The 72,089-nt window shown below is 37.8% G+C and overlaps 1 long non-coding RNA gene across 1 annotated transcript; it reads left to right on the top strand.

The window, feature by feature from the left end:
• Positions 1 to 39,226: 39,226 nt before the first annotated feature.
• On the top strand, positions 39,227 to 69,657 carry LOC119541298. The gene is made up of 3 exons (XR_005218225.1): positions 39,227 to 39,479; positions 55,291 to 55,417; positions 69,575 to 69,657. It is a non-coding gene; the product is annotated as an uncharacterized LOC119541298 (long non-coding RNA).
• The last annotated feature ends 2,432 nt before the right edge of the window (positions 69,658 to 72,089 follow it).

Raw genomic sequence — 72,089 nt, 5'->3', positions numbered from 1 at the left:
GATATCCTCAATAACAGTGTCTTGTCTTTCTCTGCATTTTATAGTTTATCCATGTTAGACTTTGATTCTTACACTAATATGTATGTTAATTAAGGGAGTATTTACCACCTCCAGTTTACTACTAAGACAATTGAGAGCATGGAAATGAAATGACCTGTTCATAATCACGGTGCTGCCAGTTGGTAGAGTTAGGCACAAAGTCCAGTCCTCTTCCTACTTTACCAAGTAGTAGTACTGTTTTCTGGCTGGATGTGAAGAAGTATGAGTTCACCCTTTAAAGATTATGGGTGGGGTGATGGGGCATGAGAAGTAGATGAAAGGAATCTGAACTCGGAATGAATATTGAATATTCTGCACCAAAATAAATACCTAAGTGTCCAAACTTTAAGCGTTGTTGTCTATGTATTATCAGCTTATTTGCATGGGTCATCCTATGTAGTTTTTGGCAAATACTTTGAACAGAAACCTGACTTGTCAGCCTATGGAAAATGGACTTATTTCTGGAGAAGACTCAAATTAATCAAGATGACAGAGATCAGGATACCAAATTCTTAATCCACTGCAAGAAATATAAGATTAGGAAAAACTGGAGGACTGATTTCTGTGCACCTGCTACATGGAATGTTGTGGCTCTTTGTATTATATATTCACTATTCTTCCTTTTCTTCTCACTCTTTCCGTGATTCACTGAAGGCAGGGTATACTTACCTGCTCCATGGCTTTTGAGCTTGGCCCTGTGACCTGATTTGGATGATGGAATATGAGGGGAATAACACAAAATATCTGATCAGAAGCATCAAATGTGCTTGCGTAGTTTGTTTTTCACTTGTGCTCCTGTCCTGCCTAATGAGAAGCATATGCCCCATGGAGCCACTTGTCTTTCATCCTGAATCCTAGAATGAGAGCCACGTGGGACAGATCTGAACTCAATCCGAAGCCTAAAGAAGAACCATCACAGCCACCCCACGGATCTGTGAGCAAGAAACAAATGTTGGTCGTTGCAAGCCACTGAGCATTTGTGGTTGTTATTGTTAGGGAGCATGACTGCAATGATGTTAACCAATACAGCTACCAAATCATAATCAGAAAGATACTCATTAGTATGGAGTGGGGTCAGGTGGTTCAAGGCTTCAGTTTCTGACAGCCTAACATATTTGTCTCCTCCGTGGGGATGTATCTGCCTCCTGGTCCAGATGGAGTGAGTCTTTGGGTTTGGTCACCTTCCACCCTGAATGGGCATTCCAATCACCAATTTCTTTTTCCTTTGTTGCTAGGCTTACTAGCCACTCTTCTGATAAACATAGTATTCCAGTTTGCTCATGATGCTGGAATGCAAAACACCAGAGATGGATTGGCTTTTATAAAAGGGGGTTTATTTGGTTACACAGTTACAGTCTTAAGGCCATAAAGTGTCCAAGATAACGCATCAACAAATGGGTACCTTCACTGGAGGATGGCCAAAGTTGTCCAGAAAAACCTCTGTTAGCTGGGAAGGCACATGGCTGGCATCTGCTCCAGAGTTCTGGTTTCAAAACGGCTTTCTCCTAGCATGTTCCTCTCTAGGATGAAGCACCTCTTCAAAACGTCACTCTCAGTTGCTCTTGGGGCGTTTGTCTCTTAGCTTCTCTGGAGCAAGAGTCTTCTTTCAAAGGCCATCTCCAAACTATCTTTCATCTGTAGCTCCTCTCTCAGCCCTTGTGCGTTCTTCAAAGTTTCCCTCTTGACTGTAGCAAGCTCATGCCTTATTTCTGAGCTTATATAGTGCTCTAGTAAACTAATCAAGGCTCACGCTGAATGGGCAGGGCCACACCTCCATGGAAAGTATCCTATCAGAGTTATCACCCACAGTTGGGTGGGTCACATCTTCATGGAAACACTCAATCAGAAAGTTCCAACCTAATCAACACTAATATGTCTGCCCACACAAGATTGCATCAAAGAACATGGCGTTTTCTGGGGGACATAATATATACAAACCGGTACACAGTCTTTCTTTAGATATGGTAATACTTTTAAGTGGTCTCACCTATCTCTTTTATGTTTAAAGTTTTACTTCCAGAAAGCAACCCTAATTCCCTGATTTCTAGTTGAATAGAGGCCTGCTTCACTGGAGCATCTTTGCAGCAACAATATCTACTCTAGATATAGATATCTGGAATAATTGGTGGGTGAGAAAGGAAGCTCCTTCTAAGCTATAAACATGGTTAAGGTAAATGATATTGAATTCTCAGTTGTCAGGAGGAGGCTCCTGGTGTGATTAACCCAACAAGGACTAGGGCCATGATTAGAAACCTGAAATGGGGGTGGGAAGGGGTGGTCGTAAGGAGAGGTGGGGAAGCTGAGCCTTGCTGTGGGTCTGATTAGGGACCAGGAGAGCCCAGGAAGACAGAGTTCTAGGTGTCCCACTTCTTCTTCAACCAAATCTACTTTGATAGCTGAAAATCAACCCTGTCAAGAACTGTGCTTGGAGCAGGGAAAGTTCTAGGTAAGGGGACATTTCAGAAAGCCATATAGTCTCAGGATTAAGGGCACAACTTCAGGAGCCAACCTACCTGGGTTTGTAGCCTGCCTCTGCCACTAAAAACTGTGTACAGGAGCAGTTCACCTTCACCTCAGCTGTACTATGGGGGTAGTAACAGTGTCCACATCTTAAGGTTGCTTGGGATTCAATTAATGAGTTAATATGCATAAAGTTCTTGGGATAGTGCCTGGAACATAGTAAATAGTCATTAAATATGACTTATTATTTTCAGATACACAGACATCAGATCTTATAAGATGCCAGAAGACATAAGATATAATTTTTGTCTTCAAGGAATGGAAAGGCTCTACTATTTATCAATTATCTATAAAACATAAATAGTAGACATTACTTATATCGGTGTGTATTTTACATTTTAGCATTGGATGAGATTTTTTGTGCTTGAAAAATAGGAACCATAATTATGTGAATGGTTGAATAAACTATAGTATAACTGCCAAGTTGGTGTTTGATGCAGCTGAAAAACAAGAATTATGAAGATCTCTAGATTCTTATTTGGAGTGGTCTCCAGGATATATTGTTAAGTGAAAAACAACAAAGTACAGATCGGAGTATATAGTATGCAACTTTTGGTCAAAAAGGAGGAGAAATAAAAATCTACTTGGGTATTTGCTTATGTGAAACAGGAAACACTGGAAGGATTAAGCAGTTTTAATAATAATACTTTTTTATGGGATAAGTGGATGAAAACAAAACTGTATATAAAAATTATATACAGTTATGATTTTTGGATCATGTGGATGTTTTACATATTCAAAAGACAAATTTAATTCAAAGGTTTTTTTAAAAAAAGGCAAACTCCCAAATGGAAATAAACTGAAAGAAATCAGGTTCAGGATCAGGATAATAATATAGCCATACAGAGGAAATTTATATTAAGTGACATTTGAGCACCATGCTGTAAGAGCTGCACCTATGAAGTATTCTTGCCCCAAAATATTTAACCTGAAGCTACTTCAGCATTGAGACTTAAGTTTCAGTTTTCACAGTATTAAAAAACAAACAAACAAACAAATGGTGGGGGTGGGGGGTGGGGGGAAGAGAAGGAGAAAAAAATTAAGCAATGCTATGAGGAAACAATAGGTTAAATCTAGAACATGAAATATGCTATCAAAGAAATAGATCTCTTAGGAAAAAAAAAGTTGTCATGAGAAAAACATAAAGATGGGCAAACTATTCTAGAATAAACTAAAGAGACAGAACAAATGCAATGTGAGAACCTTGATTATATGTTTGTTTAAAGAATAAAAAACAGCTTCAAAAGGCATTTGGGGCTTGATGGGGAAATTGAATATGCACTGGATGACATTCTGGAATTATTGTTAATTTTCTTAGGTGTGATTTTGGAATTATGGCTATGTAGAGATAAAATCCTTATCTTCAGGAGATGCATGCTGAAGTATTTGGGGTAAAGTATTATGCCATCTGCAACTTATTTTCATATGGTTCAGCAAAATACATATACATATACAGATACATATACACATATGTTGATAGATAAAGCAAACATGGAAGAAGAATAATTGTTGAATCTAAGTGGTGGGTAAAACAGTATTTATTAGAACTAATTCTTTCAATTATTCTGTTTGAAATTTTTCATAATATAAGGTGGGGGGAAAAGAGGTACTATTCTCAGCTGTTTTTGTGATTGTAGTAATGATGACATGTCTAGATTTTTGATGAGCTCTTTTATTAGATTTTAGCCAGGTGTAAACCATGTTAATGCCACCACTAGTGGGGATTACTGAATTGCATATCTATTATACAATTTACATCTATGCTTCTAGTAGTAATTTCCAGGCAAGATGAGCCGTGAAAGAATCCATCTTTCAGTAACACTGGTTTGTGTTTTGTTACTCCGTGACTGCTGTGTCAGAATTCAAAAGAGAAGTCCATACAGTCTTCACCTTACTAGTGATCAAGTGTGAGACAATGTCACATCTATCCTCTCAGAACTGCTTGAGTAACAGTCAGATTCCATGTAAAAGAAAGCTCATTTGCAAAACTAGCACGACATTCCAGCAACTGTACTCCATTTTGGGCTTTGGGGCAGTGTACGGATCTTTTTTCTTTTTCTTTTTCTTTTTTTTAATGGCTTTAGTACTAGAGTGATTGGCTTAGGGATCCAATGAGATAAGAAGAGAAATTTATGAAAGTTTATACCAGAAATAAGGCAGATGACGATTTATTTTCAGGCTGCCTCCGGGGCCTTGGTAGGAACCTGACACTAAGGTTCTGCCCTAGCTAATATTTGTGACCATCATGCATTAATTAGGGCATGAAAGATTGAATGGAAGATGTTGGGTTGCTCTCTGATCCTTTCGTGATTTCCTGTGTAGGGTGTGCATGTGTATATTTATATGAATCTTCTGCCAAATGCTTTTCCTCACGTCCACTGCAGAACTCCTCTCTATCTCTCTCTTTCTCCCTCCCTCTCTCTCTCCCTCTCTCCCTCTCTCTCCCCCTCCCTCTCCCTCTCTGCCACTTCCCTTCATACAGCTGGACTCCTGCTGTCACTCATTAAATGCTCAAGTATTCCAGAGAGTCTGGGCTCCTGTGTTGGCCTGGCTTTCCTGTCACTCAACCTAGGTGGGGGCTGGACTTCTTGGAGAAAATTGAATCTGCTGACAATCTGCAAGGGCATGTTTAGCCCTGTTATTGCTGCCCTGCTGTTCTGCTCCCTCGAGCAAGGGAAAAACTATTCAGTGAGTTGGAACTTCTGGGGCAGGTGAGCAGGAGTTTTCAAATGAGACCTAACAGTACCTACACAAAGAGGCAGTAAGATGAGGAAGAAACAAGAGGTAATGTTCATTAGAAAAACAAGGACCAGGCTTTTTATATTATTTTTTTTTAATTAGAAATGGTTATTCACTTATTTTTGTAAACACACACACACACACACACACAAACACACTAGAAGGATAGACCAGAAAACTCTATCCCTCATTTAATGATTTTAATTTGTTTCTGAAAACCCTGTTGCTAAGAGAAAGCCATTATATGAAAACAATGTTCAATTAATTTTAATTGGATAAAGTTATGATGGATTCTACCCACCCAGAATACCCAAGCAATTTACAAAGGTATAAAAATATGATCAATTAAACAATACAAACAAGTTTCTATAACTAATAACCAACAATTTGAAGGTAAATAAATATTATTTATGTGAAACATATAACATAATGAAGGCTCATTGTATTGAAGTTTACTCACCAAGGCAAAGAGATCAGTAGAAGGTGCCAGGGAATCCTTGTTTAGAAGGTGGTGAAGAGTCAGGTGATCAGCTTCCAGGCAGGTAATCTTCTGGGGTCTTAAGGTTATAAAACTGCAGTTAAAGATGAAGTTATAGCACCAGAAGACAACTTTAAATCAAAATCATGCCTTACCATCAGAAAGCTTTAAAACACGTTGAGAAAATGCACAAGGAAAAGTCATAGAAGATGCTACCTCTTTATTCCTCTTGCCTGATAAAGGAATGCAAAAAAACATGTTGGGTTTATCCAAATATGGAACACAATATAAATTCACTCCATATATTATTCTCTGATCAGAAACTGTGCGAAGTAAATTGGTGAATGTGTCTTTGTCTGGAATCATAGTGTCAAGATAGCCTTTCTTATAGTGCACTTATTTGGGTCTTTTGGATGAAAATATACCAGAAAAAAATGAATCGTTCAAAAAGTGGTATGGTTGTCCACTAGCTGCCATGATGAAAATCATTCACTCGGCAGTTGGTATAGGAGTGTATGTCACCCCCTGTAAGAGTATGTTTCTTTGGATTTGTTCAACTCATTTTAATTGACTCAGAGGATTGACTCAGGTAGCACTTACTAGTACTCTAATAAGCTTGAAACTACATCTTAGAAACATCAGCCATAAGTTCGAAGTTTCCTTTACTTTCATGCACGTTGACATGAGTGAAACCAATGTGAGCCAAGTTCCAGAGTCCCATGACTAGACTGTGGGGTTCCCAGAGTCTTAATCTTCTGGCATCTCCACTGGCTACCTGAGTGCCTGGAATACAATGAAGCCTTCTCTCACCATAACCCAACCCCCGCCCCCCAAAGTTTCTTAAGTAAATGAATAATGTAGACCATGGCACTTTAGATCTGATACTCATGTGCTTGGCCTTCTCACCAGCCTGTCACCATCTGGGCCTCCTATCCGGTGTTCCAAGTGGGTTTTGCTAATCTCTGCAACTCAGACCCAGTCACAGAGAGCCAGTGTGCTTCATTTGGAGTTTCACCTGCATGGAGAAGACTCAGAGAGAAAAAAAGCCAGCACTTCATGTTCCCTCTCCAAAGCAAGAACGTCTAACAGCCAACTGTTAGATCCAGCCAAATTTTCATCAGATACTTCAAGCCCAACGTGTCAAAAGCTGAGTCCTTCATCTCCTTTTTCTGATCTACCGTGTTGCCTATCTGGGCAAATATAATCACCGTCAGCCTTGTTGTCTTAGCCAGAAATCTGGGAGACATTCTTCTTGGATGCTTCCCAGCTTTTTAATCCTCAAATTAAGATTAATTCAAATTCTGTCAATTCTTTATTCCAAGTGTCTCTTGTACCCATTTCCATCTTTTCATCTCCACTCCTCATGCCTTTAGTGAGGGCTACTTCACAATTGCAGTAGCCTCCTAACTGGTCTCTCTATAGTCTCATTTACTCTATCTTTCATTTGTTCATTCATTCAGTCATTCATTAATTTATTCAATAAATATTTATTGAGGGTCTATGATGTACAAGAACTCTTCTGGGCACTAGGCTTACGGGAGTGAACAGACAGACAATAATCCCTCCCCTCATGGAGCTTACCTTCTAGTGGGAGGATATAAAAAATAAAACACCAAAGTAAGTTACATAGTTTAAAAAAAAAAAGAAAAAAAAATCAAATTATGTAGTATAGTAAAAAGTGATGTGTTAAAAAGCTAAGCAAAGCAAGGAAAGAGGATAGGAGTGTTGGATAGAGGGAGATGGAATTCTCGACAGGGTGGTTAGGGATAGTCTTACTGACAATGCAGTCTTCGAGCAGGGCCTTTAGAGAACTGGGTTCTGAATCTTACAGGTTTCTGGGGGATCAAGCACAAGGGCCTAACCTGATATTCCAGTGCTTGGAGTGGAGTCAATGGACAAGAGGGAAGAGCAGTGGCAGAAGAGGTAACAGAGCTACTGCAAGTCAGACCATGAAGGACCTGGTGGGTCACAGCCAGGACCTGGATCTTATTTCTCTGAGATGGGAAGCTGTTGGAGGTTTTGAGCAGATGTCATGATCTGAGTTATATTTTAATAGGATCAGTCTGCTGTGCTGAGACTGGACTCCAGGAGGATACGAGTAGAAGAAGGAAACTGTTAGAAGCCTATTACAATAACCAGGATGTGAGAATGATTGTACTAATGTACACATGTGAACATGTCATCCTCCTGCTCAAAATTATCCAGTGATTTCCCAACATCCATAGGATAAGATTGAAACTCCTTTGCATAGCTTCCAAAGTCAGTCATGAATTGGTACCCTCTATCATTTTGGCCTCATTTCTTGTTACTCCTGCCATCCCTCCCTGCCCACCCCTCTACTCCCATCATTCTCTTATTTGGTTGACCAGTCTCCTAAATGCCTATCAAGTCTTCAAGCCATAATTCAAATGCTTTCTCCTCTGTGAAGACCTCCAATTTCACTGATGTTCACAACCCACTTTTGATGTGAGCACTTATTTCCTTCTGTGCTAATTTTTTGTCTCTGTACCCACTAGAATGTGTATTTCCTGAAGTTAAGGGTTTTATTTTTTCATCCTGTTACATAGAAATGACTAAAAAAAGGTTAAATTATTATATTAAATATGGAGTATGTGTTCATTTTCTCTGTCTTTACACAGACCCTCAGAAGAAAAAGACACTGGACTTTGGGATCATGTGAGTTGTTAGATCATTTAAATCCCACTTTTTCTCGATCAAAGAAATTATGAGGCCATGAAAGTCCTTATCTTGAGGGGTCGGGGGTGTTTTGTGAATGCTCCCCCTACTTTTTACATCAAATCCCCTTCTGTTTTTCCTTTTATCAATCCTATACCAGAGTTCTCACACTGATGCTCCAAGAGAAAAAGAAAAAAGTGAAGGAGAAAATAATTGACTTTTATCTAGCTGCTACTCTATAATGCCCTTGGTTATTTATTTATATATTGTTTTGTTGGGCAAAAGATTGTCCTGGATACATAGGCTAGCCTTTCATTTCATGGTTGGGTTAAATGCTTGTTTTATTCAAATCATCCAGAATGCTCTTTTATAAGACTTGAAAAATGCATTTCCTCAAATCTTGCAAACCGTTTCCCCCAAAATAACTGCTTCAAAGACATTTCCTCCCAGTTGTGTCTGCATATTTATTTTCTCCTTGCAAACCAACCAGTTCAGAACAGAATTCACGGCATTGCCCCACAGTTTCTTCCATAACATTCATTACGACACTCTTTTGTCTCAGTGTGTAGATGATTAACGAAGCTGTTAACTAATATTAGAGCTTCCCTGCTTCCTGGGGCAGGGCTAACAGATACCTCTGTAATGTGACACTTCACCTTTATCCTTAGTTTCTATTTCACCAGCCCTCAGCTTCCAGCCAGGGTAGGCACTGGAGCCCAAAATCCAATCCGATTTGAATTCATTTTGCAAGTAAGACTTTATTAGATCCTGTATGAAGTACTTTACCAAAATTAGGTTATGTTACATCTTCATTTTCTCTCTCCCTTTTTATTAATCATACAATTCCCACTCCCTTAAAAAAAGAAAAAAAAAAGCAATTAGGTTTGCCCAGCTTGAGTCAATCTTAAAATCCAGGCTGCCTATTGCCTCTGGTTCCATTATAATCTAAATGCTTACAGATGCTAACTGTCAGGCTCCCCTTTTCTTGCTTCTCCGTGAAATCAGAGTCACATCGGCTTCTATCAAAACTTCACACCTCCTTAGGCCTCAGTTGTCTTAGACCAAGAGTCCCACCTGATTAATGATGCTTAGAGCTGGAAGTTTTAGAGGCATTGAATAATATAGTTTTCAAATTGCTTTTCATGAAGCCCTGTTTCCCCAAAGATGCCTTTGGGACCACAGGGAAATGAAAAGGGTGTAGCCCCAAGGACAGGGTTCCTTGTTCCTGCTTTAATCAGAGCACTGTAGTTTTCATCTGCCTTATGTATTAGAGTTCCATGCGGGGCCTCTCCTGTCTACAGAGCACCTTTGTGTAAGTTAAAAAAAGTCACCTTTCCTCTGGGTAGACACAGTCCCACAACAAGACGGCCGTGGCTCTGTATAGCATTTCATTCCCAATAAAGGGGCTCTGCTGCTAAACATTGAGTTGGAAGACTGATACCTGGGCCAACCTCTCATGTTACCTAAGACAAAACTAAAATCAGCAAGACTGACTCTTCACCATTCTACGGCAAGCAGCATATTCAGTTCCTTCCATCTAGAGTGTATCAATATTTTTGTTATTCTCCGTAGATAGGCACTTTTGCCTTGACTACACATTTATGCTCAGAAGAAAAGTGAATTCATTCAGTAAATATTTATTAAGCACTCACAAAGCCCATGCTTTCATGGAGCTTACATTCTAGAGGAAGAAGACAAGTGATAAGGAGATAAAATCATGCATAAATGAAATGCCAGTTTGTGAAAAGCATTACAAAATAAAATAAAGCAGGATAAGAGGACAGAGAGTAAAGGAAAGGGGGTCTATTTTAGATATTCCATGGAATAGTAATCTTTGAGAGTGGGAAATACTGTTGTATGTTACACAGTTAAACACATACACACACATACACACAAATGCATATCCTCCCTCTCTGCTTAGTATTCAGAATGTACTTAATAGTGTCAACAGTAAAATATATATCAAACACACCACAACTATTTATTACTGAATAGACGCTGAAGTAGGCATGCAAATGAATAAGATGTGTAACAAAACTGTATTTCCTGCTCTCAAGGAGCTTGAAGTCTAGCAAGAAAAAAGGTAAGATATTTAACCAACTCTAACATATTTCATAATGAAATAATGGTTCAAGGTCCTTTCAGAGCTCAGTGATTAATTACAACTGGTAAGAGACTGTGGAAAGCGAAAGGCTATATTCAATAAGGTTCAACAAATATATGTGTGTTTGTACTCAAAATGTGAGGATGAGTCATATGAACTAAGCATCAAAGATGAGAAGGACTTCAGTAGAAGGCCAAGGGAGAGAAGGAACAAGCAGAGACATGAAAACTAGTCTGAAAGGCAGAATAGTTTGACATGGTTGAAATGTACAGTGTGGAGGGCAAGGCCTTGGAGGCCTTGAATATTATGCTAAGGAGTTTTGGATTTATTTCATAGGCAATAGAAGTCTTGATTGATTGATTGATTGATTGATTGACATCTAGCTATCCATTTTGTCTATTTGGCACTCAATAGCCAGACACTCAGTAAACTTCTGTCACTGGCCTCATCAGTGGTGGGTTTGTAGATAGTCTAAGTTGCTGCCTGTAGCTAAGTAATTGGCGTGCCAAGAGGGCTCTGATTTTTTTAAGAGAATCCACAGTGCTGGAAGGCAAAGCTTCCCAAACTTTAACTGTATATAAAGCACCCGGAAATCTTGTTACAATGCAAATTCTAATTTGGTAGGTCGGGAGTGACGCTGCAGATTCTGCATTTCTAACAAGCACCCAGGGAATGTAGAGGCTGAGGGTCCATGGTCCACACTCTGAGTATCAAGGCAGTGGAATTTCTGAAGCTCCAATTTTGGCAAGATAGGTGGGAAGGTGTCTGGGGTTTTGTAAAGAAAGCGCTTGGAACCTCTGAGTTCTGATTTGAGGGGATGCAAAATTGCCTCTAGTGTCTATTTGAAGGCAGAAGTTTCAGATATTTTGTGCCTCACAGTTACATAGTTTACAAAACATAGAGGCCCCAGGTCCAGAGATTGTGAATTAGTGTGTCTGGTTTAAGGCCCAGGAATCCTGTTAACAATATAATCCCAGGTGATTTTGAAGCAGATTTGGGACCATCCTTTGAGAAACACTGGGTTAAAGTTGTAAAGACCCAGGAAACACTGCAAATATATTTTCTGGAAAAGGTCTTTGATTCATCTGCAACCACATTTGCTGGAGAAAAAAAGCACTGGAAGAGTACAAAAATAAATTTTGGCTAAAGAGAGTTTTGCTGAGGATGAGGTGATACATAGCCCTAGGGAATGGTGAGTGTACAGGTAACAAAATATCTATGGAAAAAAAACCTAGCTAGTCAGGTCATTTGATACCTCTCCTGCTCCATGGCTTATAACTAAGGCAGGGGCTAGGAATGACCCATAAGACCTGTGGACAGATACAGAAAGTCTCTGGCTGTACTGGTTGTCATTTTAGGTTTAGGTGTCCTGTTATATCAAAAATTCTTGAAATAACAGTGACTTGAGATCTGTTTTTTTCTCATATGCAAGAAGTCCAACAGCAAGTCTGTCGGGCAGGTGTGGTGACTCCAGAACATTGAAGGACACAGTCTCCTTCTATCCTTAGCATATTGCCTTATGGTCCAATACAGCTGCTAGAGAACCAGCTATCACATATACATCTTATGCAACAAGAGGGAGGAAAGACTGAAGAAGGGCATATATTTTTCCTTTTAAGAAAACTCCCCAGACATCCTATATAGCATTTTCTTTTACATTTTAGTGACCATAACTTGTCCAAATGGCCAATTCAGCTAGAGTATGGGGAAATGGGGACTGTCCTCCCAACCACCATGTCAGTATTTTCAGCAAAAACTCAAGTGTTCCTTTACAAAATAAAAAGGGAGAGAATGAACATTGGGAGGCAGTTAGAAGTCTCTGCCAGAGGAGTTTCTAGGGGCTAATCAGTCCACAGAGATGCCAAGCTGGTAGAACCTCCATTAAGGAGGCCCTTAAAGGAATGACCTAGGATGTAACAATACACAAAAGCAGGAGTTCTGGAGCTAATTTTGTAGTCATTCTGACCTTCACTGGTTTATTCAAAACATGCTGATGGATTTCTTTCAGATACTACACTGTTTGGGGATACAACCATGAATAAGCTATAGTCCCTATCATTAAGAAACTTAACTTCTAGTGAGAGTTACTGATAATTTTTATCGGTTATTATAATATAACAGTTGCTACATCAGTATGGGTGCTGAGGTGGCCCAAAGGAATAAAATCCAGCCTAGTTCTGGGAATCAAGGAAGATGCCCTGGATGAGGTGAGGGATACAGTGAGAGCTAAAGAGTGAAGGGGAATTAGTTGAAGTGTGTGTGTGTGTGCACGTGCATACACACACATATGTGCATGCTTGGGGAGGAGTGTTTCAGGTGTAGAAATGTCCTTTGTACTAACTAGGGAAAGCTGTTAAAGGGACCCAGTATGTCAAGAGGCAAAGATAGTCGGCCAGATCATAAATTGCCCTATACATGTTCATCTAAACCAAATGGTAAGCCAGTGAGTGTGTGTGTGTGTGTGTGTGTGCAAGTGTGCATACATACTTACCTAGGTGCTTTCATAGAAAGATGGGATTTAGTTGGGAATGTGGGCGAGAGAAGCCATTATTTGTCAGATCATGTAGCAAGCCAAATTTCCAACACTTCTCTATACAGAATAAAATATTTAGGTGGTAAAAGAGTTTTTCCCATACATAAGGGATCATGGCAGTATGATTGTGAGAGTATGATAAAGAATTGGGGATAGGGAGACAGGGCAAAATCAAACTCTTTAACCTGGTTCATTTTAAAGACATGTGTGGAGTAATTCTCCTTGTGTTAGTTTTTCAAAAACAGAACTTTATTTTCATAAGGAGACATTGAAATGAAAGATTTATTTTTTAAAAGACACCAAATTTGAAAAGTTAAAAATTTGGTGAAAATTGCTTTAATCATTAACGTCACTCTGACTCACTGCAGTGGAATTTTAACATACTAGGAAAACTTAGCCCAAACCCCAAAGATGCTGTCATAATTAAGAAGTTTTTGTTTCTCCTAATGGAGTTTGAAGGTCTGAGTTTATCAGCAACCTTTGAATTGAATTAACAACACGAAACTAATTAATCCTGGTATACCCTAGCAATCCACTTAGAAGTGGCGTGCAAAATTCAGTTAAGTCCCTCTGCCTTTTGTGAAGCAGGCACACTGAAGAAGCTCCAGTTTACAGCTGAGAATTAGTAACAAAAAGAAAGAGCTTGTCATGTTTTTCAAACCCAACTTTTGAAATAAGACAATGGGTTTTAGAATTCTGTCCTGATTCAGAAAGTCAGAATCTAAAGGGACAGAACAAAAACCCTCCCTGAGCTAATCAGCGCTTTCCTCTCTTGCCTTTCCTTAGATCAGAAGAGAAAGATGGTGGTTTGTGCTTCTGTTTCGCTGACCATGGTTTGTCACCAGAACCTTATAGCTCGGGCTGTTTCTTGAATGCTTTCTGCAAACTCTTCTTTTCCTGGCTTCTGGCAAACTCTGTGCTGTCATTCTTACTGATTAAAACCCTTGGTGGATTTCAGGAATTTCTCACCCTGTATTGTCACAGATCTACTTAAAATGTATTTTCTCTCTTTGCGAGACCTGCGTTTCTCAGTAGGTGGAGCAGATGCAAAGCAGGTGGTGCTGAGATTTCAAATAGAAGCCGTTTCTAGTTAGTGGGGGATAAATGGTGGCATTATAACTTCTTTTGTCTTCTTGTCTCTTTACATTTTTTATTTATCAAAAAAGATCTTTATACTTTGCAGGGTATACAGTTAATTCAAATAAGTAGAGGTTATTGATGCTAATGAAAAGGTAGTTGGCAGTGACCACAATTCGAGGCTTTGAATATCTGAGACATAATGTGAGAAAAATGTGATAATGCACTACAAAACAGGAACTGTATTGCTGTGTGTCCTGCTAGTTGCTTTTCCTATGTTGATTTTCCCCTTTCCCCTCCCCAGCCATCCTTTACATTTGAAAAAATTCTGTTGAATTTGATTCTACCCCCTTTTGCTTCAGGTTTAGAACCCAAGCCTTAGGGGAAATCAGTCAGATCTTTCTTGCCCTGGTTTCACTGATTGGTTCAAGGAGTGATCTAAGCTAGTCCTATCTGAGTGAATCTCAGGACTTGTGTTCGGGTGCTGGGATAAAGGCTGTTTCTCTTTTCCTAGATAGTATGTACATAGCAGACCCAGAAATGCTATAGCCCATTTTTTGCCACCAAGTGGGTGGTTTTGTTTGAGAACAAAGTTGACTCATGGAACAGTTCAGAGTTCAGAGATTTGTAGAGAAATGGAGCGAATTCTGAGGGCATGCTGAACTGTACCCAAAGTCTGAAAAAGCCAAGCTTGTTCAGTTTGATGAAACAATACATTTTTTTTAAATGCTTAAGCCAGTTAGGCTTGGCTTTTATGTGACTTGAAGGTGAAAACATTCTAACTACATGAGTTAGCTTTTGTTACAAAACAAAACTCCCCCAAACTCAATGGCTTATTTAAAAATAGGTGAAATAATTTATTAATATAGCATACATGTCTGTGGGTCGGCTGGGGTCAGTTGATCTGAGCTCAGCTTTGCTGCGAAGCTCTGCGGATTTCAGCTGGACTTGCTCCTAGGTCTATAGGTCAGTGGCTTGTTCATTCTTCTGAGGCTAAACTGGGGTCTGTGCTGGAGTCTGAGCTGGGCTGAGGTAGCTTACCTGGGGCAGCTCTGTTCCATGGGCCTCTCATTCTCCTGGGAGCTGCAGGCTAGCAAAGACAGGTTTTTATTTGTGGTATGATATAAGCAGAAATATAAGCTCATAACTGGCCTCATATCATTTCTGCCTCATTCTATTGGCTGAAGCAAATCACATGGCCAAACCCAAAGTCAAGAGGTGAGAAAACATAAGTGAGCTCTTTGAGGAAGATGGGAAAGGGCAGGGCAAGAGGGAGGGGTGAAAAATTGGGGGGGGGCAGATAATGTAATTTGCAACTCTGATATGTGACCCAGACACCAACACTTAGTATTATCTCAATAGCTTAAGAGTCAGAAAACCAAGTTGGAAAACTAGAGAGGGTTGTTTTGCTAAATGTGGCAACCATTTGAAACCTAGCTTAGGTTAGCTGATCAGTACACAGATTTATGTTGATTTACTTATTTTTTTAGTGAAGAAGCAAAATTTAATTTTGAATTATGCTTTGGTTTCAGGATAATCTGATCTCTGTTCAGACATGAATTAATCATACTCCAGATTTAAAATATTTATTTTCCCTGCATATATTATTGATTTAATGACTTTCAGAACCAACCATTGCTTTGTAAAAATGATGTTTGCGTGTATTTATGGAGTGAAGAGTGCTCCTTTATGCATGAACATGGTTAATTTATTTTACTGGGAAAAGGCACAGGTATTGAAAGCCTGGAACTTCTCACCTTCCTCATTCTGTTTAGCATTGGATACTCTGTCGAGATTCTATTACTAACGAAGACAGCAACAACAATAGCTAATGCTTATATAGTGCTTAGTATGGGCCAGGAACTGTTCTAAAGTGCGCTACATAAATTAACTCTTTTATTCTCACCCCAACCTTGTAAGGTACCATTGTCATCCCCATTGTATAAGACAAGAAAATGTTAAATGGCAGATATGGGACTCAAACACAGTCTGGGTCTATATTTCATGATGTTATATTTTAAAATTTGTTGAAATCCCATCATTGCACCGCAGTCTCTGTTCCCACTATTGCACTGCACTACACATTGATATTATTTACAAATTCAAATTATGGTCTCTCTGGGATGTGAATTCCTGGAGGTTTGGATGGTTTTATTAATTTTTGTATCCCCAATACCTAGCACAGCATCTACTACACGGTAAACAGTCAATGAAGGTTACCAATGCTGATTGGATCCAGAAATACATTTTACCACTTATAAATATAAATAATTACTCTAATTTCCAATTCACTTATGTTCTTATTTACTATGCTACTCTGATATGTACTTAACCGAGTACATAGTGATATATGTACTGACTCATATATTTCCCCTATTTTCTGTGCCTTTTTTTTTTGTGTGTGTGTGTGTGTGTGTGTGTGTGGGTGAATGCATATTTTATTTCCCTTAAAGTTACAGAGTCTCAAATACATCAATGGCATAATTCTGCTCTTGAAACTGACAGTTAAGAGAACTCCAAGAATGTAGAATATAAGAAATAGTTCAAATGTGGAGTTTCTTCTTTTTCGGTTTCATTTTGCAAGAAAATATAGGCATTGTTCTATAAATAGAGTTCTTTAATTATTAATTGATTTTTTTTTAAAAAAACTCAAACATTGTAAAACATCAAACCTCAATTAACTCTTTTAAAATACTTGGTATCAACAGTAGGATTTTCCTTCCTCCAAGAAGGCTTTTGGGATTCCAGCAATTAATTGTGGTCTTTCCCTTGAACCTCTACAGTATTTTATTCCTCAGTCTTTATTTTGGTTAGTTATGCTCTGACAGCATCTTCCATTATCCTTTTGAACAGAGACTTAAATTGTTATCACATACATACTCAGTACCATGTCATATAAGAAGTCATAAATTCTCAGAGGGAACTTAGAAATAAATAGATCATATCTTTTGGTTCCATTTAATATTAACTTCAGTGAGCACTTAATGTGGCAGCTGATGTATAAAGTAGTTAGTGATGAGAAAATGGATAGATGGACGGATATCAAAGAAATTCAAAGAAGTAAAATTTCAATTTTTTTAAGATATATATCAGTGCTTTCTGATCACAGGAAATATTGTTTACTTGATAGGCTTATGGCAACTGAAACACTAATGTTCTCACCAAAATTAGTCACAATAGTCTTAACATTGATTATCAAAAATACAAGGCAAAGCAAAAAAAGTAATAGCAGTATGTTTTTGGCCATCTATGCCAAAAATTACACTTCCAATTGATTGTTGTCTTTCAAACATGGGAGGCAGACTCCATATTTAACCCTACCTTGCTGCCTTTGCTCACAACATTTTTGCCATGTGTTTGAAGGAGATATCACCCTTTCAGTCTTACATTCCAGTGTACTTACTAAAAGTCATTCAAGGTGTTGTTATTAACATGGGGACATAAGACATCCCCTGGGAAAGTCTCCCCTCAGAATCAACTAATAAAAGAATGTCCACTTGATTGAACTCTGGAGGATGAAAGAGACTGTGGAAGGACTCCAGAAATGCTGTATCAAAGAAAAAGGAAAAGTAATCTCTAAGATCAGATGGGAGACACTCTTCTTGGATCCACTAGTCTGGATCCTTACACCCCATTGGGCCTGGTGCAGCTTAGGTGTTGCACAGAGGCATCACAGCCTGGGACTCTCCTGCTGTAGATGCTGACTGTAGAGCCACTCACAGCAGTGAGTTAGAACCCCACACATATCCAGGCATGGCGATGCAAGCCTGCAAAGACCCAGGGCAAAACACAAGCTGCTGAGGGATGCTGCATACAAAAGAAAAAAAAAGAGAGAGAGAGAGCAACAGAACTGTTGGCAAGAGGTGTGCACACTCAAACCAGTCACTGTTCGCTGGACCACCTAAAAACAAAACAGATCTTTCTGGATTGAAATCACCTTTCTGGATTGACCCCATCTAGGTCCCTGGGGCAGGATACCCTAACCAGAAAGAAACTAGGGGCAGAAAAGTCCTACAGGATAATAAAGGAGGAGGGTACTGAACTGATGGAAGACAGGATGAGTCCCAGAACTGAAAATTGTAAGGAAAAGGGAGCACAGAGTAAAGGAGAAAAACTAATCAAAACATAGGAGCTAGGGAGAAAATTCTGCAGAAAATAAAACAGAACATATCATGATTCCCAGAGAAGGAACAGAGGAAAGGTAGCCTTATCCTGGATGTGAAACAATTGCACAAAAAGTGCAATCTTAAAAATTGTACCACATACCCTGGGCAAGAATCAGATGAAGAGCTGAGACAATCTGAACAGTTAAATATGGTCTCCTCTAAAGGTTGAGAATAAGTTTGACCAACCATCAAAGAAAAGCCTTAACACAATGCAAGTCAATATTAAAACCCTAGATAGAAGGAGAAAATGACCTTCAAAGTTAACTCAACAAAATAATCAGATGCCCATACATCAGCAAAAAATTACAAGAAACAGGAAGATATGGCTTAGTCAAGGGAACAAATTAAAACCTCAGAAGAGACACAGAATTTGGAACAAATAATCAAATGAGTTCAAACAGATCTCTTAAAACAACTCAAGGAAATGAAGGAAAATATGGATATAGAGCTAAAGGATATTAAGAAGACAATGTGAAAGCCTAAAGAAGAATTTGAAAGTTTAAAAAGAAATAGCAGAAATTGTGGGGATGAAAGGCGCAATAATGGAGATTTAAAATACACTACAGGCAGAATTGAGGGTGCAAGATGGCAGCATAGATAGGAGTGGAATTTAGTTAATACCCTGGAACAACTAATGAACAACCAGGAACAACTAGTAAATAATCTGGAATAACTGCTGGGGGACAACCGTGACTGTCTATACATCGTAAACCAACCTGGATTGGGAGGAATGGCTGAGTTTGCAGCATAAAATCTGTAAGTAAAAGTACGGAACCGTGCTGGGATCCCCTCCCACATGGCAGGCTGAGCTGCAAAACCTCACTGTCATAGAGAACAGCACTCTCCTAGCAAATGAATATACCCAACAGAGCTCCAACTGGGGTTTTAATTAACAAATATGTACTACTGAATACAAGCTACAACCCCCCAACAAGCAGACAGAGGCTTTTAGTGACGACTGACCTTAAAGAACCAGAAGACTCATCTGTCACAGGAGGGTAAGCCCAGAAGACCAGGTGTTACCTCTGGCCAATGAGTGAAACTGGGTGGGTGGGGGGGCGTGTTCTGACTCTAAAAGGGGGCTCTCTGTCCCTTTTTCTCTCTCTCTACCTGAGAGGCTCAGAGGAGAGAGCCACAGCCATTTTCAGTTCCAGCACTCTGACCCAGATAGGGTGGAGATAACAGAGTCAGAGAGACTATTCAAATGCAGATGATAACTCCCTAGAGGGTATATCTTCCCTAAGAGTAAGGAGGCAGGACGCAGCTTTCCCTTCAGAACCAGACCCCAGAGCCTGGGCAAAAACAGCCAAACAGAAACTGAAGGGGCCACATTCCTTATACCAGTCAGGAGTGACAGGCTGACAGGTGCCACCTTCTGGGCAGGTTAGGAAAAGCACAGCAACTGGAGACCTCACAGAAAAGTTTATCATTCTTCTGAGATACACGCTGAATAAAACCCCATTCTGACACCTGAACCCATTCTGGTCTCAGAAAGTCTGACTGGGATAACCAAGGAAATCAAATGCCTAGATGACAGAAAACTACAATCTATACTAGGAAAAATGAAGATATGGCCCAGTCAAAGGAACAAACTTACATCTCAATCAAGATACAGTTGAGATATTGTTTCAATTTAACGAAACAATCTATTAAAGGTTTTCAAAGAAATATGCTAAATCAAACAAAAAAACCAAATCAATGAGTTCAGGGAAGGTATAACAAAAGAGATGAAGGCTATAAAGAAAACACTGGGCAAACATAAGGTAGAAATCAAAAGTTTGAAAAAACAACTGGCAGAATCTATGGAAATGAAAGGCACAACACAAGAGATGAAAAACACAATAGAGACATACAACAGCAGATCTCAAGAGGCAGAAGAAAACACTCAAGAACTGGAGAAGAAGACACCTGATGTCCTACACACAAAAGAATAGCTAGGAAAAAGAATGGAAAAATCTGAGCAACATCTCAGGGAATTGAATGACAACATGAAGCACATGAATGTATGTGTCATGGGTATCCCAGAAGGAGAAGAGAAGGGAAAAGGTGCAGAAGCAATAATAGAGGAAATAATCACTGAAAATTTCCCATCTCTTATGAAAGAATAACATTACAGATCTGAGAAGTGCAGCATACCCCAAACAGAATAGATATGAATAGATCTATGCCAAGACACTTAATAATCAGGTTATAAAATGTCAAAGACAAAGAGAGAATCCTGAAAGCAATAAGAGAAAAGTGATCCATCATGTACAAAGGAAGCTTGGTAAGACTATGTGTGGATTTCTCAGTAGAAACCATGGAGGCAAGAAGGAAGTGATGTGATATATTTAAGATACTGAAAGAGAAAAACCACCAACCAAGAATCCTATATCTGGCAAAACTGTCCTTCAAATATAAGGGAGAGTTTAAAATAGTCTCTGACAAACAGACAATAAGAGAGTTTGTGAACAAGATACCTGCTGTACAAGAAATACTAAAGGGAGCACTACAGACAGATAGGAGAAGACAGGAGTGAGAGGTTTGGAAAACAATTTTGGGTGATGGTGGCACAGCAATGTAAGTACACTGAACAAAGATGACTGTGATTATGTATGAAAGAGGAAGGTTAGGAGCATGTGGGACACCAGAAGGAAAGAGGAAAGATAAAGACTCGGACTGTATAACTCAGTGAAACCTAGAGTGCTCAACAACTGTGATAAAATGTACAAGTATGTTTTTCCATGAGGGAGAACAAATGAATGTCAACTTCGGAAGGTGTTAAAAATAGGGTGGTATTGGGGAAAAATACCATCAATGCAAACTAGAGACTATAGATAACAGAAACACTGTATTATGCTTCCTTTAATGTAACAAAGGCAATATACCAAAGCTAAATGCCTTTAAGTGGGGGACATAAGGCAGGGGTAGGGGACTCTTGGCATTGGTGGTGATGTCTGACTCTTTTATTCTACTTCAGGTTAACTCTATCTTTCCTTTTGTTGCTGTTTAGCTGTCATTTTTTTTCTTTCTTTTTCTTTTGTCTCTCTACCTTCTTTGACTCTTCCTCCTTCTTTATGGAAGAAGTGGAGATAGTGGTGATGGTGGTGAATATATAAATATATGACTATATATATGACTATACAGGGAGCCATTGGTTGTTTACTTAGGACAGAAATGGAGATAGTGGTGATGGTGGTGAATATATAAATATATGACTATACAGGGAGCCATTGGTTGTTTACTTAGGACAGAAAGTATGGTGGGTGAACAAAACCATCTTTTAAAAAAAATGGATTGGTGAAGAAACCTTGAGGGCACTATATTGAGTGAAATAAGACAGACACATAAAGGCATATACTGCAGGGTCTCACTGATATGAACTAATTATAATATGTAAACTCATAGACATGAAATATAATTTACCAGGATATAGAGCGAGGTTAAAGAATGGGAGTGGTTGCTTATTATGAGCAGAATGTTCAACTACATTGAACTTAAGGGTTTGGAAATGGACAATTATTATTGTGGTGATATTATTGTGATAATAACTAATAGTGCTGAATGGTATGTGAATGTGGTGGAAAGGGGAAACTTAGCATCACATTTATCACCAGAAGAAAACTTGGAGGTTAAAAGATGGGAATGTATAAAACAGTGAATCTTGTGGTGGACAATCTCTGTGATTAACTGCACAAATATTAGAAATCCCTGTCATGAACTAGGACAAATGTATGGCACTATAACTAGAAGTTAATAATAGAGGGGTATAAAGGGAAAAATACACCTATTGCAAACTATGTTCTGAAGTTAGTAGTATTTTAACATTCTTTCATCAGTAGTAACAAATTTACTATACCAATACTATGAATCAATAATGGAGGGGAGGTGGTTAGGGGTATGGGAGGATTTAAGTTTTCTTTTTTTGTCTTTATTTCTTTTCTGGAGTAATGAAAATGTTCTAAAAATTGAAAAAAAATTAATTGTGGTGATGGATGCACAGTTGTATGATGGTACTGTGGGCAATTGATTGTGCACTTTGGATCTTTGGATAATTGTAAGGTATGTGAACAATCTCAAGAAAATTAAATTTAAAAAATAAGCTAATTAAAGAAGGCAGGGATAGTTCAAAAAAAATCTTTGCTTAACCTGATTCCTGATTCACTCCCCAAATGCATTTCTTTCATAGAAAATTGCCAAGTCAGAGACTGCTTCAGAAAAATTTTGCCTGAACTTGATTAGAATGGCAGGGCAGCTCCCAATTTAAATTCACCTTCCTTTCATTTATAAAATGCCTAATCATTGCCCCCTACTTAAATTATTTTTAATGTTATAATAGGCAAAAATCAATTTATTACTGTATAATTTATGTTAGCATTCTACATCACTGTTACCTTCAACTGGGAGAACAAGAGCATTCTAAAAATAGTTTGCCTTCACCCAGAATACTTTTGGTTTAAAACAAACTAAAGAAGCTTTGGGACAGAGTTCATTCTATGATAGTGCAAGGCTAGAGGCATATTTGAGATTTCTCTGAGTCCTGCCTTCCTACCTTCCAAAATTTGGGGTAATTTCTTTTCTTTTTTCTGCTTTTTCTGACTCCTTACTTCTCTCTCTTTCTCACTCCCAGGCCAGTTTTCCTGTGAGCCAAGTAGATACATCAATGGTTTCCTCTGAAAGGTGGTCCATAATAATGTATACAATAGTAATAATCTAAAATCCATATTTTCTAGTTCTTTGAATGAAATTTGAAATTTGTGTTTGCTGCTTCCATATTTTCTCTTGAGTCTCTTTATCCATTTGTCTGTGTTTTCATTTTGGGAATGTTCTAATCTTTGGCAGTCAGGACTGCCTTAAACATATTTTGGTATAATCTAGAGTTGGGAATGAAAGCCTTCACTGTATGATAAAGGTGGCAGTCAGTCTTTCCTTGGGTAGTCATTGTTTCAAACATCTTTTATATGGAGAATATTTTTTTAAAATTTCAAATTCATATAAATACTACCTACTTTGAAGAGCAGTTGAATCATATTGATTGACTATGAACAATCAATGATTTAAAAAAAGAGAGAAAGAGACTTACAGGAAGTAGAGGAAATGTTGCTAGACATTTTTTGGGTTGATCATTTGAATGTAAGCTTCTTGGCTTTAATGTAAAGAAGGAAATCATGCCATGTTATATGTTTTGTTGTTTCATGTTCTTTTCATTTTCTTATCCACACATCTAGTGCCCCCCAAAAAAGAAAGAAAGAAGGAAAAAATACCAATATATAACAACTTTGCAGACAAATTTTGATGGACCCAAATAAAAATTTATTGCTTGGGAGGACCACATTTTCAATGAAAGTTTTACAAAAGCCCCCCAAAAGCTGCTCAGTTGGAGGATTCTATTGTCAGTCCTCTGCAAAAATTGAGTTTTAAAATTTAATCATTATTTTTTATAACTTTTATTCTGATGTAATTTCAAACTTTCAGAAGAGTTACAAGAATAGTGTAAAGAACTCGTGTGGACATTGACTTAGATGCAGCCATTATTAATATTTTCCCCATTTGCTTATCATTTGCATTTTCTCTCTTTATATCTGTTTGCATGTGAATGTGTGCACACACTTTTTTTTTCATGAAGCATTTCAGAATCATGCCCTCATATCCATGAACACTTTAGAGTGTTTTCCTAAGGACAAGCACATTTTTTTCCCATAACCACAGTATAATTAACAAAATCAGGATATTCGACATAGATACTATGCTATTATATAATCCAGAGGTTGACAAACATTTTCTGTAAAGAGCCACATAATAAATATCTTAGGCTTTGCCAGATGGTTTCTGTCACAACTATTCAATTCTGCCAATGTAGTGCTGAAGTTGCTGTAAATGATTGAGCATGGCCGTGTTTTAATAAAACTTTATTTGTGGACACTGAAATTCATATTTAATGTAATTTTCATGTAGCATGATATATTTTTATTCTTTGTATCTTTTTTTCAACGATCTCAAAATGTAAAAACTATTCTTAGCTTGCAGTCCATGCAAAAACAGTCAGTATGCTGAATTTGGGCAGAGGGTCATATCTAATTTGCCACTTCCTATTCTGTAGTCCATATTCAAATTTCCCAGTTGTTCCATGCATGTCCTTTATAGCCATCCTCCTACCCCCAATCCAATCCAAGTTCAGGCATTGCATTTAGTTGTCATGTATCTTTAGTCTCCTTTAATCTGGAACAGTTCCTTTCCATGTCTTTCCATGACTTCCATGACTTTGACACTTTTGAAGATTACAAGCTAGTTATTTTGTAGAAAGTTCCTTAATTTAAGTTTGTATGATGTTTCTTCATGCTTAAATTCAGGTAATGCATTTATGACAGGAATACCATGGAACTGATGTGTGTTCTACTCAATGTAAAATATCAGAAAGCACATGGTAATATCTGTTTGTCCCATTGCTGGTATTGTTGACTCACTTGTCTGTCAGGTTTTTCCACTATAAAGTTACCTTTTTCTCCTTTAATAAATAACCTGTGAAGAGACACATTTAGGCAATGTAAATATCCTGTTCCTCATTAACCTTTCACCTACTTAGTTTCACTTACATTAATGGCTCCTGTCTGAATCAGTTATTGATACAATAGTTGCAAAAGGATATCATTCTAATTCCATCATTCTGTCTACATTTACTACTTGGCTTGTAAGGAAGATCTTTACCTTCTCTCTATTTCCTTATTCCTTTGTATATAGATTATGAACTCATAGAAACATTTTACGGGTGATAAACTATCTTAATTCCATTTATATATTTGTTATTAATTGTATGAGTAAAAGTATGTTAATTTCATTATTTGTATTCATTTTCAAACTGTCTTAGATTTGGCCAATGAAAACCTTTTAAGATGGAAAAAAATATGCTACAGGCAGGCATACAACAGCAAATTTGTAAAGGCAGAAAGAAGGAATCAGTGAACTAGAAGACATGACAATTGAAATCATGCAGTCAGAAGGACAGATAGAGAGAATAATAGAAAAAAATTGAGCAGTGTCTCAGGGATTTTAGTGACAGCATGAAGCACAAAAACATATGCAACATGGGTGTCCTAGAAGTAGAAGAGAATGGAAAAGGAGCATAAAGAATAGTCAAGGAAATAATGGCCTAAATTTCCCAACTCTTATGAAAGTCATAAATATACATGTCCAAAAAAGTGCAACATACTCTAAACAGACTAGATCCTAAGAGACCTACTCCAAGACACATTCTAATCAGAATGTCAAATGGCAGACAAAGAGAGAACTCGGAAAGCAGCAAGAGAAAATGGATTCATCACATACAAGGATCCTCAATAAGACTAAGTGCTGATTTCTCATCAGAAACCATGGAAGTAAGAAGGCAGTGGTATGATATATTTAAGTTAATGAAAGAGAAAAACTGCCAGTCAAAAATTCTTTATCCAGCATAACTGTCCTTCAAAAATGATGGAGCATTTAAAATATTCACATATAAAAAGAAACTGAAAGAGTTTGTCAACAAAAGACCTGCCCTACAAGAATTACTAAAAGGAGTTCTGTAGGTTGAAAGGAAAAGACAGGAGAGAATAGCTTGGAGAAGTGTGAAGAAATGAAGATCTTTGGTAAGAGTAACTGTTTCAGTTTGGTAAAGCTGATGAAATGCAATATACCAGATAAACTCACAATTTATAGTTCTTAGGCCATGAAAATGTCCCAACTCAAGGCATCAACAGGGCTATACCTGGACTCTGAAGATAGGCTGCTGGCATCCTCAGTTCCTCTGTTACATGGGAATGCATATGGCTGTCACTGTTGGTGTCATTGCTTTCAGCTTCTCATTCCTGTGGCTTCCTCTCTGAGGGTCCTCTCTTTGCTTTTCTGGTATCTATGTGCTTCTCTTAATTTCATCTCTTATAAAGGACTCCAGTAAAAGGGTGAAGACCCATCTTGGGGCAATTCCTCAATTGAAATAATTTAACCAAAATTTCCCACCTACATTAGGTCTGCACTCACAGGAATGGGTTAAAAGAATGTGGCCTTTTCTGGGGCACATCATAGCTTCAAACCATCACAGTATTTAAAAGGGTAAATGCAAAACCCAACAGTACTGTATCCTCAATATACAACTCTACTCTTTAATTTCCAGAAGAGTCAGAATATAATTGAACAAGAAAAAAGGCATATTTCCTGATAATGATATGCAAAATATATAGAGATAATATGGAACGAAACAACATAAAGAGGGGAAACAGACGGATATGGGAGCAGAAACAGTATATGCTATTGTAGCTGAGTTGGTATTTTTTCAAATTAGTATGTTATAGATGTAGGTTGTGTAATACAAACCCCAGGATAATGGCAAAGAAAGATTTTAAAAATATACAGAAACAGAAATGAGAAATAGGTCGATCAGATACATCACAAAAGATCAAATATATAAGAAAGGAAGTTGCAATAAAGGAAAATAGAGGCAAAAAGAATATAAGACATATAAAAACCAAAGGACAAAATGGCTGAAGTAAGTACTGCCTTTATGGTATTAACACTGACTTAAACTCCCCAATCAAAAGATACAGATTGGCAGAATGGATACATAACCATGATCCAGCTATATGTTGTTTACAAGAGACTCACCCTAGACCCATAGACACAAATAGGTTGAGAGTGAAAGACTGGAAAAAGATATTCCATGCAACTAGTAACGAAAAAAAGAGCTGGGGGTAGCTATACTAATATTGGATAAAATAGACTTTAAGTCCAAAGCTTTTATAAGAGACAAGAGGGACACTATATATTAATAAAAGGGAGAATCCACCAAGAAGAAATAATCATAAATATTTATGCACCCAATCATGGCGCCCCAAAATACATGAGGCAAATACTGGCAAAATCAAAGAGAGTAACGGACACTTCTACAATAATACTTAGAAACTTCAATATACCACTCTCTTCAGTAGAAAAAACATCTAGACAGACAATAGACAATAGATAGAACATCATAGATAATACACCTTTTCAATAGATAGAACATCTAAGGAAACAGAGAGCTTGGATAATATGATAAATGACTTAGACACAACAGACATATACAGAATAGTGTATCCTGCAACAGCAGGATATACATTTTTCTCAAGTGCACATCTATTGTTCTCCAGGATAGACCACATTTTAGGTCACAAAAAAAGTCTCAATAAATTTCAAAAGATTGACATTATACAAATGTCTTCTCTGACTAAAAGAATGAAGCTGAAAATCAAAACAGGCAGAGAACTGGAAATCCACAAATATACGAAGTTACATAACATACTCAAGCAATCAGAGGGTCAAAAAAGAAATCACAAGGGAAATCAATAAATATCTTCAGACAAATGAAATTGAGAACAAAACATATCAAAACTTATGTTATGCACTGAGAGCAATACTAAAAAGGAAATGTATAGCCCTAAATGCTTACATTAAAAAAAGAAAGAGTTAAAATCAAAGACATAACTGCATACCAGGAGGAATTATAAAAAGAACAGAGAATTATACCCAAAGCAAGCAGAAGGAAATAAATAACAAAGATTAGAGCAGAAGTAAATGAAATTGAGTATAAAAAACACATGGTAGAGAGCATTAACAAAACTAAAAATTGGTTCTTTAAAACAGCCAGTAAAATTGGCAAACACTTAGCTAGACTTCACAAAGAAACAACAACAACAACAACAAAAAAGAGAGGATGCAAATAAATGAAATCAGAAATGAGACGAGGGACATTACTACTGGCCTCACAGAAATATAAAGGATCATAACAGAATACTATGAACAACTGTTTAGACAATCTAGATGAAATGGACAAATTCCTAGAAACACATGAACAACCTACGCAGACTCTAGAAGAAATAGAACATCTCAACAGAACAATTACAGGTAAAGAGATTGAATCAGTCATCAAAAACCTCCCAACAAAGAACTGTCCAGGACCAGAACTCTTCACAGGTGAATTCTGCCAAACATTCCAAGAAGTAATATCAATCATGCTTAAATTCTCCCAAAATATTGAACAGGAGGGAATACTACCTAACTCATTATTTGAGGCCAACAGCATCCTAATACCAAAGCCAGATAAGGATGCTACCAGAAAAGTTCAGACCAATTTCTCTTATGATTATAGATGCAAAAAATCCTCAACAAAATACTTGCAAATCGAATCCAACAGCATATTAAAAGAATTATACACTATGATCAAGTGACTTTTATCAAACATATGGAAGGATGGTTCAACATAAGAAAATCAATTAATGTAATGTGCCACATTATGCAAATGAAGGGCAAAACCACATTATCGTTATTGATACAGAAAATTCATTTGACAAAATCCAGCATCCTTTCTTGATATATTAAAAAAAAACTTAGAACACTAGGAATCAAAGGACACTTACTCACCATGATAAAATGCATATATTAAAAACCCACAGCTAACATCATATTCAATGGTGAAAGACTGAAAGCTTTACCTTTAAGGTCTGGAAGAAGACAAGGATGCTCACTGTCATCACTGTTATTCACCATTGTATTGGATGTACTAGCCAGAGCAGTTAAGCAAGAAAAAGAAATTAAAGGCATCCAAATTGGAAAGAAGATGTAAAACTTTCACTATTTGCAGATGACATGATCCTATATATAAAGAAAGTCCTAAAAATTCTACAACAGTGCTCTCAGAGCTAATAAACAAAATCAGCAAAGTAATGGGGTGCAAGATCAACACACAAAAATTAGTAGTGTTTCTATACATTAGTAATGAGCAATCTAAGGAGGAAATCAAGAAAAAATGCCATTTACAAAAGTAACTAAAAGAATCAAATATATACGAATAAATTTAACCAAGGATATAAAGGACTTATAAACAGAAAACTACAAAACTTTGCTAAAAGAAATCAAAGATCTAAATAAATGGAAGGGCATTCCATGCTCATGGGTTGGGAGATTAAATATTGTTAAGATGTCAATTCTATCCAAAATGATTTACAGATCCAATGCAATCCCAATCAAAATTCCAACAGTCCAAAGTGAAGAAATGGAAAAGCCAATTATTATATTTGTTTGGAAGGATAAAGGGCCCCAAGTAGCCAAACCATCTTGAAAAATAACAAAGTTGAGGACTCACACATCCTGACTTTAAAGCTTATTATGAAGCATGCTGGTCATAGCATCAGTACAAGGATAGATATATAGATCATTGGACTCAAACTGTTAGTTCAGAAATCGACCTTCACATCTATGGCCAATTGATTTTTGACAAGGCTGCCAAGTCCACTTAACTGGGAAAGAATAGTCTCTTCAACAAATGGTCTTGGGAGAACTGGATATCCATATGCAAAAGAAAGAAGAAGGACCCCTATCTCACACATGTACAAAAATTAACTCAAAATGAGTCAAAGACCTAAATATAAGAGCTGAGACCATAAAACCCCTAGAAGAAAATGTGCAGAGCATCTTCAGGACCTTGTGTTAGGCAGTGGCTTCTCAGTCTTTATATTCAAAACATAAATAATAAAGAAAAAAATAGATAAATGTGACCTCCTCAGAATTAAAAACTTGTGTGCATCAAAGGACTTTGTCAAGAAAGTGAAAACGCAACATACTCAATGGAAGAAAATATTTGGAAATTGCATATGCAATAAAGGGTTAATATCCAGTATATAAAAAGAAATCCTAGAACTTAACAATAAAAAGACAAACAACCCAATTTGAAAATGGGCAAAAACTTGGATAGATATATATCCTAAAAGGATATACAAATGGCTAAGAAGCATATGAAAAGATGCTCAAAATCATTAGCTATTAGGGAAATGCAAATCTAAACCACACTGAGATACCATTTAACACCCACTAGAATGGCTACTATTTAAAAAAAACAGAAAAATACTAGTGTTGGAGAGGATGAGGAGAAGTAGGAACATCCCCTTTGAACAAGTTAAGGTGCTCACTTGCTCACTGCCTAGACACCCCTGATGGTGGAGAAAAAAATGAAGTCGGAGGAAGTGGTAGCACAAACAAGATAAGATTGACAAATGTCTATGAATACTGAAAATTTATATAAATATATATATACATATTTTAGATTCTGGGGTGTTGGAATAACTGGAAGGAGGTAAATGACATGGTGGAGCAGTAGCCTATAGCATCTTTTAAAAATTGCTCTATAGCTACTGGGTGAATTGTGCTTTGAAAGTCTTCACCTTTCTGTGTATATCCTATATTGCGTAATAAGGAAAGAACTGAAACTGTGGAGCTGTAACATAAAACAGTTTTTGAAATTACCTTTGTAACTGCTTATGAGCCCTACATCGAAAGTTAACACCTTTCTGTATGTATGTTATATTTTACAATAATGGAAATAGCTGAGGTTGTGGAACTGTAACCCATGATACTCTTTGAAATTTGTTCTCTAACTACTTGTTGAATCACGCTTTGAAAGTTATCACTGTTATGTATATATGTTAAAGTTCACAATAAAAAATGCATAAAAAAAGATAAAACATAGGACTGTTCCACAAAGTGAACCCTATTGTAAATAATGGACTACAGTTAATAGAACAATTATAAATTTTTTTTCTTTCATGAATATAACAAATGTATCACATTAATGCAAGGTGTTAATAATAGAGTGGTATATGAGAAAAATACACCTAATGTAAACTATGAACAATAGTTAATAGCACAATTTTAATATTCTTTCATCAATTGTAACAAAGTTACTACACTAATGCAAAGTGTTAGTAATGGGGGCGGTATATGGGTATGCTGTATTTTTTATGTGATCTTTCTGTAAATCTACAACTTTTCTAATTAAAAAATGAAAAAAAGTGGTTTGTTATGTCTTATAGAAAAGTGGTAAGAAATTGGCAACTACTTAAATATCTAACAAGTGGGGATTAATTGAAGAAATAGAACCATACAGTGGAGTACATTAATCCAATTAAGGTAATAGTATAGATGAGTTCTCCCTGATGTGGAGAATGTTTATTACATTTTGTAAGCAAATAAAGCAATTTAAGATGGAATGATATCTTTTGAAAAAAAAAAAAAAGTCCATACACAAACATGGGCAGTGTCTCAGTATAATTGGTGGTGGGGGGAATATGACCCCAAATGTCAACAGCATATATTAACTAAAAAAATGGGTATGTGGGGGCATATAAACAATTAAATATATAATTGTGGGAAACCCTCAAAATGTATCAGAAGAAAAAAATGTTATAAAATAACACATACAGAATGAACTTAACTTACTAATAAATAATAACATTAAACTGGAAAATAAAATCATTGACATTACTTTGTAACCACATACTTATTTTCATTAAGGTGAAAAGATGACATCTGGAAGAACAAGAGATGACTGAAGCAAAAATATTAACGTTATTGAACTACAATGAAATAATATGGTGATTGGTTAGGGGATTTTATGGCAAAACAAGAGTTTCAGAATATTTCTTAAGTCAGCTACAGGACAGTGATAAACTGTCAATGACAAGATCAGGCCTCATGTGCATTTTGCTGTGGAAGACTGCAATTTAAAGGACTCATTTTCAGCTGCTGCTTCTCTTGATTTATGTTCCATAATATTTAAGTAGGTGGCTAGATGGGAGAGTTGGAAGCATGCCTCAAACACCTGACTCTCATTTTGCAGCCTCTTGCATGAATGGTCTTTGAAAGCAAGTGCCATTATCCTGTGCACAACCTGACAAGGACATTTTGACATTTTCCTAACAAATTATTGATAAGTACATTGAGAGATGTAAAGAGCTATGTAACTACTATTATCTAACTCTAAGCATCATGTAGTTCATTTTTTATGTCAACTATCATCATATTTCTTTAGATCATTGCAGCTGTGAAAATTCTGTCTTTGTTAGAATTTATATCTGAGGTGGCCTTTGGGTTTTTGAGGCTTCTGTGAAAAGTACTGATTCTCAAAAGGAGTTCAAGATTTTTTATTTATGGACAATTTTCATTTTCTCGATCGTAACTTTCTTAGAGATCCCTTCTCCCTGCCCCCCCACCCCCCACCCAAGGTAAAGATTACATCAGGAGATCTAAAAATGTAATTTTCCATTTTGGTTGCAGAAATCCTGGGGCCAGTGTTATTCAGTCACAGTGTAAAAAAAAAAAAAATATATATATATATATATATGTATAAAAGTTATAGCTGTAACCATTGCTAGCAACTTCTCTTCCAGAGCCTTCTTTCTTCTCTTAATATTTTAGAGAATATTTTTGAAGAAACACCCCCATTTCCTTGCGGAAAATGGTATTCTCTTGTAGATCTTAAATCCACCATATTTGGCCACAAGTTGTTTTACCATAGTAACTTTCCAAGTCTTTATGACTTAAATCACGGATTTGTGTGTCTCCTTGTTTATTCTAATTCTCTTCTTTGACTTCCACTAAGCAGTTGCCTGACTTGTCCTGTTACTGCATTTCCATGTCTTCTTTTATTGCAATCTGCCTTCCACAAGTTTTTTACTTTTAAAGAATTCCCCACTCTTTTTCTATCAAGATTTTCAAAATTCTTTTTAAAATACGTGAAAACAAAACGACACAAAATCTTCTGGGGATTTAGTGTAGACAGAAACTTGATCTATTGAATAAACTTAAAAAATTATGGATAAGCTGGGAAAATAGAAAAAGACTGCTTTTATGATAAAATATTGTCCTCCCTACTCCACACCCCCCCCCCCCGCCAAATATATGAATGGTATAATAAAACAGAGAAAATAGAGTAATCCTTTCCTCTAAAGACTGTCATCTTGTTACTGCCATTTAGGTTGTGACCTTGGCTGTGATGTTTGCAAATAGTGATTATGACATACGTGGATTAGAGATAACGACAAGAACCAGTGAAAAGATTTTGGATGCATCAAGGAGAGGGGTTTCTAAAAGCTCTGCTGCTTGCTCAAATAGGCTTTTGTTAAAATAGAGATCTCCAGTCATCTCTAAAATAATTGATTGGCAAACACAATGAATGGCCTAGCTGAACCAGAAAGCATTTGAACAGTACCAACAACAAAATTATATCCTTTTAGCCAAATACATTTTCTTTTCATTGGAATATGATTGACTCATAATAATGCTAATTATGCCTAATTATCATCTCGATTTTTTTACCTTAGCAGGAACATTTCATAATCATGTTGTTTATCAGTTATCTAATAATAATTTATATTGTTACCACTTTTTAAAAAATAAAAGTTTCACTCGTTTGAACATACTACCATGGTTCGGTGGACTATATTACTAAAATAGTTGGCTTTTATTTGATTATAGGTCTTTGATGAGTTAGAATAAACTTCTCTAGATTCTTCTGTAATATTATCAGAAGACTAGCTTAAGTGGCATAACTGGGCTTCTGTGGTAAGATCATCTGTGAATTTATTGATTAATTGTGGTGGAGTAAAATTATCTTTTTGTGGCATGAATGCAGGCAAGGACCTAATAGAAAAGCAGTAAGAAGAAAATGGTAGGTTACTACTGTAGCCTCAGAGTTGTTAAAAAGACAGCAAAAACCTTACAGACCATTAAAATGGGAGAATTCCCTTTAACATTCCTATCGTGTCTTCAGCTAGTCAGCCCTTGAACCTCTCCAGATGTGAAGAAGTCAGTTGACCAAAATAGCCCTTTCTATCTGTGGAAAGTCCTTCTTTACTCTGAACAGAAATGCTTCTAGCTCTTAGTCCTACCTCTACCTCTGGGGCCACACAGAACAAATCTAAAACCACTTCTCCATGACAAGCCTTCAAGTTTAATGATGATGCCTAACACTTGCAGAACATTTGCTAGTTGACAAAGTGATTTCACAGCTATTGTCACATTTAGTCATATCAATGACCCTGTGAAATAGGCATAGTTATCCTCCATTTCAGAGAAAATGTTCCTCACACTGCTAACTCACCTTTACCTTTCTCCAAGCCTGTCTCACTCAACCTCCATGTTTTTCAGTAGCTCCATCCTATGGCAGATGAATCTTTGCTGGCACTCAACTGAAGCTTTCAAGATCTTTAATCGTGTGGCTGCTAAATCACATTCCCTCATCCTATACACCTTATATTTTGGGGTGTTGTTTTTTTGGTTTCAATCCTAGCACTGCACCAGTTTACTCCTGTGGGATCTGGGGTGAATAGAGTGAGCACTGGATAAGGGCAGCTGTGACTTGAGTTTGAGTTCTTGCCATGCCACTAATTAGCTGTCATTCCCATCTCAGTGAATGGCAGCCCATCCTTCCAGTTGCTCAGGCCCAGAACCCTGAAGTCAGCCCTGATTCCTCTCTCGCAGTTCCTGCCAGGTCCACCTTCAAGCATTTCTAGAAACCGATCATTTCTCACTACCTCCATCATAATGCTCAGGTTTAAGCACCACCAGTTCTTGCCTGTATGGTTGCAGTGGCCTCCTTGTTGGTCTCCCCACTTCCACATTTATCCCTCCGCAGTTTATTTCTATACAACAGCCAGAGTGAGTTGTTTAAATCATATTAGAACATTATACTCCAAATTCTCCAGTTTCCTTCCCATTTAGTTCAGAACAAAAGCTAAAATACTTAGTGTCTACAGGTCCCTAAAAAGCTGTCCCTTCCCTTCTACCCCAACAATTTTCCCCTTGTCTCTCACTACTCTCCCCCTTGTTTACCCCATTTTAGCAGCCCTGGACAACCTGTGCTCCCCAAATGAGTTAAAGATGCTCCCTTTTCAGGGCCTGTCCCCTGATTGCCTTCATAAGAAACCTTCTTCTACAAGATTTCTGAATGGCCCCCTCCTCCACCTGGCCCACCCCATATCTGAGAGCCCTTCCGTGACTTATCTCAATATGAAGTAGCACCCCAGCCCTCTGTAGCCTGCTTTATTTTCCTCTATTGCACTTTTACCACCTACCATATTATATATTCACTTTGTTTCATTACTTATTGTCTATCTTTCCCAATCAGAATGGAAGCACCTTAAGGGCAGGTCTGTTTTGTTTACTCTTGAATCCCAACATCTGGAATTCTATCTGGAGCATGGAAGGCACATAGTAAATATTTGTCAAATGAAAAAATTTTAGGAAAATTCTTATATTTCCATGTTTTGCTTTCCTTGATTGAAAAAACAAAGTCGAAACACTATGTTGAGGACCACACAAAATCAGGTCTGTGAAATCTCTTCATACATTGTAATGTAGTACCCAGATGTCAGTCATTATGCTAAAAGATTTCATTTTCTCATATCTGATCCATGGTCCCTGTCTATTGAAATATGTTTAAATCTTAATTCTAATTTCCAGGGTATTGACTGGCCTTCCTAACTCCATGTTGTTAGTAAACTTGCATCCCAATTATTGACTTACAGACACACTGAGAAGAACACAGCCATGGAGAAAGTGGTGAGTCTCAAACCAGATGGCTCATCTAGTAGACATCAACTGATGAATCAGCATGCTTTGGCTACAGGGTTTCATCCAGTCATGAATCACCCTCATGTTACTTCCAACTTTCTATTTCTCTATATTATCCACAGGGATGTGATATTCTGTTGAATGCTTTATTGAAATATAGATATTGCAGGCCTATCCCATTTCACTTATTTGTTTATTGATTATCCACTCCTAACAGGAATCGAGTTTCTACTCTGTGCCAGGCACTGAGGAGTTGGCAGTGGTCACGGAGAAGCCATCCCTACCTGACTGGAGCTCATTGTTGCTTATCTCCTATTCTAGTAGCTTGATTAAGAATGTTAAATGTGTGTGAGCTTGTGTGTGTATGTGAGTGTTGAGGACGGGTTTGGAAATGAGGTCAATCAGTCATGATTTTTGTTTTGCAGCACAATCTAGTAATCAACTGTTTCCTTTCTAGGCATTTCAAACCATCCCAATTAACTGGTCTGTAGTTCATGGATGCCACCTTTCTCCTTGTCTTGTTTGAAAACCAGAAGCACATTTGCCAGCCTCCTGTCTCAGGGTATGTCTTTAGGTTTCTCTGATTCATCAGATTTGCCTGCCTGAGTTAAGCAATCCTCTTGGAGATTTTTCTTGTTCCCTTGTGATGTAGTTCATGCAAAGCAGCAGAGCTGAATCTCTTAAAAGAACCAGGATGCCCTTTTCTTACAACCCTATCATTGTAAGTATTGTTTGCGGGACACTGATTACGTGCTTCAACTTGGCGGGCCTGGGCCAGGGGACCGGATCCGCCCCTGGGGAGGGTGGTGGGCACGGGTGACAGTGCCCTCCACAGCCCCCCAGGCCTGGGAAAGTGAGGCCGGAGGCAGGCCCCATTTCCTCACCCAAAATACCACTGTTAGGGGAGGCTTGCCGGAGGGAACGCCTTTTCCCCACCCCCTTATCTTGCCCGGACACTCCCCGTTGCCAGTGCAACTCCCATCACCACCAGTGCGCATACATTGTTGCCAGACACCGTTGCCAGAGCAACTCCCGCCCCTTTTCAAACAACCTCCGTGCCCTCTTAGAACCAATCCTAACCTCCGCACCCTCTCAGAACCAATCCTAGCCTTTATCCCCTCAGCATTGGCTTGTAACAACCCCCGCCCTCTATGCCAGCCTATATAACCTGTGCTCACCCCTAATAAACTGGCTTGGCTTGGCTTCTTCACCTTTAAAGAAACGTGTCCCGCCTGTTCCTTCTCGCCGCCCTCCACACCTTGCACGCCTCCGCCGGGGACCGGGCCCAGTCCCCCGCCTCGCCCTCGCCTCCGGGAAAGAGCCCCCGCCGCCGGTACCCTCCGAACAATCCCGAGAGCCGAGGATTTAGCAACCGGCCGCCACCCCCCCCCCCCATTATAGACGACCGCAATTGTTATTTTAATGACAACAAGAACTGCTACAGTTTATTCAGCAACTCCATTGGACTAAATGCCTAGCAAGCATTGTTTCTTTGAACTCTCACATATTTCTCTTAAGATAAAAACATTTTATCCCTGCTTTATGGATCAAGAAGCTGTGGCAGAGGGATTAAGTAACTTGTCCAAGTTCACACAGCTAGTGATGGGCAGAGCCAGGGTTCAAACCCGAGGCTGATATTCCATCACCACTGGGCTGCCTTATCTTCTCTTTGCCTTTGATCGCAGAGCTCTTTAGCTCCCTTGGGCTGCTGTTCTTATTAATCGATGCTCTGCCCCTTGTAGTTTGTAAATCTCCCACCTTTACATAGAAGTGCTCTCCTTACCCTTGGTTTTCCATTGAATTATACCACCAGCCCAAGTCAGCAAGCTGCTTATCCCTGTCAACTTCACATTCTGAATAAAACTGTAAAAGCCTTCTTTGTCAACCCTCTAATTTTTTTTTTTTTTCATCCAAGCCTCAGTTCACTTGAAGCCTTTTGCCTTCCTGACATGGTTCTCATAAGTCCATGCCACTTTCATTTGGTAAGAGCCCTTTTTACCATCTTATGAATATTTCCATTTTAGAACCTGAGATTCTCAGAGAATTGGTTTCTTTAGATATTTTCTTCCTGATGGGATTTATTTGCACTTATATTGTCAGAATTACTTCTTTTTTGACAACTTAACACTTTTCTTGAGTAGTCTCTCTCTGTTTTTTTATAGCAATGTATAGTCTCAACATCAGCAACCCAAACCAATTTTTATGTATGTATTCTGTGCCAAGCACTGTGTTCAATATAAAATCTAAGAATCTGCCTACCAATCCCTTGAGAGAACTATGACATAATATGTGACAGAATATGCTACCATCCATATTAACTGTCAAATGTATATTTAGTCATTAAGTGGTATAAGATGGGGTGTTGAGAAGCTGGAGCAGTAGGAAAAGGCTTTATAAGAAGAGGGACTTAAATGATATTATAAATACACACTCTATAAACCCATTTAATCTTCATCACAATCCAATGTGCTAAGTATTTATGGTATCCACATGTTTAGAGATAAAACAGTGGTGATAAAGAGAGGCTAAGCAAATTTTCCAATGACACACGGCACATGAGTGGCTGAGCCAAAATTTGAACCTTATGAATCTGTCTCTAGAGTTTGAATTCTTAACTGTCCAGCTTTCCTGGAAGCTTTTAGATAAAGAGAGAGGAGAAAAGAAGGCCTGCCAAATGAGGGGTCTTCAGAATTTGTTCAGGCCAACACTGAGAAGAGAGTTGTTGAAGATTTACTTTTTCTGTCATCGTTCACTGAACCCACATTGTGGGTTCCTCTCTTTCCTTGCCCTTTACAGCCAATCCTTCCTTAATAGCTATTAATTTTTCTTCTGGATATATCTACACTGCTTTTTCCATTTCTGCTACCTCCAGCTAGTCTAAGCCTCTGTAAATGCATCCCCGCCAATAAAACAAATTCCACACAATGGGTTGGCTAACAACAGGAATTTATTGGCTCCAAGTTTCAGAGGCTGGGAGGCTTGCTTTCTGCAGGAGTTGGTATCTTCTGGATGACCATTAAACTTTGGGGTTTCTTGGCTTTTCTGTCACATGGCAGTGCACAAGTTAGCGCCATCTTTCTCGTCTGGGTTCAATGAACTTCCAGCTTCTGGCTGCCCCTCATGGCTTCTTCTGGGTCCAATTTCCTTTGCTTGGAAGGACTTCATCCATATAGTTCAAAGCCCACCCTCATTCAGTTGGGGCACACCTTAACTAATAAGATCTTCAAAGGTCCAACTGCAAATGGATTTCCACCCCCAGGACAAGGATTGTGACCTGAGCATACCTTTGTGGGGGGCATGATTCAATTCCCAGCTGACTCTATCTTTTCTCCTCTGGTTTATAGCATCAGTCTTTGTTCTCCAAATGCTACTCTTGACCTTATAATCTTTTTTTTTCCTTCATTTTATTTTTAATTAGAGGAAAAGGATGAGAGTGATGACAGCACAATGCATAAATAGCCAACTGAAAATCAATGGAAACACAATGTGCTCAAACAACACCAGATCCCACTGAAGCCTAGTTCCAATAACATAACCAGCATAAAGAAAGGAGAGGCTCAGCCTGTGAATAAAATAAAAAACCAGAGTGGCAAATGACAGCAAGTAATGTCAATAGATGCCCCTTGCAACTAATCAAATGCATTCAATGTGAAGAATCATTAGAGTACATTTTGACATCTTGGGCTGTTCTCATGCTCACAGATAACTGTATTGTTAACAACATTGTCATTGAAAAGGGAGAAAAATGACATATAACAGGTAAAAATAAAGCCATATGAAAGGTGTGGTATTTTTTGAAAACTGTATTTGGAGAAGATTCAAAGAAATATGTATCTGTTCCAGCATTCAATTATTAAACACCTTGAATGCAAAAACAGATGACTTTGAATAGCAGTTGGCTATATTGTCAGCTGGTGGGACCTGCCGCCAAGAGGTAGCTCTATAGAAATACTACTCTCTTGTGATTTCCCGGTGTTTTTCATGGAGTGTTGAGTTGCTTTCTAAAGACTTTTAAAGGCCAGGTTGCTGACTGGGTGTGATCATTAACAATCAAATGCTCCAGTTCACCAGTGTAAGGGTTGTAGTCCTGGGAATCTGGCCAACTTCCAGTTGGGGAATTACATCCAGAGAACCTTGTTGAATCCCCCTTGAAGCTCTAGTTATGAAAGCAATTTATAGAGTGATTTGTAATTGTGCCTGTGGCTGGAGAAACAGTGCAATACACCAAAAATAAAATAAACCATAGCCTCTACTGAATGGATGGAAAGCAAACCACCATGTTTGTTATGGAAGGCTAAAGGCCAATCTGTTTTCTTAAAATAAGGGAAAAAATGATGAAAATTATTACCAATGCAACCAAAATATCATGCAGATAAATCATTTCACTCTTAGTGTGCCAGTTTGAATGTATTATGTCCCCCAAAATGCCATTATTTTTGATGCAATCTTGTGTGGACAGATGTATTAGTGTTGATTAGATTGTAATTCTTTGATTTACTGATGCAACCCACCCAACCGTCCAACTGTAGGTGATAACTCTGATTAGATAATTTCCAAGGAGGTGTGGCCCTGCCCATTCAGCTTGAGCCTTGATTAGTTTACTAGAGCACTGTACAAGCTCAGACAGAAGGAGCGAGCTTGCTACAGCCAAGAGGGACACTTTGAAGAATGCACAGGAGCTGAGAGAGGAGCTGGAGCTTACAGAGACATTTTGGAGACGCCTTTGAAAGCAGACTTTTGCTCCAGAGAAGCAAAGAGAGGACAAACGCCCCAAGAGCAGCTAAGAGTGACATTTTTGAGGAGCTGCAGCCTAGAGAGGAACATCCTGGGAGAAAGCCATTTTGAAACCAGAACTCTGGAGCAGATGCCAGCCACATGCCTTCCCAGCTAACAGAGGTTTTCTGGAGGCCATTGGCCATCCTCCAGTGAAGGTACCCGATTGTTGATTTGTTACCTTGGACACTTTATGGCCTTAAGGCTGTAACTGCATAACCAAATAAACCCCTTTTATAAAAGCCAATGCACTTCTGGCATTTTGCATTCTGGTGGCATTACCAAGCTGGAACACTTAGTTTTCCAGAATATAGTTAACTACCAAATCACAGCTACTGTTAGAGAGTGTTTGGGGGTAGCAAAGTATTTGCTTTTGTATCATCTCTCCTAGGGATACTGCTTCTTAGGAGAAAATTTGGGTCTGAAGCCCTCTTTGTTATTTTTTCTATAAAAAATTAAGTGGCTTTTTCTTTTATGAATTATATCCTCACCATAAACGTTGCATCCTTTAGGTAAAGAGGAGCCAACAATAATGTTAACAGCTTTTTTGTTATTAAAGTATTTGATAATTTGCATCAGGCTGTTGCAAACCCAATCACATACCAGAATTACTTGGGAAGTTTAAAGAGAAATAATAATCTACATACCCAGGTCCCATACATGACCTACTTAATCAGTGGTTGTGGTAGGATTTGGTAATCTGTACTTTTTTTAAAGATCCTTTCTGATGGCTGTTATTTGTAGCCAGGATTGAGAACATCTAAGGAACTCTTCTCAGCTTCTATACAACTGCTTTCCTTATGAACTGAGATGTTTTAAAAAAAAGTACCTTTGGTTAAATGAATGGAAGTGACTAGGATAAAATCCCACTCTGACAAGAGTGAAGAGCTCTGGGATTGACAGTAGCTGCTGGTGGAAAAGACATCTGGAACCACCCTGTTCTCTTTTGGCATGGCTTCAAGTGGTTGATTATGGTAGAAGATGAAAAAAGCCAGACTGGTGTCTGCTCATTATTAGACAAAGATCATCAACCATTGAGAAATCCTTTTTTCTTAAGTACATTCTATGCTAGACTTGAAAATATGTTATGGTTGCCTTCAGCAATAATTTATTTTAAAAAAGAGTAAAGAGGGAACTGAAACATTTTCAGTCTATTAAGGTCTCAAAAGGAAACCAGGTAAAAAGGTCACCTGTTTCTGTCTGGATGCATTTTCTTTTCTTTTTTTTTTTTTCCTTCCACTTTAATAGTATGTTCATAGAAGTGATGAAAGCTACCTAGCTTAAATGGATTTTGTTTATGAGAGAAGTTTAATTTTTTTAGGTGTGGAGAAACTCTAGTGTCTTATGGTGAACCATGGCCATCTCAATTCATCAGACCACCTATAACTCAAAAGACTTGCATTCATCAGATTTCACCAGTTTATTGGCAATGAAAAAGAAAAGTTTATTCATCTTGTTGGATTAGATGATCTCTAAGGTCCTTTCCATCTCTAAGATTCTATTATTCTTTTCCATCTCAGTGATGGACAAAGTACAGAAATTCATCACATTTCTCTGGTGAAATAGAAATTGGTAGAATCCACAAAGCATTTTAACCCTAACATTTTGGTCTTATCTCCTATTTCACTGTTGAAGCACCTTATGCAATCTTATTTTTTTATGATTTAGATGTAGAAATTCATCAGTACCAACTGGTTAGAATCAATACAGAGGTGCTGGCTGCTGATTGTAAATAATAAACTCATTACTATTCTCTTGGGTCTTATTCCTAGCTGATGAATAATCTTTGAGGCATTTTAGGTTCTCTAGGATATTCAATTATATAAGACCTATGGAATATCAAATAGTTGTGGCTCTATCTTCAGTACTCTTGTAGTTATTCATATATCTGTTAATATTTATCTCAGCATTTTCTATTTTTGTTGGTTACATGTCTGTCTCACCCACTAGACTGCAGGTTCTTTGAGGGCAACAAACATTCATTTTTACATTCTCAGGTCCTAGTATAATGCTTGGTACATATTAATTTTGCATTTAACTTGATGTCTCTTTAATATCAAATGAGTCCAACTCCTTTCAAATAACTGGTTCCTTTTCTGAAATAAAGCCCCAAAGCCAAAAATCCTTCTGCAAAGTCTATGCCGAAGCTTAGAAAAGAACTAGGAGAACCTTGGTTACCTTGAAAGTGTTAAGTCAAGAGAACAAGGCTGGAACATTTACTATCAGGTCAGCTTTATCTTGATTCTGTTTCCAGTGGGATAAGTAGATCAAGTAAATAATCACTATATTTCACTCCAGTTTATTCTCTCTTAGTGGTCAGATCAATTGACATCAAATGTACCATTGACTGTCAAGGCAGAGCTTCTCCCTAAGTCAGTATAACCATGTAGTTATTCAATGAGTAGCCTTGGCAAGATATTTAACATGTCTGAACCTCAGTGAATTTCTTAAAATGGAAAGTTTATATAAGATCAGTAGTTTTTTTAACATTATTATTAGTGGAATCCTTTCTTTCTTTAAACACATGCTTATATGGAAGACTTTTATGTAAAAACGATAAGTTGCAAAGTTGTTTAGATTGAACGGGAAGTATATTACTTAAGATATTAACATTAGTACTGCAACAAATAACCCTGAATATTAGGTGGCATAATGAAATATAAATAGGTTTCTTACTTACATAAAATCAGTCTAGCAGAGGAGGGTAAAGGGGTTAAGCCTATCTCCTGTTGGTCACTCAGAGACCCAGGTTGACAGTATTGGAGCTTGAATCAGCCCACCATGAAGGACATATTCAAGTGCTAACCCCTGATCCTGTGATTATGAACCCATTTGTAAATAGGACCTTTGAAGATGTTATTAGTTAAGGTTTGCACAAACTGAGTAAAGGTGGATTTTAGCCCAATATGGTCGAAGACCTTATAAGAAAAGGAAATTGTGTACAGAATAGAAAACTAGAGGAAGAGACAGAAAGAGTCAGATTGCCATGTGATGGAGGCAGAGATTGAGCCAGCACCAAATGCTACATACTGTGGGAAAAATCATGGCCTGGTAATACCTTGATGTTGGACTTCAGGCCTCCAAATTGTGAGCCAATAAATTCCTGTTTTTTTAAGCCAACTCATTCTCTGGTACTTGTCATAACATCTCCTGTAAACTAAGACACAGAGCCTCTGCCATCTTCAGCATGGGGCCTTGAAGATGGTTGTAGGTTTTGACTCACAAATGGGAAAAGAGAGAGGCAATGACATGTGGGAACTTTTATGGTTTATGCCTGGAAGCTGACATGCTAATTCTATCACAACTAACTGCATGGGAGACTGGGAAATGTGGTCTCTGTCTGTAACAAAGAAAACACACCAAAAAATGTGTTTGGTAAGCAGGTTGTTGGGCTTTGTCACAGGGAATGGCATCTGGCACCCGGAAAGTCTTACGTAAGTCCTGAAGCACACAGTTAGCAACTAGTGAGGCAGATGATCCTCAAGAGCCCCTTCAGCTTAAATAGTCTGTAATTGTGCCAGGCACTGTGCCTGATACACAACAAGCATTCAATAAGTGTATTGATTTTCCCCTGATTTTGATAGAGAAATGCAATTCCTACTTGGTGTTTTAACTTAGAGCATCAGTAACATGAGCCGTGTAGTGGTATCTTCCTACCCCTGCCCCATAGTGGGAAAATACTCCATGTAATTTCATTTGGCCCTTAAACTTGGGCACTTGTGCAGAATATGAGCTTGCAGAGCTCTCTCAATTCTGTGTTGAAGTTGTGGAATGGGTCTAATTGTCTTTCGAATCAACAAAGACTTAAAAGGCATGACAGAGTTTGAATCTTATACCAGATAAGGATTCAAAGTTGTCCTTTCCATATTTAAGTACCATTCCAAACCTATTGGCAAGATCTTTTTACGCTACCTATACTTGGCTGTTCTTCAGGAGTTCAGTTCTTTCTTCCCTCCTTCCACCAACCCATCTCTTCCCTGTATCTCTCGCTATCTGTGCTTTCCTTCCACAGGCTAACCAGAAGTCATGGCTTTGGTTATCATCTGATGGCTTCGAAATCTGTTGATTCAGTCTAGACATTGCTCCCTGTCTCTCCAGATCTGTACAGCCACATGCTCACAGGACTACCCATTTGGATATCTTACAATTGTTTCAAGTCCAAAATGTCTAAGGCCATACTCATAGTCCTCTCCTCCCAAAAGTCTTCTCCTGGAATCTCAATCTTGGAGGATGGCACCACATTCATAGTTCTTCCAATTCAGTTACCCAGGAGACTTTATCTATTTTCTCCTCTTTTTCATACTTCTCCAAGCCAAGATATTCTCAAAGCCATATTGGTCTATATGTCCTTTGAAATCTTTCAAATTGTCCCCATTTCTGCCTGCTCCTTTAAATTACCACAGGAGCCAAAATGCCCTTCTTCTACCGCCTGGTCTATTCTCGTAGCCTCTTGGCTGGCTTCCAAATCTCCAATCTCTCCCTTCTCCAATCTATCCTCTTCAGCAAATCCATTATCTAATACACACTCCCCTAGGTAAATCTTTTGCCTAACTTATGAGGCCTTTATCACCTGACTTCTACCAATTATCTGTCTTCATTTCCTATCCCTCTTCCACATAAACAGTATGCTGCAAGCTCCCATTCCCCAAATACACTGGGCCTCTTGAGTCTCTATGCCAGGCGCTGGAAAGAGCCATAGACAATTAATAAACGAATGGGCATAGCTGTGTTACATAGCAATAGGCTGGTTTTCACCTGTGGGCTGTAGTCTGTTGAACTCTGCTCTATGCCTTTGTATTTGTTGTTCCCTCTACCAAGAAAGCCCTTTCTTCCTCATGGCCCACCTCACTGCCCACACTCCCACCCCCACTCCCATTTTGAACTTTAATTTGCCAAACATTTACTAAAGTAAGCATTTCTTCCATTATCATGCTATCCCTGAATAATGCTCACTCCCAATGCTCCTGATACATATTTCCATAACAGATAACACACTGGACATCTAGGATCTTGTGAACTATTTAATTTGTTTCCTTCTTCCTGTTTCATGGCCTTAGAGCTGAAATGAAGGTTTTGAATACTTGTATAACTGGATGAACAATGAATGAATGGATGAATTAAATGAAATATACTTGGCTTAAGATTTTCAGTCCCACCTCTATATACACAGGAAAACTTTTTTAAGTGCTTTTTTCATCATTTACTAAGTGATTAGTAATTCTACTACAGTACATAGGGAATGATGTTGCTTTCTTTTTATTTAACATCTCCATTAATGATCTTCAACAGGCAGTAAACAATAAATTAATGAAATCTTCAGATGATACTAAATTAAGAGGTGTTGAAAACACCAGTGAGAATACTACTGCAGCATAAAACCACTTAGAGAAGTTAAAAATATGACGTAATTGAGCTTGAGGTAAATAGGAAAATACAAGCCAGAAAATCTAGCTAAGCAATCTTTAAGATGCAGGGGAAACCTGGACAATAATTCCTGTTGATTTGAAATTACTTGTGTGTTTATTCATTCAGCAGATATTTATTGAGAGGCTACTATGTGCTTGGCTTGGTGCTCTGTCCTGGGGTTACAAAACAGAACAAGGCAGTGAAGGCCCATCCTAATAGTTTATATTCTGGTGGGGGAGAAAGAAAAGAGAAGGGTAAATACATAAATAATCAAGAATCCCTACAATGAGAGGCAAGTGACATTGGAGTTGAAAAATGAAAAGATGAGTGGAAAAGCAAAGGGGGAGGGTGCACCTGAGAGAAGAATCTCAAGGGTAAAGGCCAGGAGGACAAGCCATGAGGAGCAGAAAAGGAGGATGGCTAGAAATTAATGTAGGGTGTCACTGGAGATGACTTGTGATGGTACAAAAGCAGGCAGAGGACAGGTCATATGGGGTCTGGTAGGCACTGCTAAGGAATTTGGATTTTATTCCAGGTGCAATGGGAAGCCATTGAAGAGATTTAACAAGAGTAAAACACTGAGAGTTGACTCATATTTAGAAGGTCACTGTGGCTGTGGTATAGCTATTGGATTGAATTAGGGCACGTAATATAGCAAGGAGTTCAATTATGAGGTTGTCACAGTAATTCCAGCAAAAGAAGATGGTGCCTTGGACTAAGACCAGAAGAAGGAAAGTTGTGGAAAGATTGTGTTATATTTTGGAGGTAAAACTGGCAGTACTTGCTAACAGAGCAGGGGCAGGAGTGGGGAGTGGGAGAACAAGAGTGGTTTCTAAGTTTCTTGACTTGAGCAATGTATCTAGTTTGATGAGTTTTGACAAATTGCATACACCTGTGTAACCCATTGTGATGATTTGAAGCTGTATGCACCCCAGGAAAACATGTTCTCAAACTTAATCCATTCCTGTCGGTGTGAACCCATTGTAAATAGGACCTTCTGATGAGGCTACTTCAATTGAGGTGTGACCCGCCTCAATCAGGATGGATCTTAATCCTATTACTGGAGTTCTTTATAAGAGAATGACATTCGGACACAGAGAGAGAAAGTCACAGAAGCAAAAAGCTGAAATCAAAGAAAGCCAGAAAAGAAGGGAGAGACCAGCAGGTACTACCATGTGCCTTGCCGTGTGACAGACAAACGGACGATTGCCTGCAGCTGGTCTTCAGAAAGAAAGCATCACCTTGATGATTACTTGATTTGGACATTTTCCCAGCCTCAAAAGCATGAGTGAATAAATTCCCATTGTTTAAGCAAACCCATTTCAGGGTATTTGCTTTGAGAAGCTAAGGAAACTAAAACATCCATGTTCTTATCAAGACAAACATTTTCATCACCTCAGAAAGATTCCTGGTGCCTCTTCCCAGCCAGTGCCCCTCCTTGCCCACAGACAACTACTGTTCTGATTTCTTGAACAGCCAAGGATTGGAGCTACTAACTAAACTAGGGAGGTCTAGAGGAGGAACAGTTTTAAGGAGAGGAAAGAAAAATTGGTCCGTTATGGATAGACTAAACTTGAGGTCTTATTAGACATTCAAGTGGATCTACCAACTAAGGAGGATGCACACATAAATGGGACAGACTAGTTAATAGTTCATGAGATGAATGTCTTATCAATGAGCCTCAGCAAAACTGGCATCTTCCTGTAAGTGTAAGAAAACAGCAGATTTTCTTGGGAGATGTGAGGCAATCACTATACTGATTTCTTTTGCCAAGGGACTAGTTTTCCTTGTTCTAGAAATTCTATAAATGAAATTATATAACATATACCCTTTGTGTCTGTCTTCTTGGTTTCACTCAGCATAATGTTTCTGAGGTTCATCCCTTTTGTTGTATTAGTAGTATGTTCCTTTTTATTCCTGAGTAGTATCCCATGTTTTGTATACACCACAAAACGCTTATCCATTCTTCTGTTTTTGGCTATTTCGCTTGTTCTAATATGGGGCTCTTTTTAACAAAACTGGTATGAACATTTTTCACAACTCTTTTTGTGCACATATATTTTTATTTCTCTTGAGTAAATGATTAGGATCAGAACTGATGAGCAATAAGGTGGGTGTACATTTAACTTGATGAGAAATTACTGGACCAGCTTCCAAAGTGGTTGTACTATTTCACACTCCTACCAGCAGTATCTGAGAACTTTGGTTGTTCTACAACTTTGCCAATATTTTTTATCAATATTTTTAGTTTTAGCCATTTTAGTGAACATCTAATGGTATTTCATTGCAATTTTATTTTGCATTTTCCGGATGACTAATGTTGTTGAGTGCTTTTTCATGTTCTTATTGTCCATTTGTATATTTTCTTTTATGAGGTACCTGTTCAAGATCTTTGCCCATTTTTTATTGGGTTATTTTCTATTTATTATTGCTAACATTTTGTTAATGATTTTTGCTTCTATGATCATGAGGGACATTGGTGTGTAGTATTGTTTTCTTGAAATATATTGTGTAATATGGTATTTGTTTTGCTGCCCTGGTATTGTCCTATTAATTTATATAATATATCTTTTGATGAGTATAAGTTTAATTTTGATGATTTCATTATATCTGTTTAACAATTTTTATGGTTAGTGCTTTCTGGTTGCTGTCTAATAACTTTCCCTCTCCCAAAGTCACAAAGATATTCCTATCTTTTCTGTTAGGGGATTTATATTTTTAGCTTTACATATATGTCTAAGATCCACCTCAAATGTATGTTAGTCGATGGTATGAGGTATGGATCTTATTCATTTATTTTCCATATAGACAAGCAGTTTTTTCAGCACCATGCACTGAAAGATACTGTTTCATTTTTCCATTAAATTGCTTTAGTATCTTGGCTGAAAATATATAAATGGGGGTCTATGGCTGGATTCTATAGCCAGTTCCATTGATCTATATACACCAATATCACATTGTCTAGATTATCTTAGCTTTATAATTAGTCTTAAAATCAGTCTTTGTTCTTTCCACAAACATTTATAATTGACTCGTCAATATCTACAGAAAGTTCTGCTGGGATTTTGATTGGAACTGTGCTGAATTTAAATAAACGTCATTTAACAATATTCAGTCTTCTAATCACAAGCATGGAAAATCTCTTCTTTATTTAAGCCTTTAATTTTTCTCAGCAATATTTTGTAGCTCATTGCTCTAATTTATCCTCATTGTTTTATGTTTCTGATGGTACTGTAATCAGTATTTAAAAATTTTCATTTTCCAATTATTTGTTACTATTTATATATTTATAATGACTTTCTATCCCAAAACCTTGCTAAATTCACTCATTCTGTTTTTTATTGTGGATTCCTTGGAATTTTCTACATTGTTATGTCATCTGCAAACTGACAATTTTACTCCTTACTTTTCGAACAATATTGAATAGAGGTGGTAAACTTTACTTTGTTCTTGATATTGGATGGAAAACATTCAGTCTCTTACTACTGACATGATGTTAGTTGTGGATTTTCTGTAGATCCTCTCTATTGGGTTGAGAAAGTTTCCTTTTGTTCCTGGTGTATCCAGAGTTTTTGTCATGAATGGGTGCTGAAATTTATTCAGTGTTTTCCTGTGTTTACTTAGGTAATTTTATTTTTTATCTTCTTAATGTGGTGAATTACATTGACTGATTTTCAAATGCTGACTTAATCTTGTTTTCAGATGGCAAACCCTTTGATCATGGTGGTACGCTGAATTATGTAAACCAATTTACACATTCTTAATCTTGATCTGCATTACTGTGAATGTGAACCCATTGTAAATAGGGTCTCTTGAAGATGTTATTTTAGTTTGGGTATGACCCAACTGAATGAGGGTGGGTGTTCGTCTAGACTATTAGAGTCCTTTACAAACAGAAGAGATTCAGACAGTGAGAGAAAAAGCCATGAGGAGGAGCCAGAAGCTAGAAGTCAGCATGAACCTGGAAGAGAAAGGAGAGGTGTGGTGGTTTAAAGATATGTAACCCAGAAAATCATGTTCTTAAACTAAATCAATTTCTGTGGGTGTGAACCCATTGTCTGTAAGACCTTTTGATGAGGATACTTCTGTTAAGGTGTGGCCTACCTCAGTCTGGATGGGTCTGAATCCTTTTGCTGGAGTCTTTAATAAGCAGAATGAAATTCAGAGAGAGAAAGCCACAAGGAGCAGCCAGAAGCTGAAATTCAGAGGAACCCAGAAGAGAATGGAGCGACCAGGAGACACCACCATGTGCCTTGTCATGTGACAGAAGAGCTAATTACCAGCTTCCATGTGCATTGCCATGTGACGAACCAAGGACCACAGATCCCCAGCAGCCATCCCCAGAATGCCAGCCTCTGTGGGAAGAAAGCATCACCTTGATTATGCCTTGATTTGGACTTCTAACTTAGCCTCAAAACTGTGAGCTAGTAAATTCCCATTGTTTAAGCTGACCCTTTGCATGGTACTTGCTTAAGCAGCCAAGGAAACTAAAATAAGAGGATATCGCCATGTGATGGGGAAGCCAAGGAAACAGAGGATTGTCAGCCAGTCAGAATACAACTGACCCTGTGAGGAAGCCAGCCTTTCAGCCTCTGAAACCATGAGCCAATAAATACCTGTTGTTAAGCTAACCCGTTGTGTGGTGGGAAAGTGGGAAAGCTGGGAAAGTGAGGCAATCGTGTTTTATCCTTTTTGCATATTGCTCAATTCAAATTACTAATATTTTGTTAATGAGGTTGTTTCTTTGTTCATGAGGGAAATTGGTTTTCATTGTTCATTTCTTGTAAAGTCTTTGTATGATTTTGGAATCGGGGTAAATCTGGCTTCATAAAATGAATGGGTATGGGTTTCTTCCTTTTAATTCCTGAAAGAATTTTGTCAAATTGTCCTATTTCTTTCTTAATTGTTTGATCGAATTCACTCAGTTATTCCATCTGGGCTTAGAGTTTACTTTGTGGAAAGATTTTTTGCTTACAAATTCAATGTCTTTTATTGATATAGAGCTATAGGGTAATTGTCCTTTTTCCCAGTAGCTGTCCTTTGCCCAATCCTCTGGAGCTCACCTGCATATGCACAGTTAGTCTTCAGCCAAAGACTCAAAGGGATCTCAATGCAAATTTCTGGAAATCCTTTTCTGCAAGTCCAACTTCTCCATTATTTGCAGGGCAAATTCCAGCTGCCTGGTGGCTCTCATTTAAGCAAGATCTTTGTGATTTTGTTTGAGCTCCCCTTCCTTGCACCAGCTTGGTTAAGTTCCTCCAGGCAGATAAGCATGGTGTTTGTGGGTTCACCTTGTTTGTTTCTCTTCTCCCCAGGCTCACAGGTCTGGGGTCTAATGCCAGAATATATACTTATTATTAATAGAGTTGTTTATGGAAGAAGAGCTAGTTTGTTATCAGTTACTCTGTTGTGAACAGAAATGGAGCATTTTATCTGAATAGACTTCAGAAAGGATCCTAAAATTTCCCAGAGACCTTAAAGATTCTTCATGTCAGAGTCTAAAGCCAATTTTCATTTATGAATGGTGCCACCCCAGTATCTCCTGTTTGCCTCCTCATATTTGCTTTAGTATTCTTTTATTAAAATGACAGATAAATGGAACCTGACTTTAGTCCATTTTTACAGTTTCCTTAAATTTTAAATTATTAATACATTAATTCTGTTAGACTATTATTGAAGACATATCCAATTTTTCAGACATTTTATTGGACTCTGATTAATTTGTGTGTTCCAAAATGTTTATCAAACAAATAAACTATAAATAAAGGAAGGAGGCAATCAGGGATAATTGAACAGTGAATGTATATTTAACACTAGTAAAGAAATATCATTAATGTTTTGGTAGGATAATGATATTATGTATTTTTAAAAAATAATCCTTCTGATCTATAAATATATGATGAAATAGCTACAGAAGTAATCAAATGATTTTTGGGATTTGTTTCAAAATAATCATGAGGCAGAGGAGAAAGTGAATGTGTGTTTAGATGAAACAAGTTGGTCATGAAACATTACTGTTTAAATTGAGTGATGGGTACATGGAGGCTTGTTATACCATTCTCTCTACTACTGCAGATTTGAAATTTTCCATATAGAAAGTTAAAAAAAGTGTGCATTTTATATGTAATATGGATATATGCATCTATATGTGAATATGGATGTCTGTTTGTCTGTGTGTGTGTGTGTGTATTCAGCCATCACTCTGTTCCAAACTTATCTTATAGGCAGTGGAGATTGACCAGTGAACAAAGACTGATATATTTCTGGCCCTTATAGCCTTACAGTCTCATTGAAGAAAATAAAAAATAATGAAATAATTTCACAAATAATTAGTTTATTACTATTTGATAACTTCTACAATGAAGAAGCATGAGATGCCGTAAGAGTTGGATGGGCAATGGTTGGGACGAGGTGTAATAATTCATTTGTGGGTGGGAAGACAGTAGAGTGTAGTGGAGGAGTTGGTAGATTTAGCAAATAAAAATACAGGATACCCAGTAAAATTTTAATTTCAAATAAACAAAGAATAAATTTTTAGTGTAAGTATGTCCCATAAAATATTTGGGACATACTTATACTAAAATGAAAAAGTCAGTGTTTATTTGAAATTCAAAGTTAATGAGAATAGTTTTACCTGGCAGCCCTAGTTAGTGGTTATGAACGTGGACTTTGGAATTAGAAACCTAGGTTGGCCACTTCTTACCCATGAGTCTCTGTGTTTTGTTTACTTTCTCTGTGCCTCAGTATCTACACCAGTGTTCTGGTTTGCTAACGCTGCCATTATGCATAATACCAGAAGTGGCTTGGTTTTTATAAAGGGGGTTTATTTGGTTACAAAGTTACAATCCTAAGGCCATAAAAGTGTCCAAACTAAGGCATCAACAATAGGCCATTCAACAGAAGAATGGCCAATGGTGTAGGAAAACCTCAGTCAGCTGGGAGGGCAGGTGGCTAGCATCTGCTCTGGGTTTCTGGTTTCAAAATGGCTTTCTCCCAGGACATTTCTCTCTAAGCATCTGGGGGTGTTCTCTTAGTTTCTCCCAGGCAAACTCTGGGCTAGCAAAAGTCTACTTTCAATGTCCGTCTCCAAAATGTCTCTCTCAGCTGCAGCACTGAGCTCCTTCTGTCTGTGAGCTCTTGTAGGACTCCAGTAAATTAATGAAGACCCACCCTGAATGGGCAGAGTTAAATCTCCATGGAAACCTTCAATCAAGTGGTCACACCCTAATCTAAAGGTTAATCAATCTGCCTTCACAAGATTGCATCAAAGAACATGGATTTTTCTGGGGGACACAATATATACAAACCAGCACAACCAGTAAATTGAGATAATGACACATGTTAGGTGCGTCATTAAATTATTTGAGCGTTGAATTAAATTGCACAGTACATTGTGTGGCACAGAGAAGGGCTCAATGATTGACAATAATTATGATAAACAAAAATAATTATAAATCATATGATAAAATAATTATTTGACCTGAGCTACACACAAACATAAAATGATTAATTTCCTAATGATTTTTTCAGTCAATATTGCCTAGAGATGTACACATAGGTTTTAAAACTATAAAGAACAAACAGAAAAGCAGTTACCCTTAGTGGGGCAGGAGGAGGCTATGATGGGGAAGATACATAGAAGGTGCTTCTGGAACAGTGCAGTATTCTTTTTCTGGAGGTGAATGTGTAACATTGGTGTCGGCTTCATTTGTTAAACTGCATGCTTAAGTTTTATGTACTTTTTTGGTATGTATATGTCACAAAAATTAATTCTCACTGAGTTCCTACTACATGTCAGGCACTGTGCTTGGTCCTGGCAATAAAGCCATAAATAAGACAGGGACAGTCTGTGACCACGTACGGCTTATGTGTTCTTGGAGGTATACGGACATTAAAAATAATTACACAATTAGCTATTTACAATTATATACGATCTATGAAGGACAAACTATGGGGCAGTGAGACTCAGAATGGCATTCTTGGGATTAAAATCAGACTTTAAGACTTAATTAAATATTTGAGTCTGGAACTGGCAAAAATAAAAAAAAAGGAGCATATATGTTCATCTCTCTCCATGACTTTACTTGATTCACACATAATTTTTTTGACACATCACCATTTCTCTTTATTAATAAAAAACATTAAGAATCCATTTAAATGTTCACAAATAGACCACAGTAGATATGCTAATAGCTATAAACTTTCTGCCAGACAAACAATATAAACCTGTTTTATACTCTGACAACAGACATTGTGTATTGCTGGGTCTGGATTAGAGATATTAGAGATGGAAAAGGCAGAACTGGCCACAAAAAAGTCAAATTCTGTCCCCTGCCTCCCTTAAGGAAATTTATAATCCTCTGGAGCCTTCCTGACCTGATAACTTAGGTCCACCACTTTAGATGATTGCTTCAGATCTCCAGTTGTGTTGGGCCTTGATAAGCACTCCTAATGTGGATGACAGGAGGTAGGGATGGTGGGTTAGGCTATTTCCCAAAGCTGTGTGATTGTCTCAAGCACTTCTGGGGCTAGCCAGCCACTACTTATCTGATTATTTCCTTCTCCACATTTTTGATTTTGAGGTCTCTTAGCTAAAAGTTAGCTTCATTTTTTAAAGTTCCAGAACTCTGATTACTTAAACGAATTTAAGTGGCTTCAGTATCGACAACCTCATTATCTGCTGTACCAAATCCATTAATAAATTAACCATAATTCAGCTTGCTTCTGTATAATGGAGTTTTTGCTGGAGGTGGTATAATTGGGAGAATGCCACCAATTGCTTGTTATTTAATGTAGTGATTTATACAGAGTTTTAGAAACATATAATAGGAAACCAATTAACATTAGTTGGGAGTTTTATTTCTCAATTCATTTTTTGACTCAAATAATTAAACATAGCTACCTGAAAAATAGCTGGTAATGAGCTGAAGCAAAATGAAAATATAGGCTATTAATGGACTCATCAACTCATATGCAAACAGTTCAGTTAATATATTCTTAGGGATTTGGAAAAATATTCACTTTGTGGTAAGAGGTTAGAGGGTGATCATAACCATAGGTAAGACAACTTTAATTTCCTCTTTCAAACATAAACTTTGTGAATAGTTTGAAGATCAAAAAATATAAAATTCTAGAATAGGCGTAGCTAAGGGTAGCATTTGCTAGCAGCCAGTGCTGTAACAATGCAGAGAGATTCAGTCAGGCCATGCAATTTTATCACAAAAGCCCCTATCCTACAAAGAAAGGCAGGTTTCTATGTTTGTCATTCTCAGTCAGCTCTTTGCATTGTTGATTGATTTGCTGTAATGCTGTTGTCAGTATTTCATCATAGTCAGATAGATCTCATGACTGGCATTTTGCCTTTTTAAAACCATCCCGTTTGCCTCTGCAGAGAATTGGAACCTTGAAACCAGCTGGGAATGGCTGGTCACCTTTTATTATTATTTATGAATTTCTCAGAAAGGAATATGGAACCCTAATTAAAGCCAGAAAATTACTCCTGGAATAAATTGATAAAGGTCAGTGTCTTTGCAAAGAACTTCTCTATGTGTTTCTACGTCCTTGTGTTATCATCATTGTGAATAAGGTAGCATGCAACCTATTAAGGACAGGTGAAGATAACTAATTGTTTTATTAGTTCTTGCTTTTGGTGTTGAATTTCAGTTCAATTTTTCTAATCTTTAGTTTTCTGTTCATGGCATATTTCTCTTCTGAGGATGGATAAAATTGTTCTGTATTGAAAGTAATTATAATGTACAGGTTTTTCCTTGAGAAAAGTAATTTTTGTACTTTCTTGGTTTAACAGAATTAAAAATTGTAGAAATACTTTGGAATCAAATTCCCCAACAGAAGAGAAAATCTTTCGCCAAGTAGAGGAAATTCTAGTAAAAGAATTTTCCTCTTTTGGATTAGGAAATCCAAAGCAAATCAAAATACTGTAAACACTGAAAGACATAAGCAAAGGCAACAGCCCTAATTGCGATTCTGTCACCGTGAATAGCTATTTAAATATTTAACAACTCTTTTTCTCTTTACCTGTTGATGAGTCCTAAACAGAGTGAGAATGAAATGAAATGAAAAAGGCTGTCTATTGGCATTGAAATTAAAGTAGGTATCATGTCCAGGTTTTGAATAATTTCTCTTCTGTCAGAGGCTGTGCTCTCAGTTTTGCTGGGGTTAATTTAATTGTGCCCAAGAGGTTTTCATTCTGTTATTTTGGTGCCATGTACTTGCTCATATTTTTTAGACTACTGAGCAGATTTTTAAATCTATCAGCCCTGAAAAAAAAATCTTGGAGGCGATTGCTGGAATTTTGCTGTTTATTAAATTTAATAAGAAATTTAAAAATAAAAATCTTTCTAATTAAGCATTTGAGCAGAGATTCTCAACTGGGGGTGATTTTGGCAATGACTGGGACATTTTTAGCTGTCACAAATGTTGTGTTGGTGCTGCTGTCATCTAGCGAGTAGAGATCAGGGATGCTTCTAAACACCCTACAATGGACGGGACAGCCCCCACAACCGAAAATTATCTGCCCCCAAATGACAAAGTGCAGTAGTTGAGAAACTCTAACTTAGATAAATATGGTAAAATGTCACTCAGCAGTAATAGTGGTTCAGCATTAAACTTTTATATTGGGAAATACAAATTGAAATAACAATGAGATACCTTTTCACCCATTGGGATAACCTTTTTCACAAATCAGAATAGCAAAAATTGAAAGACATGGTAACACCCAGTTCTGGCAAAGAGGGTAGAATGCAAATACACTCATACATTGCTTGTGGGAAGAATCTGACAGTAACTATTAAAAATAAATACAACCTTCAACTTTTCCTTTTGCTCAAAAATCCCCCACTTGAAATTATCAGTATACAAACACAGAGGATTTTTGTAGTGGTTTAAAACATACTGAAAAGAACTGAATACTAATGAATAGGGACATAATTTGTGAGACATCCATAATCCAGAATATTAAGCAGTTATTAAAAAATAATGAGTTAGATCTGTATCTAATGACCATGAAGGAAATCTATGATGTTTTATTAGGTGAGGAAAATCTGTTTCATAGTAACATGTATATTATGAGCTCACTTTTGTAAAACAAACAGCAAACACTTTCGTATATATGTATTATACCTTTTTAGATTTTTTATTGAATACGTGGAAGAATATTTAGCAGATGTTTGCTTTGGTTAACTCAGGAGGAGCGATGAAAATGAAGATGACTGGAAGTTAATTAACTTTTTCCTTCTATTTCTAGCTTTGCTTTTTCTATAAGGATATTTTACTTTTGTGATTTACAAACACTGCGACCAAAAAGTTCGTATCACTCTTCAATGCCTATTTTATGTTTTGTATCAACATCTTGTGGACCTCATGTAAATATATAGTTCTGTTAGTTTAATTGCAAGAAAGGTAGTTGGGCTTCATTTTATTTTTGTGAATGGATGGATAATACTGAAATTTGAGGTATTATAAAATGAGTAGCTGTATACATACCTGGCACATACTTTATTCTGTATGGCATTTATAATATAATATGCACTCTATATGATAAAAACTGCCTGCATTAAGAAACTCTTAATGTGATATCATATAATGATGGCATATAATGAAAAGGAGTAGTTGGGAACTGCAGAGCTGTGCTCTGGCACGGACCTGTGGGCAATCCATTCAGAGCTGCCAGGGGACCTGTTGAGGAAAGGGCATAGTTGTTTTCTTTGATGTCAACCTTAAAGGTTAGGAACCTTTCCTGAATCTTTTATTATCTCTATGTTATGGATAGTTTTAGTGTCTCAAACATAAAAGTTGTTGAAAGTGTGACTTGGTATTTTCACACTTTGAGAATAGTGATGAATATTTTCTTCTCTTGAAAATTAAATATGAATGCTTTGGTGTATAAATTATGGTTAAAATATACCAATGGCTACCGTCTACAGAGGGAAAGAATAGTGAGAAAATTTAAGGGGTCAGAACACTTTTCAGATTTTAATTATGATGGGTGCAGAAGCCAGTATGGGAAAGTGTTAACTGAGCCTGTCATTTTGTCCCCCTTCTCCCAATGAATAAGCCAACATTACTGAACGCATATTATGTTTCTAATCTTACTCTAATCGGTTCATATGTATTAACTTTTAATTTTCATGATAACTAATGATGTGTACTATGTTATTTTTATTCTCATTTCATACACGAGAAAACTGAGACACAGAAAAGTTAAGTAACTTGACTAAAGCCACACAGCTACTGTGTGTTAGAGACAGAATTCTGGCCACGGAAGACTATCCCCAGGGATGGTGAAAGTATAGTGACCTGAAATTGAAGCATATTATTATTTTATTTTGAGTATGATTGTTTTAAAGCCAGTGCCTTCTAATTCAACAAATTCTTGGCTTTAGTAATAAATGAAGTTGGTAAAGAGGACACTTATTGATCAACCTGAGAATTGATATCACCTATTATTGATATCCACTAATATTTGGTGCTTAGCTAGGTACTGCTCATAATTTTAAACAATGAAATTTACTTTGACCCTGTGAATAAATAATTAATATAATTTCTTCAAATTTTCCTCTCCTTTAGACTATGTGTATATTCACATACTCATGCAATAGACTTGGAGATTGGTTTGTAGGCAATAGAATCTCCTGTAAATAAAAAATATTGAAAGTTTAAACCATTTGGGCAATACTCCAGCTTTACTGGCCTAGTGATCTTGTGTCTGTGCTTATAATGAAGGCAGTTCTATTACCATTTACTATCTCATATATACGTTCAAGTGAATTGTGACACCAATACATCAAACACTGTAGGTTATTAAAGGAATAAAAATAAATAGTTTGAGAGTGCTTCCTCGCATTTGAGGTTTAATTTTCTCTCTGTTGGGAGTGTTATACTGAAAAGGACATATTTTGCAGATCTTTCAGACTTTGCAATTTCAGTCCTCAACATCTACCTAATTTTTTTGCTCTGTAATTTCCATGTTCCCATACAATTCTTTAGTCATAAAGCCTATCACTAGATGACTTGCTTTGGGGGGTAAATTTCATACCTGCGTTTTCTTGTCGCTAGTATATTCCCCCTTTCCTTTTATTGCTTAGACTTTTCACAAAGTACATCAATCATACATTCTAATGTGAAAACACAGGGTATAAAAGTCCATTTTTAAGAGGCTGACCCTTTGTTTTTTGCCCTGAGGAGGAGAGAGCTCAAAACATGAGAAACTTTAACAACTTATCCACTGTTTTTGATGAACAAACATTTGTACTGACAGGGTGGAAAAATATATCTAAGTGTGAAGATCTTTGAGCAAGAAGATTTGTGACATTTGAGGTTATCCAAGCTGGGAATGAATGACAGGTGTGAGGTGGTGGAGTCTATCGTTCCTGCAGATGACTGTGACAGGGCAGACAGCTCTAGGGTCAGGCTTCCTAGAGGATAATCCTTCACGATGGTGCTTAGCATGTTGGAGGATGGGTGGGATAGTATCTGCTAGTCCTTCTTAGTGCTTTCCTAAAAATAAGATAAAACCATGTAACTAGCCTAAGGAAGAGTTAACACAACTGAATTAACTAAAATGTCATGGGGTTCCCCCTAAATGGGGGTAATGTCTTCAAAAACAATTTTCCTTAATGAACCAGTGCATTTCCCTGTTGTTTGTCATAATGGTCTCTTACCTGCAAGGTATGGTCTTCTGTAGAGGGTGAGCAAAATTGACTAAGACGTGGTGCCTAACCCCCAAGGATATATGATCAGTCCATTGTGGAAATAAGCATCCTCAGAACTAAATCTAGAAAAAGTCAGATTGATATTAGAGCTATTATGTAGTACACAAGTTAGGAGAGATTGAAAGATAGGAAAGAGGGAGATTGATTGCAATCAGAGATCAGAAATGTAGGAAGACTCCAAGTAGGGGGTAGGATGAGAGCAGAACCATGGAGAATGGGTAGGATTTTGAGAGGAAGCAAGTGAGAGATGGTTGGGAGGAGGGTACAGTTGAGTAAAGGCAGGAGAATGCAAATTGTACATAGTGGCTACTTCAAGATGGTTGGAACAGAGGATATCTGAGAAGTTGTAGTGAAAAAAGAGTTTGGGATCCAATCATGGCAGATTTTCAGTGCCACTTTGTCATGTAGAGGACATGGCATTGCTGAAGATTTTTTAGGAGGGAGGTGACATGATTGTACTGGACTTTTTAAATTTTTAATGCAATTTTATTGAGATATATTCATGTACCATAAAATCATCCAACGTGTACAATCAATGGTTCATGATATCATCACATAGTTGTGCATTCATCACCACAATCAATTTTTGAACATTTTCATTACTCCAAAAAAATAAGAATAAGAAAAAAAAAAAAAAAAAGAACACCCAAAATATACCATACCCTTTATTCCCCCCTACTATTTATTTGTTTTTTTGTCTTTGTTTTCTTGCTCATCTGTCCATACACTCGATAAAGAGAGTGTCAGTCACAAAGTTTTCACAATTGCATAGCCACACCGTAAAAACTATATAGTTATATAATCATCTTCAAGAATCAAGGCTACTGTATTACAGTTCAACAGTTTCAAGTATTTCCTTCTAGCTATTCCAATACAGTAAAAACTAAAAAGGGATATCTGTGTAACACATAAGAATAACTTCCAAAATGACCTCTTGACTTATTTGAAATCTCTTTGCCACTGAAACTCTATTTTGTTTCATTTCTTTTCCCCCTTTTGGTCCAAGAAGGCTTCTCAATCCCACTTTGCCAGGGCCAGGCTCGTCCCTGGAAGTCATGTTCCACATTGCCAGGGAGATTTACACCCCTGGGAGTTATGTCCCAAGTAGTAGGGAGGGTGGTGAGTTTACCTGCAGAGCTGGCTTAGCAAAAGAGGCCACATCTGAGCAACAAATGTACTGGGCTTTGAAACATAATTTGCTTTGCTCTCTGGAATAGGACACCAGAACCAAGACATAGTCTGATTACTTTGGAATTAAGAAACTATAACCTCTCTTAATAAACCCTTTGTCTGTGGCCATTCCTTCTTGGCCTCCTTCATAACATCCCCTTTCTCTGCTGAGGTCTTAAGTATCTGTTTCCTAGGTTCTCTCCTTAGCCCTCTTCTGTTCTCACTCTTTCCATTTTCCTTAGGTAAATTAATATATTAACATGGCTTCAGCTACTACTATATTTTAATGACTCCCCAAAATACATTTCCAACCCTCTTGTTTTGCAAAAGCCCCAAACCTGTATTTCTAATTGCTCTCTAGATGACTTTCCAGTATCTCAAACTAAATATACCCCCAAATCTAACTCCTCATCTTTTCCCCAGAACCTGCTCTTCTTTTGTTCATCTATACTAGTGGCATCATTGCCATCTACTCAGTTGTCCAAAATGATAATGTTGGGGTCATTCTCAATTCATGTCCCACCCCTACCCTACAAGTCCATCCCATTAATCAGCAATCACCAAGTCTACCTTCTAAATTTCTTTTGAAATCTGTACTTAATCCCTATACCTGTAGCCCTAACTATATCTTAGATCAGGGCTTCTCAAACTTTGCTATGTCTAGGAATCACCTGGAGATCTTGTTACAATGCACATCCTGATTCTGTAGGGTCTGTAGTGGGGCCTGAGAATCCATATTTCTAACAAACTTCCAGGTGGTACCCTTACCGCTGGTCCGTGGACCCCTTTGGATGAGCAAGGGTTTAAATCACACTTACCTGTTGTCTGGGCTACTGAAATAGTCCCTAGTTTCTCTGACTTCTAGCTCCTTCCCCCACACTGCTGGCTGATCCCCCTACTTCAGAATCTAATGTTTTCCTATTGCTTAAAGCAGGTAGGTATCTTTTCCTGTAAAGGTCCAGATAGTAAATATTTTAGGTTTTGCCAGTCATATGGTTTCTGTTGCAACTACTCAGCTCTGCTGTTGTAGAGAGAAAGCAGCCATAGACAAGGCATGAATGAATATGGCTGTTTTCTAATACAACTTTATTTACAAAAATAGGCACTGGGCTGGATTTGGCCTGTGGGCCATAGTTTGCCGGTTTCTTGTCTAGAGAATAAAGTTTAAATTTCCTAACATGACTTACAAGGACCTTTCATCGACCCAACTTAGCATCCAGCCTATTTGTCACTCTTCCCCATTCAAATTTTATTGTCCTCACAAAGAGCATCTGTGCTCAGTCACATCTTCTTGCCTTTGCAGTTGTTGTTCACTCCTGCCCAGTACACAACCTCAGAGTTTAAGCTCCAGCTTGACCATCGTCTACGATCTGACAGCTTCGGTGACTCCTTCCTATAGAGTTAATATCTCTATCCTCTGTGACTTTGAAACACTTGATACATATCTCTACTTTAGCCCTTGCAACATTTCAATCACTTCCTTACTTGACTCTGAGAGCCCCTTGAGGGAAGGAAACATCTTTGCATAATGCATTGCCTGGCACTCAATAGATGCTCAGTATGTTTCTGAATAAACGCCGAGTTCTCTGTAACCTAAAGAGTAAATAAGTCCAATCTGGTTATGTACTGAAGTTTATTTAGGTGGTTCCATGCATTTTGGCCATTATTTTCTATCATTAGCCCTGTTTGGGGCATTGTGTTTTCAGATTTTTAAATCTCATATAAAATGGAACATTACCTTGTGACATAGTGTCATGTGCATAGTTGTAAATATGCATTGAGTGACAGTCCACTGAAGTGAGATCAACACAGTCTCCCATTTGTTGGGCCAATTTGAAGAGAACGAAAACCCTTCTGTATCCAAGATTCATACCCCCAAACATTGTAACTCTTCACATTAAAAAAAAAGTGATTAGAGAATCATTGGCTACTATATCTTTTGCGTTCTCTCCATCTTGGACGTTGGATTGAAGAGGAGGCAGCCTCTGAATAAGGCAAAACAAATCATGTCAGTGTGATTGATCATGGCTGTGCTTGGCATATCCCAGGTGATTGTACTGGGTACAGCAGTCATCAATTTGCTCCCCCAAAAGGGTGTGTGGTTGAGTCATAAATATTTCACAAAATGTGGGGTGGCATCTGCTTTCTTGTTTACTGAGAACATTATCTGCTAGAAGCTTCCTCCACCAGACAGTTGTTCCTAGTTTTGATTTATCAAAGACTTATTTACGTGCCATTGGGAAGTGTTGCTATTTCTTTCATTTTCCTTTGAGTTTTCAGTTTGATTTTTGTAACGGCATATTCTCCAGAGGCTGAACTATTTTTTAGTATGCATTTTCTTTTTTTTTGTGGGAGGAAAAGAAAACACACGTTCTTGGTTACAGGTTTGAAGTAGGAGCAGTTTCTACAAGGCAAAATCATTTTTGTGTGTATCGGTATTTTGCAATTTGGGAAAGAGAAGCTCGGATCTTGCAATATCACAATCAAGAGAAATCAAGGTGCACTTTGGAATTTTGGTTGGGCTCCTGTTATTGCTTGTATTTTTTCATAATATTTTATATTTTTCAAAGTACTTTCATATGCTTAAACTCATGTGAACATCACAAAAACTCTGGAAGAAGAGGCTGGGATTATTATGTTTGAAAAATATTTCTCAGAGAAGAGCAAACCAAACCTCCTGTAGGTTAAGGTACTTATGTGAGTTTATACAGCTAGTTAGAGACAGAACCAGGATTAGAACCTGTATTCTGACTAGCACTTCAGTGACTATCCTTCTTTAAACTTCTAGAAATACACTAGAAAATAATTCTATAAAGTGGTGCATCTTTTTGCTTGTTAATTATTATATGTATGAGGCAGTTAAAAATCAATAAAGATTTTAAATCATGGTTGGCAACAGATTTTTTTTATGTGATTTCACCCTCTTTGCTATTAGTAGAAGTTGGGTCGGGAGAGAGAGGTGAGTGATTTGCTTGTGGTCATCAAAGAAGTCACCGTAGCAAAGACTGGCAAGACTTGGTGATTTTCTAGGCTCGGCTCTGTCAGGTCAGGCTGTAGTTGAAGTCTCTTCTCCTTAATCCAAATGATGAAACTGCAGAGATGACAGCCATGCTTGTAATCATGTGGCACATCTATATGTGAACTGTGCTGTCCTTTCCCCTGTCATCAATGTTATGTACTGGAAATGCAGCTACCCTGCAAGGCAAAGGATTCCAGCCTTTGTTGAAAGTCTGATAACTCTAAGTTACTGTGAGGCCAAGCTGCTCTCAGTACTATTTCCACTAGAGGTGAATTTTTACCAGTTTCCTGTTTACAAGCACCAGCAATTAGTAAAAAAAAAAAAAAAAAAAGTTCTAAATAAACACTGGAAATTGTTTTAAAATATAACTAAATGAGTTTTCTATGGTAGCTAAACATTAAAATGGGCACAAAACTGAGGCTACTTCCATTTTAAAATTGCCCCTATTCTTGGGGAATTTTTACAGAAAGCAGCTTATGGTTCTGTTTATGTTCATTTTAACAAAATAATTTTGAGGGTGGGGATAACATTGGGGGGAGATAGTAATGTAAAACACTATTTGTTGAGTACACATTTTAATTTTCTTCTGCCTTTGTGGCTGTTGGCCTGTATCTGTCACCACTTAAAGTTTGAGAAGGTGTTGCATTCTGTTTGTTACTGTTGGCCATGGACCTGGCCGAGGGGAGCTGGACTTGAGTTTGCCCCCAGGACATTGCTTGCAGAGCAATGTGAATCATATTGCTGTTTATTTCTGGTGGATTGTTTTGGTGTCTGGCATTGACAGGAATGTAATCAAGTCATAAATGAAACTGAGGGAACTAAGAAGCAAGTGCTATTCAGGAAGGTTTATATTTGAGGACAGCAGGGAAAAGTAAGCCTAGACTTGGTTTGTTTGCATTATTCATCCTCACCCTTGAAACCCATCATTATAAACATAAATCAGTGCACTGGGCCAAGAGGCTGATGCCCCGAGGGGTGTTCCAGAACCAGGGATCTCGAAGATGCCAGGTTGATCTTCCAAACTATGTTGGGCCACTTGGGGAGATGCTCTGATTCAAGCTAGGCTCACTGCCCCAGCTAGCTCCTGGGCCCTGACAGCTCTGAAGTTTTCTTTCATTCTCTGAAATTGGGTTTCCTCTGAGTTTTCAGTTTGGAATATATATTTTGGCTTCCTGAATAAATTTTAGGAAATGTCTCAGATTTGCTCTCTTTATATAATTCATGTCAGTAAGATGGCTGTCCTAGGTCATGGGAAATGGAATCAGACTAGTTTTTCACCTTGAAATGAGATTATTGGATCCGATGGACAACTCCTTCATTCTTTCAGTCATTTATTTATTCAGTCAATCACTCGACAAGTGTTTATTGAGGTTTGAGCTACAGACCAAAAATATCCAAGGCATTAGGATATGACAGTGAATAATAAAATGATGACGACAAAGATAATCAGGGTGAGCATTTATGGGGTGCTTACTATGTACCTGGCACTGTTTTGATTGCTTTTTCCATATTACCTTACAACAACCCTAAGAGACAGCATCCTTTATTATCACCATTCTTGAATGAGGAAATGGAGGTACAGGAACTTGTCTAATGTATGTAAAATTGCCCAAGGTCAAACCCAAACAGTCTGATTCCAAAATCCAACCTCTTAACCACTGAACTTTAACACTTACAAGAATGTAAGCTGAAGGATGGTAGGTCATATCCCAACTGATTGTCTAGAGAGAGAACAAATAAATGACTATGCTAATTTTAAAAATACCATGAAAAGAATAAAACAGCAGGCATGTGATGGAGAGTGGCTTGCCGTGAGAGCAGGGACAACTTTCACTAGTGTGTTCAGGGAAGTCCTCTTGAGGAGTTGACATTTGAGCTGAGACCTGAGTGATAAGAAGCAAGCTCTGTAAAAGCCTGGAGGAAGAGCATAGCAGGTGAGGGATCAGCAGTCATGAAGTCCTTAGGGTATGAACAAACGTGACATGTTTGACAGAAAGAAGGCCAGGGTTCCTGGGGTATGCTGAGGATATGATTGTATAAGAGGAAATAGGACTGGTGGGCAGAGACCATATCAGGAAGGCCAAACTGGGAGGTTTGGATTTCATTCTTAGTGCAATAAAGAGTTACAAACAGGGGTGTGAATTCATCCAATTCATATTTTGAAAAGATGCCTCAGCAGAAACCATTGCAAGATCCCTAGGCTAGAAGGAGAGAGAAAAGGCAGAGGCTGAAGTAATGGTTCAAAAACAGATAATGGCAACTTGGCTTAGGCTGGTAGTAGAGGAGAGAGGAACCCTCCAATCTGGAGGGCTATGAAACACCTGCTGCTTATTACTCCACTTTTGGGCAGGGGCTTACTTAGTTATGCACATTGATTACTCTAATATTTGTGATGAGCTCTTGCTCTCAGTTTTCCCCCCTCGTATTTGTCATTGCAAATATTTTAATTAACTCCTATTTCCCCTATCTTCCAAGAACTAATCTTATTTTTTAAGAACCTAAACAGAGCTTTACTAAATATTTCATGCAAAGTATAATGAAAGGAGAAGATACAAATTAAACACATATCTTGTCCTCAAGTAATGATATCCAGTTGGGAAATAAAGTCTAAATAAAAAATACAGTGGAGGGTAGGGTAAGGAGGTGAGTGCCTTAAGAGAAGTATACATAAAAAATTAGGAGAGTTCAGGGGAGAGAGACAATACCTGCAGAAGAAGAAATCTAAGAAGGCAACAAAGAGAAGGTAGCATTTGAGCTGGTTATAAAAGAGAGTGAGTTTAGACATGAAAAATGGGGGATGTATCAATCATGTAATTCCATAATAATTCCATGTAATAAAAATCCAAAGTTCAAGTGGCTTAAAACAGCATTGTGTCATCTCACTCACACCTTTGGGTTGGGTAGGTATTGGCTGATACAGCCTTGCCTTGACTGAGCTTGACTCCAAGAGTAGGCAGGGACTAAGTCTATAGCAGATGTCTCCTTAGGTAAATGGGCTACCAAAGGGCATAATTTGTCATCATGATGGCAGAAGGGTAAGTGAGCAAGCCCTACTATGCAAGCACATTTCAAGCCTTTACTTATGTCCTCATCACTTATTTCCCATTAGCCAAAGTAGGTTACATGGCAAAATCTAATATGAAGGGATGGGGAGGGATCCTCCACCCACAGGGAAAGGGGGGCCATAAGGATTATATGATGACCAGTAATCTAAACTACTACAAAGGGGCTTGGCATTCAGACTGAATGCAAGAGGAAAGGAAAAGAGGTGGGAAAACTTAGAGCAAGCATTGAGGACAATGAGGAGTTCAGTTTAGCTGGGGCATTGAGTGTGTTTCTATACACAGAAAGAAAAGAGATTGGAAAGTCAGAATGGGCCATTTTGTTGAGGTTCTTGAGCACAAAATTATGAAGATTATTCTATATACAATATACAGCTAAAAAACAAATAAAACTAAGACTTAAAAAGAAGCCTTCCAGGAAGCACCTGTCACTTATTGGATCTCAGATCATAGAGTTCAATATTCTCCCTTCAATTTACCAGTGAGAGGCCAAGTCCAATTTTCAAAGAGTGACTGTTCTCTTTCACCCTTGGTCATTTTACGTTTTTTTGACAAGGAAAAAATTTTAATTTCAGTAAGTCTGTAACATTTAATATGATCATCAAATTTGTCAAAGATCATTCAATAACTGACCAACTCTGTCCTAGTTTGCTAATGCTGCAGAATGCAAAACACCAGAGATGGATTGGCTTTTATAAAAAGGGGGTTTATTTGGCTATACAGTTACAGTCTTAAGGCCATAAAGTGTCCAAGGTAACACATCAGTAATCAGGTACTTTCACTGGAGGATGGCAAATGGCGTCCGGAAAACCTCTGTTACTGGGAAGGCACGTGGCTGGCGTCTGCTCCAAAGTTCTGGTTTCAAAATGGCTTTTTCCCAGGACGTTCCTCTCTAGCAAGCTTGCTCTTCTTCAAAACGTCACTCACAGCTGCACTCTGTTCCGTCTCTTTGAGTCAGCACGTTTATATGGCTCCACTGATCAAGGCCCACCCTGAATGGGCAGGGCCACGCCTCCATGGGAGTATCCCACCAGAGTCACCACCCACAGCTGGGTGGGGCACATCTCCATGCAAGCAACCTAATTCAAACGTTTCAACTTAATCCCTACTATTATGTCTGGCCCACAAGGCTGCATCAAAGAATATGGCTTTTTCTGGGGGACATAATACATTCAAACTGGCACAAACTCCATGTGAGTTTTGGGATAAACAATGACATGCAAAATGTTTATTCTTTCTTTAAAAAATATTATACTCAATACTGAGTTTCAAAATTAATCTGGCTGTAACAGACATGAGTGATCTGGAATTAACAATGAGCAATAGGAGATACCTACGTTTGTGTGTTTATATAAAAAAATGCATGCACATACACACACATAATATGATATATATTTTGGTCCCCTAAAATAAGAAGGAACATCTTTCAACCATCAACATCTAAGTAATATTAAAGAAGGAATATAGCTATTGTTTACATTGGGAATTTTTTAACACCTTTATTTCGTAAGAAGATATAGATACTGTGTGGGCATTTAGATAAAATGATGACTACTATTGATACACCTTAGAAGGCCTAGCCCCTTATGGCATTTTTCAAAAATGAAGTGGTATTTGGGTTGATCCATCCTAACTCTAGCTTGCTTTTACTTGCCTTTTGCAAATTTCAAGATGTTAGACCAAGATTGGGGTTTAGCCTGTGGCTACAGCAAAGAGTTGACCAACAGACAGACTAAACGCATCATGCTCAGTTAGTTCAGATTTTCTCTAGACCTTCCAATGTGTTACAAGAAGGGTGCCAATAGTCAGGCAGAGACATTTTAGAGCCTCTGTGGTGTGTTTCCTATATGGAAAAGTTTGGATCATTTTTTATAAAGCAAAATTTCTTTCATAAAAATTCTTAATTGGAACCCCAAGATATAAAGAAAATGTAAACTGTGAATGTGCTCTGAATCACGTTAGATCTTTGTTGGTAGAAGAGATGAACTGATAGTTTGCAGAACCTTTAAAGCCAATCAATGGAAGTCTAGAGCTGTGAAGGGCACTTTGAATTAAACAACTGCTCTAGAATAGCACTAAGAGCTGCCATTTTTTTTTTTTTTTTTTTTTTTTTGTGCATCCACAGAACATAGTTCTATGAATCAGGCACTGCATGTGGCAAATATTATTTCTAATGTGCACAGAAACCATGTGAAGTGGGTATCATTCTCCTTATTTTATGAAAGGGATAAAGACACTGGAGTGCAGTACTATAAAATAATTTGTTCAAGGTCTAGTAGCAGAACTGAGATTTGAACCCAGGACTTCGTAATTCCAAAGCCAGCCCACTTTCTTTTATACCATTCTGCTTCCCATGTTTGTAAGAGAATCATTTAACTTATTCTCAGCATTTCCATAATCTTCAAAGATATTATGAGAGATAATGTAAAAAGATGACAGTGTACAGAAAACCTGATCCTATCCCACAGAGAAACAAAGAAATACTGTCAGGGAAACTGTTTTCACTGCTTTTTAAATCCATAGCTTATTAAAAATATATAATGGACAAAATATGAAACCTTTCAATATTCCTTTGAAATCTACATATTCAGCAAATTCCCTTTTAAGTAGAATATGATTAATTTAGCCTCTCAATCTCAGAAGCTAAAAAGTGCAATTTCTCTTGATTATTCAACCCTTTTGAATAACCAACAGCCACAATAAAGTGCAGAAAGAAGATGTGACTGTACCAGCCAGGTTCCTGGAAAGAACAAAGAGCTATTTGGATGGTTCTGGAAAGAGGTATGTGGTAGTTGCCCTGATTATTTATTTGGGCATATTCCCCAGTTCTTCATGGCTTCTTTTTAGTCACCAATACAGTCTAGTGGTTGAAGAAGTGAATCTCTAATGTTCACTGTGTGACTGTCGGCAATCACTTCCGGCATCTCAGGCCTTGTTTCTATAGCTGAAATTACACGTAATTATCCTCATAAAGGTATTGGGGGTGGGGGGGAGGGATTCATTAAGGAAATTACTGCTCATTTAGAACATTGCTGCTCAAGTTCACTAAGTGTTACCCTGGTGGGCTTAATGAGCTCAGGCCCTTCCTGAGGGGGAATGGATCACTTCTGATACTCTGGGGAGGAACTTTTCTTTCCCTCTACCCCACTCCTTGTCTTCCAGTGTTGAGGGTTAACAGTTTGGTTTCCTTAGGAGGAACGCTGGCCTATTTACCCCATCTGTAAAAAAGATCTTTGCTTCTCTCAAGCCACCTCATTTGCTCTGAATATTTTCTTCCAGTTCATTCTAGAGTTATTAATGTGGGGGTTTAGAAAACAATCCACACAAAGCAACGTTCAGACAAGGCTCCTTGATGTTTCCACGATCATTAGTGATTACTCACTCTGTAATTTTCAGATATGATTAGTCAGGATAAACACTATTTTGCACCAAATTGATTTATAAAGGCACATATGAGTGGCATACCAGACAGTTCAACAATCTTACCCACCGTTTCTCAAGTCATCTGCATAGTGCTGAGAATTAGGAACAAAATGTCAAAGACAGTCTGGCTTGTTCAGCAATCAGGCAGGTATTTGAAGATGCCTGGTCAAAATCCTTTGTGAATATTTGGCTGTAGGAACAAAATGATGAACCAGACACTGTTATTATATCAGAGCTGATAGATGGAAAGACTGGAACATTTGCAATCTGTCTTCTTTTTTTTTTTTCCTTCCCCTGTTCACTAATAACTTTAGGCTTGAACCATATTCCATCCACATTCTCCTCTTGAAAGAGAAAACACATGAATTATTCTGATTGACTGGGAACATTGGCTGATAGAATATTGTTCTTCTCTTCTATTTCTGGCCCTCCTCATCCATCACATAATGATCAAGGACTGAGCTGGCAAGCACTAAAAGCAAAGACTCCTCTGGTGAAGGCTCTGTGTGATAAAATTATTTTCATTGATTTGAGGGCCTTCCTGTAGTTGGCCAGTAGCTCTCACAAGGGGCTGCAAAACCAACCTCGGTTGGCTTGGCACATCCAGTAAGTCAGCTTTTTAGGTATGTTTTCCCTAATTCTATCATTTCTTGGCATTTCTCTTATCAAACTCTACGTATGAGAAACTATAAGTCCATTTGTTCACGCATCTAACCAGTGCACTTCCTCTATAACAGCAATGACAGGACGCTATCTATGGTAGTATTTCCAGTGATAAGAACAGGGGATACTGTGATGAGGGGAGATCCAAAGACTGGTCCATAAGACCAGGATCCTTGATGTCAAAAGTTAAAAGTAGCAGAATTACAGAGAGATGGTAAAGCATGTGTGTGTTGGAGGAGGGGGACAGTGGACCGAGGCCTAAGGTCCAACAGAAATGATTACCAGTTCACCTGCTTATTGAATTAACGTCTGTTCTAGGTATGGGGAAATAACACTGACAGGGTCTCTGCCCTCATTGTGTGTTCACTGAGTTAATGAAATAGTAGGGAATATTCTACTTCACAAAATGCATTTAAGTTCTTTCAGTGATATTCCAACATTTGATAGGTAGTGGGGGTCCAGGTCCTGGAGTGCCTAAAAAAAGTAGGGTCCAAGGTAATGGGGAGAAAAGACACTCCATTGTGTCCCTCCTGCTGCCAGTGCCATTTTGGGTGCGTCTTTGCGGCTCAGGGTTTCCATAATCATCAGGGAAGTTGGGATTCTCCATGTTTTGCTAATGAGACATCCTCAGAGAAATAATTTAAGCTTCTGTGAATAAGGAAGGAAAAGAAGAGGATCTACCCACATCCAAAAAATATATAGTGATTAACAAGAGCGTCTTGATGTTGGCTGCACCTTAGAATCACCTGGGGAGCTTTTAAAATCCCTGATGCCAAGGCTCAACCCAGGCTGATTAATTTAGATTTCCTGGGGGTTGAGCCCAGGCACCAGCAATTTTTAAAGTTCTCCAGGTTATTCCAACGTGCAGTTAATGTTGAGAACCACTGTTTTAAATGAAATATTTAAAGTTTATATTTCAGTGTTTATTTCTTTGTTCAAAATTCAGAATTAAGGAATGTTAGGGCGGGAAGGAACCCTGAAACCATCCAATTTAATTGCTTAATTTTATGAAGGAGAAAACTGTGAGTGAAATAAGGTGACTGGCAAAATTCATACAGTTAATCAGAGACAGAACTGGATGTCTTCCTTTAACTTTAACTATGACTTCTCAAGAAAGGTTTAA

Source organism: Choloepus didactylus, chromosome 8 (assembly GCF_015220235.1).
Source record: "Choloepus didactylus isolate mChoDid1 chromosome 8, mChoDid1.pri, whole genome shotgun sequence".
Classification (NCBI taxonomy): Eukaryota; Metazoa; Chordata; class Mammalia; order Pilosa; family Megalonychidae; genus Choloepus; species Choloepus didactylus.
Note: the sequence above shows the minus strand (reverse complement) of the source record. Positions and strands in the feature narration are given on the sequence as shown.